At 39.0% G+C, this 72089-nt stretch overlaps 1 pseudogene across 1 annotated transcript; it reads left to right on the top strand.

The window, feature by feature from the left end:
• The first annotated feature begins 34300 nt into the window (after positions 1 to 34300).
• On the top strand, positions 34301 to 58956 carry Gm20923 (annotated as a pseudogene). Its single transcript, XR_003953257.1, has 7 exons — positions 34301 to 34418; positions 39756 to 39822; positions 40495 to 40529; positions 55424 to 55541; positions 56320 to 56419; positions 58469 to 58567; positions 58927 to 58956. The product of XR_003953257.1 is annotated as a predicted gene, 20923 (transcript).
• Positions 58957 to 72089: the final 13133 nt, after the last annotated feature.

Below are 72089 nucleotides of genomic sequence, written 5' to 3'. Positions count from 1 at the left end.
TTACAGAGACTTTTTGGAGGTGAGAAAAAAGAAACGACCATCCAGAGACTGCTCCACCTGGTGATTCATCCCATAGACAACCACCAAACCCAGACAATATTGCATATGCCAGCAAAATTTTTTGACAGGACACTGGAATAGCTATCTCTTGTGAGGCTATGCCAGTTCCTGGCAAATACAGAATTAGATACTCACAGTCATCTATTGGATGGTACACAAGGCCCTTAATGTGGAATCTAGAGAAAGTACCCAAGGAGCTAAAGGGTCTGCAACCTTAAAGGAGGATCAACAATATGGACTAACCAGTAACCCCCTGAACTATGTATCTAGTTGCATATGTGCCAGAGGATGGCCTAGTCAGCCATCAAAGAGAGGAGAGTCACTTGGTCTTGTGAAGATTATATACCCAAGTACAGGGGAATGCCAGGGCCAGGAAGCAGGAGTGGGTGAGTTGGCAAGCAGGGTAGGGGAAGGTATAGGAAACGTTCAGGATAGCATTTGAAATGTAAATGAAGAAAAATATCTAATAAAAAATGAGTTAAAAATATTAGCAAAACCTTATATTAGCACGTTAACAGCACATCCTAAAGATCTCAAACACAAAGAAGAAATGACACCCAAAAGATGTGGTGGCAGGAAATAGTAAAACTCAGGGTGGAAAAAAAATAGAAAGAAAAATACAAATAAATTTTTGGAACAAATATTGGTTCTTTGACAAGATCACTAAGATAAACAAACTATTATTCAAGTTAACTAAAATAAAAAAGATAATATCCAAATTAGCAAAATCAGATATTAAATGGGGGGACATAACAACAGACACCTGATAGGTCAGAATGTTTCGCAAAGTGCTTCTTCCTCCTAGAAGCACACTTGCTCAACCATATTAATTGCTGCTGTATTCATAATTATCTGCAACTGGAAACAACCTACATGTCCATAAACTGAAGAATGTATAACATATATGTTATATTTATACAATGGAACATTACTCAGCTGTTATGAAATGGATGGAAACAGAAAAAAAAAAACTAAAAACAAAAACATAACCTGAATAACGTATCCCAGTCCCAGGAAGATAAATATGCTATGTGTTGATTTATATGTTGATATTGACTGGGCTGGATAGTTTTTTGTCAACTTGTCACAAAGTAAAGTCCCCTGAGAGTAGGGAATCTCAATTGAGAAATTGTCTCCATAAGATTGGTCTGTGCAGGCAGGACTGCAGGGCAGTTTCTTAATTAATGATTGATGGGTAGAATTTCTGCCAATTGTTGATACTGCCATCCATGTGCTTGTGGTTCTGAGTTCTCTATGAGAAAGCATGAAACCATGGGGAACTAACCACTAAGCAGAATGCTGCAGACACTCTGGGCCCCTTTGTCTGCGTGGAACGGATCTCTAGTCACAGGTGGGCAAAGCGTTGGATGAAATGATAGATAGATACACAGAGAAGAGGTTGTGTAGAATCTGAATGTAATGTGTCAAATTGAGTATCAAACTTTTTATACAGAAGAGAATAGGAAAGTTGGGTGACACACAAGCAAGGTACAAAGAGGTTACTGGATTCTTACAGAAAACGGAGGAATACAAACTCAGAAGTTCTCACAGGAAACACCTGGGATAAAATTCACTGTTAACAACTGGGATCAAAAAGAGCTCCACCAAATATCCACATAATCTTAGAAGCCAGGGTCAAGGGCTTCGTGCCCTTGCTATAGTTCCTATTTTAGTCTATTGTATAGACCACCTTCCCCCTAGGCCATTGTAAATACGTGTATATGGGTGGAACTCAGCTATCTATAGTTCTAAGTATGTACTCTGCTTCCTCCTTAGGTCTCAAACTTCCTTCATCCTAGATGATGATAAATTCTTGTGTAGGGCAGTGACTTAGCTTTTATTCAAAGTGGTAGTATAATATCAGAGGCAATTCTGAATGCCACTGAATAGGCAACATTCTTACTGAATTCCAAGCCCATGGTCAGCTCAAGGACTTTCTAGGATATTGGAACACTGGCGAAAGCTTAGCTATATCAGAATTCAATCTTAAAAATAACTTATAATAAGATAACACTAAAGAGAGCATAAAGATCCATACACCAGACTAACGCGGGAATAGGGGATGAGTATATGGGTTAATGAGAAGGCCAAAACTCCAGAAGGTGAGCTTCCGTGAAACTCTTTGCCTCATGAGTGCTTCCATGCCTCTCGGCCTGTCAAGCTGACTCGACTGGTGTGCGTGGCAGCAGTACCCATCCATGGTCTCTGTATTAGCTCCTGCCTCTAGGTACCTGGCCCATTTCAGTTCCTGTTTTGTCTGTCTTCAGATGATGAATAGCAATGAAGAAGTGTAAACCAAATAAGTCCTACCCTCCCCAACTTGTGCTTGGGTTATAGTTTTTGGTGACAGCAATACAAAGATTAACACATTCTACATTACATATGTGATGGCCTGTCTACAATCTGTAGATCCAGTGAAGTTAGGTATAGAGGAAGGACTTGGGTGCATACATTGATGCCCATGGTATGGGGATATAGAATGGATTTTATTAGTGGACAAAGGTGGACAAGAAAGAGAAGATCAGGTGGCATAGGGGAGGGAGATGGGGTTGAATAAGGAAATGCAGGAAGAGATATTTGAAAGAGAAGAATTTGGTGAATGATGCCCGAAAGTTGTAGGAACTGAAGAGGATGGGAGGTAGTGAAAGAACCGTGGGGAGTAAAATTTGGGGGGACTGTAAGCAGGGTTTATTAAATGAGAAGTTAATATTATTTTTAATTTTACTAGAATATTAAGCATGGCAGAGGGGATCCCAGGAATGTACATTTTACCTCCAAAATACTGGGGTTTCATGGATTCTTGGTGAGGTGAACCACTTAAAAGCTCTTACCACTCTTAAACACTTAAAAGCTGGTACCACTCTGTTACCACTCATGCTGTTGTAGAGTTTCTCTCTACTTGCTGCCCTCACATCACATCCCTCATAATCTATGGATTGTATGAAAATTTAAGGTGGGTTCCAGCCCCTCACTGGGCAATATCATTGCCACCCACAGTGTTAGTTAGATCTAACTTTCTCAAGGATTGCAGCTGATGCAGATTAATACTTCAACCACGATCTTGGAAAGAATTACTACAAAAAGCATGCCTTTTTTTTTCAAAATTCAGGCTGGTGTTCAGATGATTATTATTTCTTTGTACCTATTTCCTCCCTCTGATTCCTGATATGATATAAGAAAAACATGGTTAATGTACAGATGTGCACCCTGAGAATTCAAAGTAGAAAGGGATGATAGGTTTTTACATAAAAGTTTAGTTTTGTGATTCTTTTAAGATTTTTGAAGTATTAATTTTTGAGATAGATAAAAACTAATCCTTTATGTATAACAGCAAATTTCAGTCTACCAGTAAGAGAAACTGGCTGAAAAAAATACCTTACTTGCTTACAACTTGTTAATCTATAACAAGTTTTTTAGTTAGAAATGTGTGTTGGTTCTTGGGGATAATATTGGATATTTATAAACATAATTTATAAATAGCTCATCATAAAAGTATAGTGAGAAGATGCTTTTCCTTATATATTCTCATAATTATTCACTAGAAGAAAATAGAAAGTAACCAGTATAAATTTTATACTAATTGAAAGATTGTGCAGAGATATATAAGCAGTGTGAGAAAAATAAAGTTGGTGCTTTGTTCTATCCACCAAATGTGAGTATATATGGAAAGTGGTTGAAGCTTTGCACTGTCCAACAAATGTGTGTGTGTGTGTGTGTGTGTGCGTGTCTGATAGTTTGTGCTTCTTAAAGCTTGCTTCTTCTACCATGTATGTAAATGTGTCTTGCCTGCTTTATATGCCATCTAACCAACATCCCCTCCTTGAATCATTGAACACTCTATCACAGCTACTCTTGGAAAGGCAAACAGACAGCAAACACACAGAACCCTACTGGGCATAACTTGAACATGTATGAGACCACCCACCTCTTCCAGTGACACCCTTCCTCCAACAAGGAAACACCTAGTCCAACAAGGTTACTCATCCGAATACAGCCTATGGGCCGATGGGAACCAATTACATTAAAACTACCACACCTACCTAGCTACATGCATACATATATTCATGCATAAGAGATAAACAGAGAAAGAGGGTGAGAGAAATAGAAAGAGAAAGAGTGATTGGTAGATGATAGAGAAATAGTTGCATACATATCTATATAAATACATTCAATCATTACTTCATACATACATACATACATATATAGATGATGGATAGACAGATAATGATATGTGATATTAATCTAAACACTAAAGACATGGTGCCCTTTAACTCACACACACACACCCTGAGCATTATTTACAATCCTCAATTAAGACATAAAGGTTGGACATTCGAACTACAAAGACATATAAAAACAAATCCACAAAACTCACAATGTTCATTTGGTGTGCATAGATTTGAATAATATCTAGGATTTTCTTTTTTGTGTATATTATGAGAGATTACACCCTAAAATCTTTCTCAAACTTGTCCATTATTTTAGTTACTACCGTGTACAACCTGATACTTATAATCCACTAGATAGTAACGTTACAGAAGGTATTTATTGTGCTGAAGATATTCAGTCATACCCCTCAGCTCCAAAATATATCTTTTAAAGACACATAGTAAGAAACGATCTTCCAAATGACCTGAAATGAAACTGTCACCTGGTGGAAAATAACACAGCACAGGAAGAAGTTTACACATAAAATTTATATTCATGTGAATATTGGTCAAAATGATTACAATTGTAAAGTTGAATTACATAGTGATATGTCTTTGAAACAATAGGAAAAAATGATGTGCATACATTGTGCTTTCCAAAAAGAGTAGGAAATGTAAAACATTTAAGCAGTGGCATGTTGGTTTCTAATGCCAGGAGATGACTAAAATAGCAACAGACTAATAATGTATCCTCTTCAAAAGTTAAAAGAAAACAGCAACAACAAGAAGAGAACAACAATCACAAGGAACCATGTCATCCGTGGCATCTTCAGGAGGATGTGCAGCACTCTGAACATGGTTCCAAGGACTTTAGTAGATGTCTATTGCGTTGTCAGCCTGACACGTTTGTGTTCAACTATCCATGTCTGTATACTAAGGTTGCGAACAATCCATCGGGGATGAGTGACCTAAAGATGATGAGTTCTACTCCCCACTCTCCTTGCTGCTCTGGAGACTTCAAACCTGAGGGGAGGAATGTTATATTGATGAGTATGAGAATGCTCAAATCCTTTTTGTCTACATTGTGTAAATGTGGCATCTCTTTAAGTGAAGTGTAAGACCTGCTTGGCCAGAAGGTACAACCAGAGGCCTGTTGAATAAAGATGCTACTATAGAGACCCCATGTAATGAGAAAGGTCTTTCTGAAGTACCCTTGGACAGAGGTGGAATTTAAGATCCAATTATTCAAAAATGGCATGTAGGCACTACTGTAGGCCTTATTGTCATACCGAGAACATCCCCAACACTAATCAGAGATGTATGGCTAGTGGTCAGAGGTGAGTGGGTAATGGACATTGGGAAGAAATGAGACCCTATGAGCCATGAAAAATAGATAGGACCCCAATGGTCAGAGGGGAAATACACGAGGGCATCTTTGTGAGAATTTGGAAATCTAAAACCCCTTTGTACAGGTAAACTAGTATGTTGGTTGGGTAGAGTTTAAATTTGCATGTTCTTTCCTTGACATGAGCTCAAAGACTCAGGCTACCTCATGCAGTGGAGCCCATTCCAGGTACTTCCTTACAGCTAGCAACTCCTCATCAGAGACTAGAGCATCTGTCCACTGTAGTAAATGTGGTGCCGGATCAGGAAGCAGTCTGAGCACTCACCAAAAACCTGGCTGACAATTCCACACTAGTTCTTCTTCTCAGGCATATGTTCTTCTCCTGGGTCTAGGTATGAATCGTGAGGAATACATCATTTTAGTTTCTGCATTGAGGAAATGAGCTTTTGTTCTGGGCTGTACTTCTTAATGTTCGGCTCAGGTAATTTAAGCTTGGGTGGTCTGGAGGTCCATTTGGGAGTTAAAATTAGAGGAGGGGGTGACTAAGTGTCTCCATTAGAGGAGAACATTGCAAGGTCATTATTGGTCAGAAAGGCATATTTGATGACCACTTGGGGAAAATGAGATCTGAGGCCCCTGGTAACTCAGAGTCAGTAGATTGAAATCTTTTTGGTCAAAGCAGAAGGATCTGAGGCCCAATTAAATAGACTTAGTAAGTTTACTCCCACAGGGGCATATTTAGAATGTCTGAGAACCCTTTGGATATTGGTGGACGGTAGCTCTCTATTAGAACAGGGAGGGCTGGTATATGTTTTGGTGAAAAGTGGAATATTTCAGGTATAGTCTAAAAGCAAATTCAGTAAAAAGACAGTAATTGGAATACTTTGGGCAAGGACAGACATATGCAGTATGCCTATGTGCAGGAGAAGAATTGTTTCTGCCCGTCTCAGGATTGGTGATAGATCTAAGATTCTCTAAAATAGGAGGATGGTGATAGGAGCTTCATAGGATTGTATAGAATAATTTTGTCCTGTTATTCCTATGTCTGAAGCACTATTGATCAGAAATTGAACACTGATTGATACCTTGAGAAATCTAGGACATTCCAGGTACTTACACCTTCATCAGCTCCAAACATGAAATCACAATCAAGAATACACATCATCTGAATGTCAGTGGTAGGCATGACAACAATCTTAGAAGTCTTTTAAGAGGGTGTAATGTAGTATTTTCTGGTTTAGTGTCTTCCTTAAATATATGTCCATCCACACATTCTTCTGCATGGAGGCCAGGATGTCTCTGTCTAAGGTAACAAAACAAAGATAGTAAACTGATTTACCCTTACCTTGATACTCTTCTGTTTGGGATTTCAGTCCAGAGTGTTCAGAAATCTCTTAGGTCAGAACAGTGCTTCCCAGACCACGGAAATTAGAAGTTATACGTAGGACATACACTGGGAAGATGGAGAATCTGGGGGATTTCCTCAAACACACTGTGCTCCACAGAGGTTGGAGCACTCTCTGTTGTGAATGTCTAAATCTTCCTAAAGGAAGATAGGGGAGGAGCTTGGGCAGTTTTGCACAGAAGTAGGATGGTTGTGCCCTTCATCAAAGAGGTAATGTGGCAAACTTCATGAGAATAAGGAAGTTGAAGCATTCTGGTCATAAGCAGCATTTCTGTGACACTTTGCAAGTGTGAAATTCTAAACCTACTTGTAAGAAGGGTAAAATCTCTGGCTATTTTCAATAAATAAGAAATACCATTTCACATTGGTGAAAATGCAAATACCTTCTGGAGAAGAGGGAGTCCCAGTATTGCTTGATTTGCTTACAAATCTTTTTTTGTAGAATTTAGGATATCCACATATTTTATGTAGTGTGTGGAAAGCAGGCAGCAATTGTTTCAGTATTCCAACAGGTTGGATGGTTATTTTTGGTCTATGAAACCTTTAGTCAGATGACATAAGAGCAAGGCCACTTTTCTTGAATGGAGGAATGTCTCCGAATATTTGTAACAGGAAGAAGTTTGGAAGTAATCTTAGACAGTTGTAATATAGCAGGCACACATAGTCAATAAGACAAGATCTATTTACACTTTACAAGAGAGTGTAGGTATGTGTCCACCACTGAAAAAAAAAGGAAATATTTCAGTCAAATATGGGCATTCGAGAAGGCTTTGTTGCCCAATAGACACAGGGAGAAGAGGAAATATTTATGACTAGATGTGGTGTGTCTGAGGCTCCCATAGGGAGAGGGAGAGGCACTGAAGCCCTGGTATGACTGGATGACATTTATAGACCTCTTCGACAGAGGATGTGAATTTGAGAACCACTGGAACAAAAAGAGTCATTCTGGTGCCCCTTTCAAATGAGGAGTTCGATGTGAGACACAGTTAAATGGAAATTTTTGCCCTCCATCAGATAGAGAATAGTTTGGAATTCTTTCTGATCAGAGAGGGTAATTATTGAAGACCTTTTGGACTGGACGTGAAGTTTGGGGCCTGGGGCAGGCAGAGATGATCTCAGGCCTGTCAGGCTTACAAGACAGATATTGGACCCTCATGTATACAGAGGGTGCATTTGATATATAATGGACACAAATTAGTGGTCTAAGTATTGATGTTTAGGAGTAGAAGATTAAAGCAGAATTAGAGTCTGCTTAATGTCCCCAACCTCTTTAGGGTTAAGGAAGTGGCCTAGCCTACCTTAAGCAGGAGAGGTAGGACTGCTTCACAACTTAGAAGATTCCCATCTTCACATACACCATGGTAAGCCTGGCAGCAATACAAGTATTATGCACCAGGCATGACTGTAAGTCTCTAAGCACTCTTGAAGCTTATCATCAGTTATATGGGTGTTTGCATGAAGGATGGTACGAAGGATAGATGACCTAAGTTTCAGGCTCTGTTAATGCAGGGCAGAATTAAGTGAAGTATAATTTCTTAGAGACCATCGTTGGAGGGAAATGATCTAAAGCTCATGATTGGAGTGTTTTATTTGAGGCTCATATGTATGTAAGGATGCTCTTAGGATACCTGAATTTTGGTACCCTTGGGAAAAATGAAAATTCTGAGATTCCAATAGTAAACTACAGTCATAATTATAACTGACCTTGGGCAGAAATGGAAGGTTTTGGGTATTGTTGGTAACAGCAGTAGGTCATGAAGGCCACCTATCCCAAGTGAAATTCTGATGACCCTTCATCCAAAGGTGATGGTATGAGATACCTTGAAAACAGGTTGAGTAGCATGTGTTCATACCTACAACTTCTATGACCTTCCGGATCCATTTTGCTTAAAAAGAAAGAACCTGGGGCTGGAGAGATGATTCAGTGGTTAAGAACACTGACGGCTCTCCCAGGGCTCCTGAGTTCACAAACATCTGTAATGGTATCCAGTGCCATCTTCTAATGTGCAGGCACACATGCATAGAGAACACTGTATATATAATAAATAAATAAATACTTAAAAAAGAAAGGAACAAAGGAATGAAGGAAGGAAGGAAGGAAGGAAGGAAGAAGGAAAGAAGAGAAAGAAATTTAGGAGGGAAGAAATGAAGGAAGGAAGAAAGAAAGAATGAAAGAAAGAAAGAGAAAGAAAGAAAGAGAAAGAAAGAAGGAGAGAAAGAGAATGAAGGAGGTAGAGAGAGAGAGAGAGATAGAAAGAAAGAGACAGAAAGCAAGAGAGAGTGAAAAAAAAGAAAGAAAGAAAGAAAGAAAGAAAGAAAGAAAGAAAGAAAGAAAGAAAGATAGAAAGAAAGAAAGAAAGAAAGAAAGAAAGAAAGAAAGAAAGGAAGGAGGGAGGGAAGGAGGGAGGGAAGAAAGTAAGAAAGAAAGAAAGTAAGAAAGAGAGAGAGAACGAAAGAAAAAGAAAGAAAGGAAGGAAGGAAGGGAGAGAGAGAGAGAGAGAGAGAGAGAGAGAGAGAGAGAGAGAGAGAGAGAGAGAGAGAGAGAGAGAGAGAGAGTAAGTTAGTTAGTTTCAGGCCATGATTAACCAAGTAGCAGGATCAAGTCACCACATTGTGCAAAAGGGAAAAATCTAGTTTATCTTGGGTAGAGGGAGAACAGAATGGTAGTGCATAGTTTGCTTCCATCTAGTCTCCCCACCTTCCATTATCCATATATTGTATATACTGTTGGGGAAGAATACAAGGAACAATCAGCACACTCTTCCAACAGGGAGAGTGGTTGTCTGACCTGAGGTTGTATTTGTCTGTACCTATCTATAACTGAGAGACAGGAACACACCATTTCTGACACCTAACTCTAGGAAGATCACATGCATATTAGTTTTCTTTCTATGTTCTGCCCTCTGCCCTACACTAAGAAACATGTGAGAGCCCACTGAGAAGTTGCAATTGTGTTTGCCTTGCAATCTTTCTAATAGAGAGTGGCACTGAGGTAATATGAGTTTAAGTCAAGTTTAAGGTGCCCTTGGAAAGAATACTCTTGGGCATCCCAAGAGGCTATATCTGAAACTCCTATGACTACAGGTATAATAAATGAGACCCTCTTGGCCATAGGATCCAAACCTGAGGTCTCTGTCATCATTGCTCCATGACACATACACCCTTGGCAAGCAATTAGATGTCTATGTTCCTTGAGGTTGAAGGAGGTAATTATAGCCCCCTTTTGTACTACAATGAACTGCATGTGAGTGGACATCATTCTACTTTTTTTGTGGGAATGGCATAAAGCTTACTTAGTCTGGGGCATCTTTTTTTTTTATTAGATATTTTCAATTACATTTCAAATATTATCTACTTTCCTAGATTGCCTTCTGAAAATTTCCTGTGCCTTCTCCCTCCCCCCGCTCCCCAACCTACCTACTCCTGCTTCCTGGCCCTGGCATTTGCCTATAATGGGGAATAGAGCCTTCACAGGACCAAGGTCCTCTCTTCCCATTGATGAACTCCTAGGCCATCCTATGCTCCACTTGTGGTTAGAGCCACAAGTTCCACCATGTGTTTTCTTTGATTGGTGGCATAGTTCCAAGGAGCTCTGGGGGAGGGGTACTAGTTAGTTCATATTGATGTTCCTTCTATGGGGCTTCAGTCCCCTTCATGTCCCTGGGTATTTCTCTGGCTCCTTCATTGAGGACCTTATGCTCTGTCCAATGGATGACTGTGGCATCCACTTTTGTATTTGGCAGGCAGTGGTTTGGGACATCTTTTGTCACAAGAGAAATGACTGAGTCCCACATTCAACGAAACTGAAAGTTTGAGGGTATTTCTACTAAATGAGTACTTTAGACAATCTTGGGCAAATAGAGAAGGTCTGCAGGAGGCTTAGTCATAGGAGGAATGTCTGACATTCTCTTCAGTGAAAAACAAAACAAAACAAAGAACTGAGGTAACTTGGGAAGAGAGGAAGTACTGGGCACTTAGGAGTAAGAGAAAATAATGAGACCTGGTTGGTACAATGGCATGCATTAGAAAAACCTTGGAGAGGGGGTAAGTGCCATGCAACATCCTGTTATGTATGAATGTCCCTTTTACCTTGATCAGTAAAGGAAGTCCCTCCACTGCTCTTCAGCTTCCAAATCTTCCTTAGTTGGTAAAAGTTCCACATCCTGTGTTTAGTCTGGGGGAGTTCAGATAACATTCCAAGCCTTTTCAAACAGCCTGGATGTCTGTCCCTGGCTAGGTTGCCACCTTCAGTTTGTCTTAATATGTACATATATAGGCAACAACAATTCAATTGGATTGCAAAGCATAACATAGGATCCAGTCAATACTTATATATATATATATGACCTGGAACCACAAACCAGAGAAAAACAATATATTTCCCCTGTCATCCTTATAAAAGGGAAAGGCTTGAATCTTACTTAATTAGAGAATATACATTTGATATAGTTCAAAGTCATAAGTGAATGCTTGAGGATACAAGGCACCATGCATTATTATTCAAAAGAGCATATCTAATGGCATTTTAGGAATAAAGAATAGTGTGACCTTCCTTTGGTCAAACACAGTGGTTAATGCCCCCCTCCCTTGCAGAAATGGACAAGATCCAAGGCCATATTTTGAGGGAAGGAAAAGACTGAACCTCACTCAGCCTCACCCAGGTTAGTTCTCTTGGCTACTTCAAAAAACAAGGAGTGTGAGAGGAATCTGTGGAACATAGGAGTTATGAGAACCTCTTCTCAGAATGGTAAGTTCCAAGACCACCTTCAACAGAGAAGAAATCGTGAATGTCTTAGTACCTAAAGTAGAGGTCCCCAGTCATATTTTGCAGGTCAGAAATATCCAGTTCACCCATGGTCAACAGGGTAAGTTTCTAGGCTTCATTGGGTACTGGAGGAATGTTCAGACTCTGCCTCACTAGCTTCCAAGTATTTCCCCCATATGCATACCCTGTGTAACATCTTTGAGAGTCCAGTCAATGGTCACAACAATCTCCCAGCATAAGTAGTTATGCAAGCATTGATGTTTCCTCGAGGCTGTGTTCAGCTGCACACATCTGTGAATAAGAGATAGGAATGGTGCATTTTGATGACCATTTTTGAGGCACAGGATATGAGAGCCAATTTCAGATTTCTATTTTCTGTCCTATGATCTAAAAGGATAGAAAATGTGAGGTGTCATTGGTCGTGTATGTATTGTATGGATATGTTTAAAGCAAACTTAGTTAATAGGGGTATTTGCGAGGCACAGCCAGAAGAGAATCTCTGGTGGTTCAATAATTGCACAGATGGACCTGAAGTGTCTTAGTACAGAGAGTAGGTGTATGAAATGCCCCTTTGACACAGGAGCTAGTTCTGAGAGCCCTTTCAATAGTCTTTGATTTCCCAGGACCCCCTTTGTAGAAACTGAAGTTCTAAAATCCACTTGGTGAATTGAAGTAGACAATAGGCCCAGATTCCTACTGGGAAGACAGGGAATGTTAGATTCTCTTTTATGTAGAATGAGTGGTATAAGTCTCTTATGGTCTGACATCCCTTTAAGGAAAAATGATTCAAAGCTACTTGGTAGGATTAGGAATATTCCTTATAAGGCATAATACATGTTTTAGGCGACATTTGACCAATAGGGTCTAAGGCAATGTTAGCCCTAGGAGAGTTCTGACATTCTATTCAGTGTAGTGAGAAAAAAATGAGTTACCATGGGGAAATGTGGGCCCCATGTAAAAAAGGAAATCTCGAAGGCCCTCCTGAAAGAGGAGGGCAGACTCCTCTTGAGGCAGAATGTGAAATTGCCATATACACCTCTGTCAAAGGTAAAGGTCCCTGGTACCTTATAGAGTGGAGAATGTTTCCAGGCATGATCATAAGTTTCCAATTCTTATTCAGTGTTTTTATTTTCATAGTTTGTGTTCATTCATGAGAGACATGGCAGCAATATATATTTTTTTTTCTTCCAAAGGCTTTCAATGACTGTTGCTGGCTAGTATACTTCTTTGACTTTATTCATCTATCCAGGTCTAGGCAGAATTAATGAAGTTATTACATTTCTATTGACTTGCCTAAAGGCAGATGGCACAGGTACTTTGCTCTGATTTGTAACTTGGACTATGGGACCTCAAACCAGAATGGTCTAGGGTACATTGTTTACAGAAGGAGTCACTTTTGGAAATATGGCTGACCAGCTAGGTATAAAACTACTTTGAAGTATACATTCACATATATACTTCATATATTTGAATGACATTTTTGAGAAAGAGAACGTGTTGGGTGGATAAGGAAGAGAAGGAAGGTCACAGAATCCCTCAGACAAAAGTTTACCTTGGGAATTGGAAGATGTCAAAAATAACTTATCAAGTGCAAATGTCCTCATAGTCCAGAATACCCATGTGTTCTGAGACTTTGAGTTTTGCTTGCCAACAATCAGAGCAGTTTTCTTTCAAATTGTTTGGTAAACTCTAGCTCTATGTTCTCCATAAGCTGTACAGCAGCATCCCAGGCATAGGCACCAAAATGGAATTGATCCATTTCAAGTGACAGGCTTAAAATTAAAAATTAGATTAGGGTTCATATAATTACTGTCATGTCCCAGGACATCATTTCAGAGTGTTTGGCATCCCTTCTTTTATTTGAGCATGCCTGGCCATCCAGGTCTGAAGGGAAACTTTAGGACCTCCTAGAGGAATAGACCTCATGGTTCTATGGATAAAAGTGGATTTTCTGAGGTAAGCATAGTCAAGAGAAGTTGATTTAAAGTTTCCTTGAGGAAAAAAAAAATAAAAAAGAACATTGGCTTGAGTTTTTCATGTCAGTGGCTTTTCTGTAGGCTCCATAAGCAGCAGAATTTGTATTAATCCCCGGTCAAATTTAAGGGTGAGTCTATATTTCCCTAATTCAAAGATAAAATCAAAGATTCTTCCTTGACAGAGTATCTATGTCAAAGATTCTTCATTGAAACCTTTTTGAACCTAGAGTTTACCTTGAACTGAAGGAAAAGTCTCAGAAACATTAGGAAAAACATCTAAGGTTCAGTCCATAATATCAGCAAGCTCTGTGGGATTCCTCAACCTAAATGTATGTCCAAGCCTGCTTTGGACAAACTGGTATGATCTGAGGCTCCCTTTGCTTCAGTGGGAATATGTGATGCCTCCTTAAGTAAAGGTAGAAGGAGTGAGTAGCCCTGGGGAGAAAGGAGTTGCTGATATCCTTGTAACAGGAGAGATGATCAGAGTATAAAATTCCCCATAATATTTTGAGCAAAAATTAAATTGCTTACCTTAGCTCATGAGGTCCTAGCATTGCCACAACTTTTGACAGTTCTTCACAGCCTGGGGTATCCATATCCTTAGCTGAATTAGCAAGGCACCAAATATAGATACCATGATTCATGAAAAGCTTCGGATTGTATCCTCAGCATGATTGCCTCCTAAGAATTATGTTCAACCAACCAGAACTGAGTTATAATGATGATTTCACACAATGTCATGTGACTATACTCAAGAAAGTGGCATAAGGTTCCAGGATTGGCCTCCTCCTCTTGATTTCTGTGAACTTTGAGCAGAGGGAGCAATTCTCCTTGGTCAGAGGTAAAATATCCCATGGGTTCCTGAACGGAAGGGATTTTTATGATTGCCCATTGCATCAAAGGTGTACATTTTATGACCTTGATCATCACAGGAAGGAAAATACTATAGGTTTGGAAAGTAGAAAGTCCCTCAACCCTGTTGGACAGTAGGGGAGTTGCCCTGTTCACCTTCTGTAGAGGAGTTTGTTCCAGGCACTCCAGGCCTCCACATCTTCAGAGAACTCTAAAAAATTCTTATCTCTTAGGACTCCATGAAGATTTGACAGCAATCTGAGGTTTCTTCTGACAAGTTGGCTCAAAGTACCTGGATTTGTTGTCTATTAAACTTACAACAAAGCACACAGGTGTGGATGTAGTGTACAGTTACCTTTCTGATGACCAGCTTAAAGAGAGCCTTGGATCCAGGCTGAGGTTTTTATACATTGGCCATGGGACTTGACTCTGGAGTTCTGTGAGGTTTGTTTTGTTTGTTTGTTTGTTTTTGGTGGTCAAAAGTGTATTCCCTAACCAATAAGGTCTGAGGAAGAAGCTCTTAGTTGAGTGGTAGACCTGATTCCACCATGAACAAAGACTGAAACTCTTGTGTATTCTTGGTACCAAGGATTCAGCCTGAAGCACACTAGAGCTGAGCCTGAATATTTGAGATAAACTTCTCACTCACAAGGTCAGTTCTATACCTTGCTTCATCAGAGAGGCATGTCTCAGACCCTTCCAGTGCAGAAGGAGGAAGAATAAAGAGTTTTACTCAAGGTCAGCTGACCCCTTTGGCACACACATAATGTCAGGGGATACTATGATTAGAGGAAGCAAGGTTTAGGTGCTCTTCAAAAGATAAACCAACTGGGTGTCAGCCCCCTTGAAGTTATGGGATACTTTACATCTGTGGGGGCCTGACGTGATGGAGTTGATATTTATGCTGGAGGTATAAATTATCCTGGGTCTAGAAGGGTACATCTGAGTCCCCATTGTAACTTCATCAATGCTATTGCATGCTGATAGTAAAAGAGCCAACTTTGTGGCTTTCTTAAAATGTTGTTGGGGTCTGTTGATAAGTCCTTTGCTTATCATGTCATATGTATCAGGGCATCTTCAGTTATTAGGACCTATGTGACACCTTTGTTCTGAAGTGGTAATTCTGAGGGAAATTAACGAAATTCTGAGGTTTCTGGTTCTCATATGATAATGCTGCCTTCAATACTGGGGAGTTTCTAACATATTTGATTTTGGGGGTTACATCTGAATCCCCCTTGAGTTATTGGTGTAAGTTGTGAGTCACATAGGTTCTATTTCATGTATGTGGGTATACTGTCATTGTCTTCAGACACACCATTAGGTGGCATCAGGTCACATGACAGATGGTTGTAGTACAAGAAGTGATTGCTGAGAATTGAACTCAGGACCTGTGGAAGAGAAGTCAGTGCTTTTAACTGCTGAGCCATCTCTCCAGGCCCAGCACATTGGTTCTAGACAGGTAAGATGAAGGTCACTTAGGCTATTGGGGATGATCTGAGAATCCCTGGTTCAGAATGGGCATATCCGAAGTTCCCTTGGTCCATACAGTAGTTTAGAAGATCTGTGGTTCTTAAGCTGTAGGTCTGAACCTTACCAGAGAAGAATGCCTGGAGTGTTTTTGAATTCCTAATTTAGACAAAGTGTACCTGATGACTCCTTGAGCCACTGAGAGTGATTTAAGCTCCACTTCAAGCATGGGGGGACAGTGTGAGTCTTCTTGGTGCTGAAGGGATAATTCTGAGGTTTGTGTGTCAGAAACAGGACTTGGAGGACCCATTGACAGAGTGATAATGTTGATGTATCCACAAACAATCTATAAAGGATGCCATCCTTTAGAGGCAGAAAGGTTCACACCATGTTGGGGAAAGTAGAAATGCCAAAGACTATTGTATCTGTACAAGATCAAGGGTCGATGTGGAGAGGAGAGAAGGCCTGAATATTTCATGATTGAGACTTCCTGGGAAGCTAGAACACACAAATCATGCAGGCCATGCAACAGCTTAATCAATCTCCAGTGTGCTAGGAGACATTTCCCAGCTAGTTCTCCTGATAAATCTGCTGCCTACTTCTAAAAATGGCAAGGCTTTCTCATTTTTGCTGGTCAGCTTAATGTCTATGTCCTGGGTTCATTAACGTGCTGGCTACTCTTAAGCTCTGAGACTTCAGGAACCCGGGTCCTGATCCTTGGACAGGGGTAATTAGGTCAGAGGATCAGAATAAGAAGCACTTGGTGCACCTTAGATCAAGGGAGTGGATTTTTCATGGACTAGATCAGATCTAGTAGGTAGGTCTAGGTCCTCAATGTTCAGGAGAATCACATAATACTCTCCATGAGGTGAAAATTATATAGCACATTCTTCTGGATACAATTGTGAGCTAATCTTAATCAGAAAGGGGATTCTTGTCCTGCTTTTAGTCACAGGGGCATAGATGAGGCTTCAATGTGCATCTGAGGCAGCTAGGAGTGGAAATTGTAAGTTCGATATACAGTTGATGAAAAGAAAAAGTTCTAAATTCATGTTGTTCATAAGGGGCATAGAAAGGGAAAATATGAGGGCAGCTTCTGTATCAAAAAAGAACTGAAAATGCCAGAGTAAGAGAGAGTAGGGCCCAGGCCACCCTCTTGAAATGGACTGCCTTACAGGTTCCGTTTGGCAGGCTGGGGAGCTCTGGTGTGTCCCTGGGCAGAAGGAGGAAGTCAGAAGCAAGGAGTAAGTCGTAAGCCTCCTAGAGCATTTTCGATATCTCTTTTGTCATAAAAAGCACCGGTGAGGCCCAGTTTCTTAGATGGAGCATTTGAGGGGCCACCTATTTCAGCCTGAAGCATTCTGTGCCTTTCTGAAACAGGGATCACAAAGCCAGTGTCCCTTTGGTGAGAACTGGAAAGTCTGAGTCCACATTGGTCTGATTGAGAAGGTCCGACACCTCCTTTAGGGAAGAGGAAAGAACTACAACTCCCCTTTTGCAGTGCGATCCTGTTGAGATTGATTTTCAAATGATGTGTATATTTGTGGCCTTCTAGGTCACAAAGGGGGAACCCAAATTCATATTGTAATGATGGGTCTCTCCAAGGACAGGAGAGAGCAGGTACCACATCCTCTGCTTGAGATATTGTATGTTTGTCATATCTTCGCATAACAGGGAATGTTCCAAAAGGGAATTTGGTACTCGCTTTTGGAGGTATGAATGCCCATAGGATAGGCACAAAAGCTATGGGCTCCCGTTTGGCAATTCTGGAAGTTTTCTCTCCCTCTTGGACATTAGGAATATGTTTTGAGTCCTCCTTAGTAGAAAAAGAAAGGCTGATATCCTCTTGGGGTGATGATGAGTGTTGCACACCTCTATGGGGACTGTCTCCATCTGGAGATGACTCAATGCATTCTTGATCTGTAGGGGAAGCTTGCAGGGCTCCTTGGGTAACAGAGGCTTTCCTCTGTTTTCTCTTGGTAGAAGTAGCATGTCTGGGAATCTCATGAGGAAGGTGGGATGCCTGAGGCTGTCTTCATGAGAAAGAGTGGTTCGCATGCACACTTCTGTAAGGATGGAGGATGGCTTATCAACCTCATGCTCTGAATTGGAAGCTTTGGTGTCCCATTGGTCAGAAGGGGCTTTTTCTGATGGGGTTTCTGTAGACTTAGATGGTCTGTGAATGCCTTGGCTTGGTAGGGGACTTCTGAGGCCCACCTCATGAGATGGTGAGCATCTGCAGGCTCCTTTAGCAGAATCAGAAGTGGTGAAGTTTATGTTAGTCATAGTTTTAAGCTTTACACCTCTTTCTTAAATTTGCAAACTCTTACCCAAATTTTGGAAGAATGGCAGTGTTTCCAGCCCGCATGTTTTGAGCGCTCATATTTCAGGCCCTCTTGATCTACAGAGGAAGGGCTTGGTCTTGTTTTCCTCAATTTAGAAGGTGTGGGGCAATCTCCTGGAGGAGGAGAATGACTGAGACCTTTTTTACAAAGAATACTAGATCTGAAACTCAATTGAGATGATTTTAAGGGGGAGATGCTCCTTTGAGGAGTAGAGGTAGGACTGGATTCCTTTTCTGCATACTTGGAAGATGTGAGGCTACTTACGGCAGAAGAGATACATTTTAAGGCAACAAGTTCTGAAAGGCAGTATCTGATATCCCTTTCAGGAATTGGGACATGTTTCAATATCCTTTGGTTAAATTTCAAACGTCTAGGGTTCTTTTTGAGATAAGAGAAATTTCTCCATCCATCTTCACGAGGAGGGGTAGGAATAATATCCCCTTCTGCACAAAGGGACAGTCCCTGAAACTCTGTTGAAAAGGAAGTATCGACGGTTTCTTGGTGAGATGTCACAGGTTTTAGAGGCCCCTGGGTAGGTTGAGAAAGTTCTAGACTTTCCTGGGGAAATGCTGGTGTTCTCAGGATCCCTTGTTCAGATACTAAAGGGCCCAGAGCACCTTCATTGGGTTTCAAAAGACACAGAGACCCTAACACAGATGCCAAAGCTTCTGGAGTCCCTGGCACAGATTCTGAACTCTTAGAAATGGATTGTGTATATGTCAGAGGTTCTTCTGTCTCTGGACTAAGTGGTGAAGGAGCTGGTAATTTGGGAGAATCTTGTGTGGCTGACAAAGATTCTATGACCTCTTGGGTGACATGGTATTTCTGTACTATTTTGCATACATGCCCATATTTCTAGTGTGTCCTGGGAAGAATCAGAAAGTCCAAGATCTTCTGGATTGGATGGTAAATATCCTAAAGCCTCCTTTTCCAACCAGTGTCCTGGAGGCTCTTGAGGTAACAAGGAAGTTTCTGTAAGCCCTTGGGAAGATATTGATGTTTCTAGTACACCTTGGGCAGACATGGAAGGTCTCCAAGACATTAAGACAGAATGTTACTCTTTCAAATCCAATTGGACAGATGGAGAAGGTCCTAGACTCACTATGGTAGATGCTGAAATTTCCAAAGCTCGTGATGAAGCATTGGATATTCCTGGATTGCCATGTGTACAGGTACAAACTTCCAGGTTCCGCTATAAAGACAGCCAAGAGCCTCCAGCTTCTTGAACAGATAACAAATGTCCTGGATTCCCTTGAGCAGATAGGGACAATGTCAAAGGCTCTAGGGCAGATGATATAGATCCTAGTGTTCCTCGATCAGATAAAGAAATTACCATGGGTCCTTTGGAAGAATGCATAGATCCTGAAGGATCTGAAGCAGATGGATCTGTTTGTTGAACCCCTTGTAGAGAATTCAAAGACTCATTTGGTCCCTGGAATGAAGTTAAAGGTCCCTCTGTAGCTTTAGAGAGGTCAAAAGGCTCTTCTGTGGAAAGGGAAGATCCAAAAGGCTTAGGGAAGAAAGTGAGGATCTAAGTTGGGCAGAAATTGCAAGTTCCAGAGGTGAGTCATTGGATATCACATGTACTGGGGTAGCTGTTGAAAATTTTTGTGCTCCTCATGCAAATGATGAATATCCTAGAGCCCCCTGGGGAGGCAGCAATGTTTCTACAGAGCCTGTGTATTTGCTGAAATCCTCAGAGATCCCTGGTCAGATCTCAAAATCCTTGCTGTATTTTGAGCAGGGTGGTTATATCCCTGACACACTGGTAAAGATGGTGAGTCTGCTACTGTGTAGTGTGTAGATGTGGAGTGAGTTCCTATACCTTGTGTATGTAAAGAAGGACTTGAAAACCTTTTGGAAGATGTAGAATGTTGGGTAGACCTTTGTGGACATGTGGACAGATGTATGGTCCCCTTGTGCAGAGACTGAGACTCACACCTCCTTGAGCAGAATCAGAAGATCCTGGAGTCCTTTGTTCTGAGGATGAAAGACCCAGAGGATTATGAGAACATTCATAGCATTGTGATGTATTCATCATTGCCTGGGCTGAGATAGAAAGTTTCAGAGGCCCCTGGGCAGATTGCAAAGGTGCTAGATACCCTTGACCAAATGGGAAAGTCTTTGAACCTCCTTGGTCAGAACAGGAATGTCTACCAGGTGTTGGCGATGATGATGGCAATGTTCCTAGATTTGCTGAAGTAGACTGAGAAGATGCTACAGCCTGCCTCACTTGTGAAAAAAGGCCTAAAGCACTGTGTGACTCTTCATATTGTGCAAATATCCCTGTGGCATCTGTTGAATTTTCTCGATTTCTTTGTTTGGGGAAAAATGAACTTTGCATGAGCAAAGTTCCCTCTTGTGCCCTGGAAAATTTCTTGTGTTTTTGAAAAGATGACAAAGCTTCTAGAACCTCTGGAGTAGATACAAGATGTTCCTGAACACCCAGTACTGATGGTGTAGGATAAAAGGTTTCTTGAGATTTCTGGCTAGGTAGGAAAGATCGAGTGTCCCTTGGGAAACCTGGGGATCTTTGTGCAAAATGATGGGTAGTTGGAGAAAATTCTACTTCTGTCTGACAAGAAGTTGGAGGATGCAAAGTATCTTGAGCAAATGAAACACTTTGTGTATTCCCCTGTTTAAAATTGGGCTTTTAGATACCCTTGGGAAAAACAGAAATGTCCGAAAGCATCTTGGAAAGATGAAGAACCTAGGGTTCCTTGTGAAGATAAACAAATTCCCAGAGACATCTGCTCAGATGACACAGATTCTGGTCGCACCTGAGTATTTTGGGTAGACCCCAGATGTCCTGGAGTGGGAAGCAAAGCTCCCACAGTCTCCTTTGCAGACAGGGACTTTCCTACTGTGGCTTCTGCAGATAAAAAAATCCCCTCAGTGCCCTGAGCAGATGTGGAAGACCCTAGAGTTGTTTCTTTAGATTTAGTCACTTCTAGATGGCATTCTTCAGTTGAACAAGGTCCTAGAGTTCCTTGCTCAGATCTCAAAGATGATGGTGACAACTGTAGTGATGTAGTAAGATCCAGGGGCAGTTCAGCATATCTGAAAGTGTCTGAAGTCCCTTGGGAAGATGGAGAACATTCATTTGTTTCTGAAACTGTTGGGGAAGGAGTTGATTGCAGTAGAGCCCCTTCAGCATATCCAGAATATGGGTCATTGCCTGGGCTGAGCTTGAAAGTGTCAGAGGCCCCTGGGCTGATTGCAAATGTGCTAGGTTCCCAGGACCAGATGGGAATGTTTCTGCACCTCCTTGAGTAAAAGATGAATGTGTACCAGGTTCTCAAGGTGATGGTAGCAAAGGTCCTAGAGTAGACAAAGCATATGTAGAAGATTCAGAATTCTCCCTCACTAGAGGCAAAGGGCCCGAGGTAGTCTCTGTGTGATTACATTGCCCCAAGCCCAATATTCCTGAGGAATCTGCCGAAGGTTCTAGATTCCTTCGGGTGGATGACAAAGAACTTAGCACAGGCAAAGTCCCCTCTGCAGCTGTGGAAAAGTCCTTACACTTTTGAGAGGTTAGCACATATCCTTGAGAGTCTTTACTAGATAGAGGATGCTCCTGAGAACCTAGTACAGATGATGAATGTGTTACATATGCTGGTGAATATGGAATGGATTTTTGAGATTTCTGGCTAGGTAGTAATGTCCCAAATTCCCTTGAGGAAAGTTGGGATCTTTGTCTAGAAGGTTCAGAAAGGGGAGAAAATCTCATACCTTTCTGGCAATAAGTTGGATGTTGCACAGTCTTTGGAGAAAATGGCACAGTTTTTACACTCCCTTGCTTAGTTGTGGACAGTTTTAGAGACCCTTGGTCAGAAAGGGAATTTCCAGAAGCCTCTATGGAAGATGAAGAGCTTAGAGTTCCTGGTAAAGAGGAAGAAATTCCCAGAGGCTTCTGATCAGATGGAAAAGACTCTGAGACCACCCGAGTGATTTGGGTGGACCCTAAATGTCCTGGAGTGGGAGGCAAAGTTCCCACTGTCTACCTTGCAGACATGGACTTCCCTGTTTTGGCTTGTGCCAATAAGGAATGACCCTTAGTGCCCTGAGAAGATGCATAAAACCCTACAGTTGTTTCCTTAGATTTAGTCCCTTCAGGTATGCAAGGTCCCAGAGATCCTTGCTCAGATCTCAAAGATGATGGTGACACCTGTAATAATGTAGTATGATCCAGGTGCAGTTCAGCACATCTGGAAGTGTCTGAAGTCCCTCAGGTAGAAGGAGAATATTCATTTGTTTCTGAAACTGCTGGGGAAGGAGCTGAATGCAGTAGAGCCCCTTCAGCAGATCCAGAGATATGAGTCATTGCCTGGGCTGAGATGGAATGTGTCAGAGGCCCCTGGGATGATTGCAAATGTGCTAGGTTCCCGGGACTAGATGGGAATGTTTCTGCACCTCCTTGAGTAAAAGATGAATGTGTACCAGGTTCTCGAGGTGATGGTGGCAAAGGTCCTAGGGTAGGCAAAGCATATGTAGAAGATTCAGTATTCTCCCTCACTAGAGGCAAAGGACCCGAGGTAGTCTCTGTGTGTTTACATTGTCCCATGAGCAATATCCCTGTGGAATCTACGGAAGGTTCTAGATTCCTTTGTGTGGATGACAAAGAACTTTGCAAAGGCAAAATCCCCTCTGCAGCTGTGGAAAAGTCCTTACACTTTTGAGAGGATAGCACATATCCTTGAGAGTCTTTACTAGATAGAGGATGCTCCTGAGATCCTAGTACAAATGGTGAGTGATTCCCATCTGCTGGTGAATATGAAATGGATGTTTGAGATTTCTGGCTAGGTAGTAACGGCCCAATATCCCTTGAGGAAGCTGGGGATCTTTGTCCAGAAGGTTCAGAAAGGGGAGAAAACCTCATACATTTCTGGCAATAAGTTGGATGTTGCACAGTCTTTGGAGAAGACGGCACAGTTTGTACACTCCCTTGCCTAGTTGTGGACAGATTTAAAGACGCTTGGTCAGAAAGGCAATGTCCAGAAGGCTCTATGGAAGAAGAAGAGCCTAGAGTTCCTGGTGAAGAGGAAGAAATTCCCAGAGGCTTCTGATCAGATCCGAGTGATTTGGGTGGACCCTAAAGGTCCTGGAGTGGGAGGCAAAGTTCCCACAGACTGCTTTGCAGACATTGGCTTTCCTACATTGTCTTGTGCAGATAAGGAATGCCCCCTAGTACCCTGAGCAGATGCAGAAAACCCTACAGTTGTTTCCTTAGGATTTAGTTGCTTTAGATGAGAAAGGTCCCACAGTTCCTTGCTCAGATCTCAAAGATGATGGGGACACCTCTAGTGATGTAGTAAGATTCAGGTGCAGTCCAGCATATCTGGGAGTGTCTGAAGTCCCTTGGGTAGATGGAGAAAAAAAATACAGCAACTCATTCATCATCTTTACTTTGTGCTTGCAGGCTGGTTGCAATTATCTTGTAAGCATTAAAAATCAGTCTAACATACTGCCTATGTTCCATAGGGTTTCATTGATGTGAGGAGACATCATGACTCAGGCAACTCTTATAAGGAAAATTTAAATGAGGTTGTCTTACAGTTTCAGAGGGTCAGTACATTATTATCTTGGTAGGAAGCATGGCAGCACCCCGGTAGAGGAGGTGCTGGGGAAGGAACTAAGTGGTCTATATCTTAGTCTGAAGGCTACCAGAAGGAAGCTTGTGGCCACAGGTAGCAAGGAAGAGGATCGATTTTTGTCTCTGAGCAGAGATTGAGCACTACACAAAAGCAAGCCTACACAATGATACACTTCCTCTAACAAGCCAACACCTTGTAATAATGCCACATACCATGGGCAAAAGATATTCTAATCAACACACTGCGTCATAGGACATAAAGAAAGATACTGCATGATTGCATTCCTCTAGTCACAGGTGCGACATACCTACAAGCTTATATGAACACACACACACACACACACACACACACACACACACACATACCAATCGGATATGCACGTGCATACATATATATTTGTCTATTTATTTACTTACTTACCTACTTACTTACTTACTTACTTACTTACTTACTTACTTACTTACTTACTTTGTTTTAAATTTGTTGGGTAAGAACTTTCTACATACACATAAATGAGTTTTAGCAAATTCATCCCTATCTTCTCCTCCTTGAATTGTTACCCATTTCTCCTGTATCACTTTTATCCTTAATTACATTTTCATTTTTATATAGACGGCTGTGTAGTGCCATGCCCTGAGAAATCGCGTGCATGCCGCAAGCAATCACTGAGAAGAGCCGTGTGTGCCACAAGCAATCGCCATTATAAGATGGTGATGGCCTCCCCTGTGCCTAACTAGTAAACAAGCCTTGTACGCAGGTGCAAGAGTGAACTCACTCCTAGTCACTGTCCATTCTCGGGGCATAATAGTGGGGTGATGGCCAAGCAACGAATCAGGAGCTGTCACGTCACATCAGGTGCTGAAACGTCATGCTGTTGGCTATATAAGCAGCGCCATTTTCCCGGATCATGGTCTTCCTGATAAGTAAGCAATAAATCTTTTGCCACAGAAGATTCCGGTTTGTTGCTTCTTTCTTGCCGGTCGAGTGGGATGCAATAAGTGGCACCGAGGAACCCGGGAACTTTATACCATCACACCAGTGCAAGGAAGATCCCTTGTTCGCGGGGCGGAATCAGAACTGCGGGATGAAAGGCTCTGTAAGGTACATACAGTTTTGAAATTTCTCCAGAGTTAGACACCCTTTTGATTGTTTGCACAGCGATTGCACTTTTCCTTTCAGTTTCGTTTTTCTTCCACTGCTTCCACTGCTGACTGGTTCTTAGTCACGGTCAGGCCTGGATAGCGCCTGGACAGCGACCAGTTTCAGTCACGGTCAGGACTGGACAGTGCCTGGACAGCATCCATTTTCAGTCACAGTCAGGACTGTATAGCGGCAGTATGAGAATCTCGCATTCTATAATAGTGGCCTTACACTCGGTCCGGAAGCAGTGTGGCCTAAAATGTGCCACTAATACCTTAGAGGGATTTGTCAGGGAGATAGACAATGTGGCACCATGGTATGCTTGCTTAGGGTCATTTAGGCCTTTTCATGAGCCTTGATCCCGAGGAAAAGATATAAAAAGAAAAGAATGCCTTGGGAGAGATTAGAAAAGGGATGGAAAGGGAGAGAAGAAGGGAGATCCAGGTGGAGAGGCACATAAGGAAAGGAGCCTCTACCTGCCACTAGATGAGTTTAAGCAGCTAGCTCTTAGTAGCTCAGAATCTGATGAAGGGCTTAGCTCCTCTGAAGAAACGGACTTGGAGGAGGAAGCAGTTCATTATAAGGGAGAAAGGTACCTGCAAGATAAAATACAAGCTACTCAGTGCAGAAAAAGTCCAACAACGACTGGTGAAAGCCAGCTTGCTGCTCGGTCTCGGGATTGTTGGCTTCAGTGTCCTAGTGAACCTCTGCCTTATGTGCATAGGTAGTTGTCAATTTTTGCCTACACCTCATGTAGGGGTAAACACTCGAGGCATCAGGCCATTACAAGTCTGGCAAATGGATGACACTCATATTTCCTCCTTTGGGAGAAATCAGTACTTACATGTTTCCTTTGACACCTGCAATGCTGTAATGTTTGCCACACCTTTAACAGGGGAAAAAGCCTCTCATGTTATACAGCACTGCCTAGAAGTGTGGAGTGCTGGGGCAAGGCCACAATTCTTAAAACGGTTAATGGAGTAGCATATACTTCTACTAAATTTCAACAATTTTGTCATTAAATGGATGTCACTCACTTGACTGGCCTTCCTTATAATCCTCAAGGACAAGGCATTGTGGAATGTGCCCACCACACACTCAAGTCTTGTCTTATAAAACAAAAAGGGGGAGTTGATGAGACTCTGCCCTCAGTGCCAAGAGTAGCAGTATCTATGTCACTCTTTACACTTAATTTTTTGAATCTTGATGAGCAGGGACGTTCTGCAGCTGAGAGACATAGCTCAGACCCTGATAGACCAAAAGAAATGGTCAAACGGAAGGATGTTTTAACTAGTCTCTGGAAAGGCCCGGATCCTATCTTAATCAGATCCCGGGGAGCTGTTTGTGTTTTTCCACAGAGTGAAGACAACCCATTTTTGCTGCCGGATTGACTCACCAGCAGGATATTCATCAAGGATGGTGCAAAAATGCTGACCTCCTGAGGACTGTTCCTGATCCTGACAATGCTGAACTTGTCTCAGGTTCCTAGTATAATGGGTGAACAGATATGTGCTATTCTCTCGACTTTCCCTAAACCAATGTCAGTTCGCCATGATACTATAGTTTTTCCAAAATTCTTTACTACTAATCAAACAGTAGATTTGCCATATTTACCCTATGATCCAACTCGTTATTATCATTAGGAGAAAATCACTCCTTACTAGAACAGGGTTTTTTATGTTTTCAAATTAATGGACAAGGACATTGTATCAACCTCCCAGCCTGAGCTTTAGGGAGGTTTAATGAGCACCGAGGAGGTTGGGTGAGCACAACCTAAGATACTTCTAATGTAGATATAACCTTTACAAATCGGACCTTTTGGCAGGATGCAATTTGGGTTAATGGTACATTTGTACCACCTAACTTTTCAGACAAAGAACGTCCCCACCACCCAAAAATAGCCCCTCATTGTGTCTTGGAAGATGAAGGTCTGATCCTGCCTTGGTCTGATTGTCGATCCTCCATCACTTGTTGGGCAGATCAGAGTAAAACATTTTCCTTTTCTTCCAACATGACAGATGACCCAAAGAATGAATTTTTTATGAAAAAGAGATTTTTCATTCAGGACTTTAGAATGCATTCCTTTCACAAGTGGGTGCTTTGAGGAGTCAATGGCAATTGTACAGATTTCAATCCTTTGATTTTTATCCAGGGAGGAGCAGTTGTAAAGGCTTCTTTTACTGGCATCTCAAGATTTGCTCAGCACTGGGGAATACATGATGCCTCCCAGGATTCTTATGGACATACTAATATCAGAGTAGAGATCACTGGGTTCAATAAAACTTTGGTAAACCAGATTAATTATACATCTCCCCCAGTCTGTGTTTACCCCCTTTCTTGTTTATATTCTTTCACGTGATTCATTTGAAGTCTGTTCCAATGATTCTTGATGGATTTCTCAATGTTGGCATGTAACAATAAACACCCATGCCATGGTGCCACGGATCCCACTTTGGGTCCCTGTTCTGGTGGAAACACCCTCCACCTTGAAATTAAATGGGAGAAATGCCCTAAAGATACATGAAGTACACACTAGATTAGTTGAAAAGTGGAAAATTAGCTGATAAGAGCAACTGTTGTTTGGGCAGTGGTGCTTTATGTCTTTATTCTCATCACTTGGTTGGCAGAGGCCAAGAATGTCTGAGTCTGAGACCAGCTTGGTATACAGAGTGTGTTCCAAGACAGCCAGGTCTACACAGAGAAACCCTCTCTCAAAAAACAAACAGCTGAGCTGGATGGTGGTGGTGTGTGTTTTAAACCCAGAACTTGGGACACAAAGGCAGGTGAGTTTGTGGTAAACCTGCTGTACAGATTGATCTTGAGGACAGCCAGGGTTATGCAGAGAACTTGTATGTTAAAAAAACAAAGAAAACAAACAACCCCAAAACAAAAAATAACATAGAAAATATTTTATTTTTCTGTAGCAGTTCCTGATTCAACAGTGAGGAAGCAATCTAAATCAATTATAATCCAAAAGGCAATATCTCCCAGAGTATATTTTTCACTGTTACAGTCCAGGTTACACAATGTATACACAAAGGAAAGGAGTTATAGTTAACCAGTTAAACTAGTCAGGTGGTTAGCTTGTAGATGGCCAGCATTACAACACTGTAGAGTGTCTTCTTCCATGGGTTAGCATAGCCCATTCTACCTCAGATAAATAAATTTGTATATCGTCAAATATTAACATTCCTGAAGAAGAGAAAGGACTTGAATTTAATACTGAGTCAGAAGCAGTTGTTGTACCTGTCTGTGAATCATGGCAGGCTGCATACTGAGGAAATTATCAGTAACGAATTTAGGTGGAGAAACTGGGATAACCAGAGGTAGGCAAGTGGACCAGATAATTGGTTGTAAAATATCCAGTTTCCACTCTGATCCTGACAAGTCTAGTCGCCTGGAGATAAGTAAGGTTGAATGTACCAGAGAACACTAGTGGTCTTAGCAGCAGGAAAAATCTAAAATGAGACTGCCTGAATTCAAAAGGGAAATGTTAAAATAAAATAAAACAATAAAAAAAAGCAATCTGACTTTCTCCAGCCCCTCTATGGTCCAGTAGCCTCCATGGCTTTTTAACACCAACAAACCACTCGTAAACACTACTGTTGGGCAGATTTGTGTGTTGCTATAAAGCTGCCTTGATCATTTGCTTTCTTGGGTGTTATCCTTCATGAAGTTATTTCTCTCTTTTCCTTCTCTGTAAAATATATAAGACTAAACTTAAAAGCATTTTCTGAAGTGATACATGAGTCCCAACCTCTCTATATAAGATCTGTTTACCATGAGTCAGCCAAAATAAACTCTGCCTGACATTCTTAGGTTGGATTCTGAAAGAGGTGGTTTCTGTTGTCACTGGGGTGTCACTTATTTCCCCATTCACTAGCAGCACCTAGAACATGGCACTAGGGTACAAAGGCCAGTGGAAGTCCTCCTCTCTCAACTCATGGATGTATTTTCATAAAAAAGATATTAATCCCAGCATCTATTCCACCTCTAGAGAACATGAATGCCAGCCTAGGCTCCTATACCTAACAAAACTCTCAATCACCATAGACGGAGAAAACAATATATACAACGACAAAGCCAATTTTACACATAATCTTTCCTTAAATCCAGCCCTACAAAGAATAATAGGTGGAATACAACAACACAGGGAGTGAAACTACACCATAGAAGAAACAAGAAAGTAATCTTACAACAAATCCACAAAAACATGCTTCCACCTCTAAGAATAAAACTAATAGAAAGTAACAATCACTTTACCTTAATATCTATTAATATGAAAATTAATATTACCATCATAACCTAATTGAATGAAATTCAAAATATGAGGAATTAGAAATTGTCCGTTTTTCATTATGTTGTTCCTAATTTGGTAAATAGGATTAATAAGTCCAATATTGTATAATCCATATAGTCTTTCTTCTTGTTTATACATAACACTGTATTGCTGTGTGCCACATAATGGTCTTGAAAACATGGTTCCCCTATCTCAGCCTCTGTATTAGTAGGATTGTTTATTTGATATTTTTACACTATACTATGGTTTTCAGAACAGCTTAAATTTTTCAAAACTCTTTATAAACCAAAATAAATGTAGACAATTAATTTGGGAGGTGGCTTATAAGAGAACAGCAAAGAGTGAGACTAAAGGCTTTGCTTGATATTTATTATTATTGTATAAATTCTGAAGAGGACTTTATAAGTTACTATTATTCTAAGGTGAATGCTTTTGAAAAAACATCACATCCAATAAAACTGAATTCTATCATCAACTAACTTCTGTGACACTCTCCAAGCAGAACAATTCTTCATTGAAACAGTTGATCAATGACTTCATGGATAGACCATCTTAATAAACACCCATTCCATAAGTGAATGTACCCTGTTACATGTGGCCTGAGAATGACAACAATCACTCAAATCAAATAGCTTTGAACATAGCAGGAAATTAGTATCCAAAAATCATGCCTACAGTTCATTCCTTGCCACAGCAGATATGTCAACTCTACCCTTAGTACTATGGAGGTAAAATACTTTGGTGATGTGAGGGACATTCAAGTACAGCCTTATTACAATGAAATCCAGTGTCCATAAATTGTTCTTCTTTTTTTCTTTTCTTTTTTTTTTTTTGTATCACAGTAAGCCAAGATTTTTTTTTAATTTTACAATTATTATATACTTTCTTTGTTTACATTCCAAAAGTCCCCTCCCGCCTCCCCCCTTACCTCTCCTTGATCCCCAACATACCTACTCCCACCTACATTCCCTAGCAGTACCCTGAGCTGAGGCATATAACCTTCACAAAACCATAGGCCTCTCCCCCCACAAATGGCCTACCAGGCCATCTCCTGCTACACATTCAACTAGAGACATGAGCTCTGGAGGTACTGGTTAGTTAATATTGTTGTTCTTATTTAGGGTTTCAAACCATCTCAGTTCCTTGGGTACTTTCTCTAGCTCCTCCATTGGGAGTCCTGTGTTCCATCCAATAGATGATTGTGAGCATCCACTTCTGTATTTGCCAGTCACTGGACTATCCTCACACAAGACAACTTCAGGGTCCTGTTAGCATAATCTGTAAGTCAAGAATTTTAAGATCTCCTAAAAACACAACAAACAAACAAACAAATAAACAACAAACAAACCAAAAGACTATTTATGTTCACCAAAAAAACTAATAGTGATATATTATTTTAATATATCATACAGTTAATATATTTGGAGTTATTTATAATTTATGAGAAAATAGTATTTTCAGTATTGCTGCAGACAAATATATAAATTGATTGTTGTTTCTATCAAACAACATTTTTAATATTCATTTTTATTGTTACAATATTTTATAAATATTAAGGAACATGATAAAAAATGGAAGGTTTGATAGGTTTTGAGTGGGCATCAGCTGGAGGAGTTGGGGTACAAAATAAAAAGAAGAATGTGATGTAAGTCTGTTTACTCAAAATATGTTTTTAGATGTTAACAAATTCAGATAAATTGAAATTATGTATATTTTCTTATCATAATGCAATAAAAATTAAATCAAAATATATTTCTAGAACTGGTGGGATTGCTCAGCAGTTATGAGAACGGGCTATTTTTTACAGTTCCTGAGTTCAATTCCCAGCAACAACATGGTGGCTTACTACCATATATAAAGTGATCTGATGACCCCTTCTTTCATGAAGGTGAACCCATAAAAAGAGGACTCATACATTTTAAAAATGATAGACTTAAACACATTAAAATGTTTCTATTATTATTATTATTATTATTATTATTATTATTATTATTATTATTATTATTATTATTATTATTAAAGTGTCTAACTACTTCCTTTCATTTCTTTCCACCAAACCAGCCTTGGAAATCTAATGCACAAGTAGGAAAACACTGCAAGTTAATGGGCGGAATGCTCTTGGGTACATGAAATACACACTAGACTATTTGAAAAAATGGAAAAACTAGCTGTTAAGGGCAACTTTTGGTTAGGCAGTGGTGGTTCATGCCTTCAATCACAGCACTTGGGAGGCAGAGGACAAGGATTTTTGAGTTCAAAATCAGCCTGGTGTAAGTTCCAGGACAGACAGTGCTACACTGAAAAACCCTGTCTTGAAATTTAGTAATAATAATAATAATAATAATAATAATAATAATAATAATAATAATAATAATAATAATAATAATAAAAGCACCTATTCTATGCAGAGGACCAGGCACAAAGCACCCACATTGTGGCTCATAACATATGCACAATCACAGTTTCAGAGAAACAGTGCTCTCTTGCAGCGTCTGTAGGCAACAGAGGCATGAGAGAGAGGGGCTGCTCAGCCTAGCACATAAGTGAGAGAGGGGACCTGTGCAGCCAAGCATATAAGTGAGAGAGAGGCCCTGCCCAGCCTAGCACATAAGTGAAAAAGAGGGCCTGCAAGGACTAACATCTAAGTGAGAGAGAGGTCCTGGGAAGCCTAGCACATAAGAGAGAGAAGGGCCCTGGGCAGTCTAGCACATAAGAGAGAGAGAGGACATGTGAAGCCTAGCACCTAAGAGAGAGAGAGAGAGAGAGAGAGAGAGAGAGAGAGAGAGAGAGAGAGAGAGAGAGAGAGAGAGAGAGAGAGAGAGAGAGAGAGAGAGAGAGGACCTGCCCAGCCTAACTCCTAAGTGAGAGAGTGGGCCTGAGTGGCCAAGCACATAAGTGAGAGAGAGAGGGCCTGCACTGCCTAGCACACTCTTCTATCAAGCTGAGGACTAGGAAAGTAGAGAAAGGAGAGTACCAGGGGTTGTAGGAAATCTGCATGTTCCCTTCTGAACTCTTAGGGCAGCATAGACTCTTCTGGTGTGCGTGTGTACATGCAGAAGTCCACATTATTAAATGTTTATGCACATAAATAAATAAAAAACCAAAAATGCTTACAAGAGCCTCTACAGCTGAAATTAAGTAGAGCCATTTGCTGTATTTCATATGTTACATATTTGTTCTGGATTTTCAAGTTTGTAAGCACTTGTCAACCAACAAACTGGAAATCATTTGTCTTAAAGCCAGTAGATTACTCCCACCTTCTAAAAACTCCCTTCAAAGTACTTGGTATTCCGTGAACGCATGCGCAGGGTGTATTCAGCCAATCAGCACAGTCCTTTGGTGAGACCTATTTGCTCCAGCTGGCATCACAAAGGATCCTCTGAGGCTTCTGTCTGGGTGTGGCCCCTGACAACGGGTTTTTTTTTTTTTTTTTTTTTTTTTTTTTTTTTTTTTTTTTTTTTTTTGCCATTGAGGAGCTAAGCACAGAAGGGTGCGGTTTGGAAGGTGTTCTCCTCTTAGATGAGCTTTAAGTGATAGTCTGCCCTGATCAGGGTTGTTGGACAGTTAATCGAGGTGTGACAGGGTGGGGAATCTCAGGCCCAGGAGGCCACTATGTGAGGAAAAGCCTCCTGATCGCCATTTTCTGTGGAATCTGAGGGTGAATGGAAGGTGGAGGACCGTATTCATGGAAGAGGATCGAACAGGTCAGGGCCATAGAGAATTGGGAACCCTTGGAAGAGAAAAGCTTGGGGCCTGGGGATAGGATCAGAGAACCAGCTGCAGGACTGTGGGTCAGGGAACAGGGAGCCATTGGTGAGATGCCTTGGCGATTGTCCTGTGTGATATTCAGGATCCCTTAGAAACACACTGAGGATTCGTCCCTCCTCATTGTCTTCTCTATGGTGTGTTCCTTTGGTATAGACTGTATGAACATTGCAGACAGTAGAATGGCATAGGAAGATGAATGAAAAGAAGAAGAGGAGATAATTGTAAGAGATTCATAAGTCATTGGGGATGGATTCTGACCACAGATCTTTCTGTCTCAGTCTCCCATGTATTGGGATTAAAGACTTGCACCACCAAGTTCAGCTTTTTCTCTCAGTTTAGTTTCTGTAGGATGGGATCTATCTTTGTAGTTTCAGCTGGCCCGGCTTGGCCTGGCCTTGAACTTACAATCTTCAGATGTTTGAAATCCTCGGCTTCCCCAAATCCCTAATTTCTCCAATATAAGGTCTTTCTGTGTGGGTGGTGGTGGTAGTTCATGTTTTTTTGTAGACTTAGTGGTGGATCTTTTTGATATGAATATACAGTTACCATGTTCTTTATCTTTCTGGATAGAACTGTGAGTTTACGTTAGACTGAGATAAACTGGTAAACAGAATTGCTGATGTTTTGTTTAAAAATATTCTGTGGGAGATAGGACCAAAATTCAGATACCTCAAAGGTTAAAGGATGTTGCTCATCGTTTTTTGGGAGGAGGGGAGGACTCATAGGTTGAAGGTTGGCCAGTTTTTGTCTCTTTTTAAACTGAGAAATTGCAGACTAATAATTTAGGTTCTAAAGGAGGTTTTTAAAGAAGTGAGTTAAAGAAGTTTTTAAAACAAGTTGTGAGGGAGAGGGACATGATAAATGGGATACACGGAGGAAATGGTACGGGTAAGTGTATATATATATGCATCACCATATTGAATATGTACACAGAACTCTCTGATAAAGGCAATTGATTAAAAATATACATGTTAAGTAAAAAAAGAAATGATCTTTCATTGAGCTAAAATTATTATTTGATTTTTTGTTATTTTTAATTTTTTAAATGATAATTTTTAATCAGGTAACTAAGTTCTTTTTTTTCCTTTTTATTTTTATTGTTTTTTTTTTAAACTAAGAAGACTACTGTGTTCTTATGAGAAGAATGGCTCTTAAGAAATTGAAGGTGATACCAAAGGAAGGTTACTTATTACTTTTGGACTTTGATGATGAGGACGATGACATAAAAGTTTCAGAGGAGGCTCTTTCGGAAGGTATCGCATTTCCAGTATTAATTGTGTCCTGCAGTTCATTAGACTTTACCTAGTCACCTGAAATGGAAGAAGTCTTTGTTAAGAGTTTACATATACTTCATTTCTAATTTTACCTATATCTCTCTATTCCTATATACAAGGTTTTGCAGCACATAAACCTACTCTTGGAACTATATCAGCATATGTTGAGAGAGAAGAACTTTCTTGATTTCGCCTCAAGAAAAGACATGAACATTGTTCGTATAATATGTTTGCCAAACATGAATTTATTTCATAAAACTTGCAAATAAATTATTTCCTTTCTTTTTCTATTATAACTTTTCCTTATTTACATTTCAAATATTATCCCCGTTTCTAGTTTCCACTCCAAAAAATCTCCTGTCCTCTCCCCTCTCCCCCATCTCCCCAACACATCATCTACCAATTCCTAACCCAGGTATTCCCCCATACTGGGGCATAGGATCTTTACAGGAACAAGTGTCTCTCCTCCCATTGATGCCTGACTAGTCCATCCTCTGCTACATAAGAAGCTGGAATCATATATCCCATTATTTGTTTTCATTGATTGGTGGTTTAATCCCATGGAATTGTGGGGTACTTGTTAGTTCATGTTGTTTTTTCTTTTATGGGCCTGCAAACTCCTTAAGCTCCTTAGGTATTTTCTCCAGCTCCATAATTGGGGACCCTGTGCTAAGTCCAAAGGATGTCTGTGAACATCCACTTTTTTATTTGTCAGGCATTAGCAGATCCTCTCAGGAGACAACTATATCATTCTCCTGCACCCAATCCCTTGTTGGCATCTTCAGTAGATTTGGTGGTTGTATATGGGATGGATCCCCAAGTGAGGCAGTCTCTGTATTCTTTTATTCTCAGCTCCAATCTTTGTCTCTGTAACTCCCTCCATGATAATTTGGTTCCCCATTCTAAGAAGGAACGGCATATCCACACTTTGGTCTTCCTTCTTCAGTTTCATGGGTTTTGCACATTTTACCTTGGTTATTCTGAGCTTCAGGGATAATATCCACTCATCAATGTGTGAATATCATGTGTGTTTTTTGTGATTGGGTTAACTCTCTTAGGAAGATATCATCCAGATCCATCCATTTGTATAAAAATTTCATGAATTCATTGTTTTTAATAGCTGTGTAGTAATTCATTAAGTAAATGTGCCATATTTTCTATATACATTCCTCTAAAGAGAGTCATCTGGGTTCATTTCAGCTTCTTGTTATTATACAAAAGGCTGCTATGGACAAAGTGAAGCATGTTTCCTTATTACAAGTTTGAACTTCTGGGTATAACCTTATCAGTTTATGAGGTCCCATTTGTCCATTTTTAATCTTATAGCACAAGATATTGGTAGTATTTTTTTTCAAGAATATCCCCCCTTTGCCCATGTATTCCAGGCTATTCCCCACTTTCTCCTCTATAAGTTTCAGTGTCTCTGGTTTTATGTGCAGTCCCTTGATCGACTTAGACTTGAGCATTGCACAGGGGATGAGAATAGATCAATTTACATTCTCCTACATGCGAACTGCCAATTGAACCAACACCATTTGTTGAAAATGCTGTCTCCTTTCCACTAGATGGTTTTAGCTCCTTTGTCAAAGATCAAGTGACTAAAGGTTTATTTCTCTGACTTCAGTTCTATTTCATTTATCTACCTGTCTACCACTATACCTGTACCATGTAGTGTTTATCACAATTGCTTTGTAGTGCACTTTGAGGTCAGGCATGGTGATTCCACAAGAGGTTCTTTTATTGTTGGGAATAGTTTTTCCTATACCAGGTTTTTGTTTTTTGTTGTTGTTGTTGTTGTTGGTTTTTTGTTGTTGTTGTTGTTGTTGCTTGTTTGTTTTTTTCAAATTCCAGGAGAATTTGTAAATTGCCCTTTCTAACTCAGTAAAGAATTGAGTTGGAATTTTGATGGGGATTATATTGAATCTATAAACTACTTTTGGCAGAACAGCCATTTTTACTATATTAATCCTTCCAATCCATGAGCATGGGAGTTCTTTCCATGTTCTGAGATCTTGTTTCATTTCTTTCTTCAGAGACATGAAGTTTTTATCATATATATCTTTCACTTTCTAAGTTAGAGTCACACCAAGCTATTTTATATTATTTGTGAGTATTGTGAAGGGTGAGTTTTCCCAAATTTCTTTCTCATCCTCTTTTTCCTTTGAGTAGAGAAAGGCCACTGATATGTTTGAGTTAATTTTATATTCACCTACTGCACTGAAGTCATATATATGGTTACGATTTCTCTGGTGCATTTTTGGGTCACTGATACATGCTATCATATATTCTGGAAATAGTGATATTTTGACTTCTTCCTTTCCAATTTGTATTCATTTGTTTTCCTTTTGTTGTCTAATTGCTCTGGTTAGGACTTCAACTACTATATTCAATAGGTATGAAGAAAGTGGGCAGCCTTGTCTAGTCCCTGATTTTAATGAGATTGTTTCATTTAGTTTAATGTTTCCTACTCGTTTGCTGTCTATTGTATTTTTTTTTTATGTTTAGATATGGGCCTTGAATTCCTGACCTTTCCTGGACTTTTATTATGAATGGGTGTTGTGTTTTGTCAAATGCTTTCTCAGCATCTAATGAGGTGATCATGTTGGTTTCGTCTTTGAGTTTGTTTCTATAGTGGATTAAGTTGACAAATTTCCATATATTAAACCATCCCTGCATTACAGGGATGAAGTCTACTTGACCATGATGGATGATCGTTTTGATGTATTCTTTTATTTGGTTTGCAGTGATTTTATTGAGTATTTTTGCTTCGAAATTCATAAGGGAAAATGGTCTGAAGTTTCCTTTCTTCATTGTGTTTTTGTATGGTTTGAATATAATTGTAATCTGGCTTCATAGAACAAATTCAATAGTGTTCCTTCTCTTTTGATTTTGCATAATAGTTTGAAGAGTTTTGGTATTAGGTCTCCATGTGTAAGACCCCGAAGATGGACCTCCTCTCAAGTCCAGTAAAGTCCCGGGATGAGCTGGCCAGCACCCCAATGACTTGAGAGAAATCCACACCTGATGCAAACTGCAAGAGGTTTTATTATCAGCTAGCTAAGGACAAACTCCTTCCACTGTGCAGGGCAGGGGCGTATGACTCTGAGATGTGACAGAAGAAGGTTTTTATTAGCTAGCTGAGGAATTGGGATGAGTTGGGAGGAGAGTTTGGAGGAGTTGGGAAGAGATGGGAGGAGTGTTCTTCTCTGCCCAGATGTCCTTGTCAAAACTCCAATTTTGAATCTCTAGCTGTAAGGCTCAGAAACCAAAAGGATTTTTGGTGGCTGTAGAGAACATAGAGTCTCTTTCTGGCTGTATTTTTATAAATCAGGGAAAACAATCTTGGAGAATGTCCAGGTGCTTTACCTTCCAGGGAGAAACGCTCTAAGTTGTGGTCTCACATTTCCCACTCCTTCTAGTACATAGTTCTGATCTTATAAGTTAGAAAATTAAACCTCTGGCCCAGCTGCCAAACAAAGCCAACATGAGGTCACAGCTTTAGGATATGTAAGATTGAGAACCTCAGAAGCCCATTGAATGAGACAAAAGAGCCTCTTGCCATTGGGAGGAGGGAGGGAGGGAGGTTCCTGTGCAGTGCCCACTGTGTGTGAGCAGTGCCAGGCCAGTGGGCCATGGCAGGCTGGATGCCAGAACTGGGCACATGCTGGAGGTGTGGCAGCAGGGCTTGTGAGAATCATCAGGGAAAGTCCTTTTGATCTGAGTTCAAGTTTGCCAGAATGGTGGCACCAGACCAGGACAGGTACTCCTGTTTGAAATTTATGTGGCACCAAGATGGTTTCTGGTTCGTAAGTTTTTTGTTTTTTTTTGTTTTTGTTTAAGTTTTTTATTGTGTTTCAACATTTCCAAGGCATCTTTTCTGACCAGTTGTAGGTCCTTCAAGTGAGCTAGTGGGAGTTCTGAAAAAGAAACATGAGGGTCAAACATTCCACCTGCTTCTGTTAAAGGGGGGGGGGGTCCCCAGTTGAGGAGTTCGAATGGTGTAAGTTTAAATTTCCCTGTGGTGTTCCATACTCAGAACAAGGTGAAGGGAAAAAGAGCTGCATAATCTTTTCTGCAGGTCTCTAAAACCAATTTAGTCAAGGTTTCTTTTAATGCTCTATTCATGTGTGTTTTTGAGCTTTACTAAAGTTTCTTTTATGAGTGTGGATGACATTGCATTTGGCGTATAAATGTTCAGAATTGGGAATTCATTTTGGCAAATTTTAACATTGATGAATATGAAGTGTCCCTCCTCTTTTTTTTTTTTTTTTTGATAACTTTGGGTTGAAAGTCGAATTTATTTGATATTAGAATGGCTACTCCAACTTGTTTCTTTGTAACATTTCCTTGGATAATTGTTTTCCAGCCTTTTACTCTAAGGTAATATCTGTATTTGTCCCTGAGATTTGTTTCTAGTATGCTTGGTCTTGCTTACACATCCTGTCTGTTATTCTATGTCTTTTTATTGGTGAATTGTGTCCGCTGATATTATGAGATATTAAGGAAAAGTAGTTGTTGCTTCCTGTTATTTTTGTTGTTAGAGTTGGAATGTGATTCATGTAGCTTTCTTCTTTTAGGTTTGCTTCAAGATCAATTTCTTGGTTTTTCTAGAGTGTAATTTCCCTCCTTATATTGGAGTTTTCCCATTATTATCCACTTGATGGGCTGGATTTGTTCGAGCATATTGTGTAGATATCGTTTTTTTTCACAGAATACCTTGTTTTCTCAATCTATTGTAAAATTTTTTGATGCGTCTAGTAGCCTTGTCTGGCATTTCTTTTCCCTTAGGGTCTGTATGACATCTGCCCTGGATATTATGGCTTTCATAATCTCTGGGGATAAGTTAGGTATAGTTTTGATAGGATTTCCTTTATAAGTCACTTGACCATTTTCCCTTAGTGCTTTTAATATTCTTCTTTTTCTTTTCTTTTTTTTTTATTATGCATTTGGAGTTTTGATTTCTATATGATGGAAGAAATTTCTCTTGTGGTCCAAACTATTTGGAGTTTTGTAGGCTACTTGTATATTCATAGGCAACTCTTTCTTTAGGTTAGGGAAGTTTTCTTCTATAATTTTGTTGAATATATTCACTGTCCCTAAATTTGAAAAACTTACTTGTCATTGATACCTATTATCCTTAAGTTTTGTCATCTCCTTGTGTCCTGGATTTTCTCGGTGTAAATATTTCCTTTCTAAAATCTCTTCCAAAAATTTACATGGAGAGTTTTTCCAGATAAATTCAAATCGATAGTACTTTATTAACTATTACTTATATAGAATCCTTTCAAATGTTTCTGTTTTCTATTGTTAATACAGTAAAGAGCCCAGCATTTGATAAAAATGAGAATATATCGCCTCAAGCAGAAGCAGATGAAGATATGGGGTAACATTTTCAATATTTTTTGCCAGCTCAATAGATTACTTCATAAGTAGTGTTTGTATTACCTTCACTGGAGAAGTAGATTCAGGAAGATAGCAATACAAATCAGACACTGCTATATGTTGAGTTCAAGCCCAGCTTGAGGTCCTTCAGACCTTGTGATAACAAACACATAGCAACTAGTATAATATGACCACCTGCCTGAGATCTTCCAAGATATACACACAAAGAAAAGGAGAAAAATCATGAAAATAAGAGGGGGACCATCTGGCAAGAAGAAGGGTCTCAGCAAGAGTGGGAGAGTAATGAATAAACTACTGTGGGTGTAAATGTATGAATTGGTAAAAGTAAAGGATACAAGATCACTTTGATACTCCACCATGTAATATATACATATATATATATACATACACATATATATATACATACATATACATATGTATATATATACATACATATATATATATACATACATATACATATATATATATGTATATATATATATATGTATATATATATATATATATATATATGACATTTGTTCTTAACCAAACATTATATATTTATTATAAATAATTAAAAGAAAGTTCTTTTTAAAGTTTTGTGTGGGTAAGAAAAATGCCTACCAGTCCACTATATTTCTTGCATTAATTTTTTATTTTCCTTTCTTCACAGAGATGAAGTAGACAGTATGTTGGATAAATCTGAAGGTATGTGTTTTTGGAGGTATTTGCCTGTTTTATAAAGAGGTCAGAAGAGGGCATCAGATTTCTAGACTGTATAGCAAAAGGGGATAATTTTGGGTTCACAGTAATTGTAGTTTCCTTTAAAACACATATGAGATAACTTCTCAGCAAACATTCAGAATGCAAGATTAGCTGAAGATGTAGCTCAGTGGTAAATCACCATTTAAAAGTGATGAGTTTCATCTTCAGTGGCAAAAATAAACAAACAAAAACAAACAAAGAAACAAAACAAAACAATAACAATAAAAACCCCAAACAAACCAACAAATGCACCAAATTAACAAAAATCCTACCAAACAAGCAAAACACAGTTATAAGTCTTGCAAATGAAATTTTAGGTTGTCCAGTTTGCCAAATTAACTGCAAATTGTAAAATGAGCAAGAAACCCAGTTTGCTCTTGTAAGGAAACAAGCAAAACCAGCAATAAGCATTTTAGGAGCCTAAACTTAGGCATGATTAGAGAAGAAAAAAAAAATATACAGTGGCTACCACAAGAGAACAAACCTCTCAGAGGGGCTAGAGAGATGGCTGTTTTGGTAACGTGCTTTATTTGAAAGTATATAAATTAAGGAGGGGGTCTTAAATCGGCTTTAAAAATGCAGGCTGCAACCCAGTGAAAAGTAGTTGGAGACAGCTTGCTGGCTAGCCAGGCTAGTGGCATTGGTGAGCTGCAGATTCAGAGAGAATCTGTCTCATGTTTTAAATTTGGGTAGTCAGAGGTGGTTCATGCCATAATCCCAGCAGTTGGTAACCAGGGTGAGGTCCAGGACTACAACCCTGCCTTGAAAAAAAAAAAAAAAAAAAAAAAAAAAGGAAGTTGGAATGTGATTGAGAATGCAGCAAATGTCTATTTGTCGCCCTCTTATGCATACTTATACTGGAATGTATATGCATCAGTTTTTTACAATACTCTTTATCTGATTTACACAATCCATTAAAATGATGGTTTTTGTCTTTTTGTTTTTTCTCTATGAGCAAATTGTCAATATTAAGAAAGTGTTATAATTTTGTAATCTCCACTGTATAGTACAAATAAACATCTTTCAAGAAAAATGATCAGCACACCTTAAGAGACACAAAGTCAGGGATGGAAAGATGGCTTAGAAATTAAGAGCACTTGTTGTTCTTGGACAGAACCAAGTTTTAGTTCCTAGGACCCACACAATGGCTCAAAACCATTTTTAATTCTATATCCATGGGTTTTGGAATTCTCTTCTAGTTTCTATGTGCACCACACATGCATGTTTATAAACACAAACATGCAAAAACAAATTACTTAAATAAATAAAACAATTGAAAATTACAAACAACAGCACCTTCATCTGAAACAAAGTAGGAGAGTCTTGTTTGGGATCCGTTTTATTTTAGCTTTCAAGTTAGTATTGTAAACTTGGAAAATGGAAAGCCTCTGGGTAGTAGTGGCAGCTAAAATACTACCTCCTTTTTGCTCTTCAATGACAGATGACTGATTGAGCCTTTCTCACCCTTAGTACACATGTGCAAACACTGCCAATCAGCAAGGGCCTTGGCTGAGATTGTTTTCCCGCTATCCAAACCCTGTTACCCAGTATGCTTTGTGGTAGTCATCAAGCCGAGTTCTTGTGGAAGCAAGGTTCTTGAGGAAGCATGGTAGGGAGAAGTCTCAGTAGAGGTAGTCAATTGTCTGTTGAAAGATGATTAATACTGTTTGAGCTGGGGGCCTGTGTGGGGAAGAAGGTGGAGGGGTGGAGGTGTTACTTTAGGAGTAAGGAGAGGAGGTGACCCTCACTGGACTCAGGAAGGTACTGCTTCCAGGCTCACAATCAACTTTTCCCACTTAGTTCTCTGCTGAGAAAAACAGAGAACTTCGCTAAGGGCAGGGGTTTGAACAGAATTATCTTCTAACAGAAAGCAGGAAGGCCAGGGAATTGGAGACCCTGGAAGTCTTCTTGGGGCTTGGGGAGGTGAGGAGTGAGTAAATTGGAAGTCAGTTAGTGGAGCCAACAGACTAAAACCTTCTTTTAGCTGCTGCTGCCTGCCAGGAATTCATTAAAAACGAACTGAAAACCAGTCTTCATTTACCTCTACCTGTTGTTAAAAGGGCAGATTCCCGAAATTTCTATGTATAGGCTCCAATTGCCTCAAAATACAGAGGCTCCTCTCAGCCTCAGAAGTGCTGGGACTTCAGACATAATTCAGGCCAGGTTGTTGTTATTTATTTGTTGTTTTGGTTTAGGACAGTAAGCTCTAACTCTATATCTCAGGATTGTCTGAAACCTCACCTGCAGCTTTGACTGGCCTTGAAACTGAAGTCCCCAGCCTTACAAATGTACCTGGGCCTGAGGAAATATGTGTTCTTTATTTTTTATATTTAAATTTTTGTTTGTTTGTTTGTTTGTTTGTTTGTTTGTTTTTATTCCTTTTTTCCTTGTTGAAGATTGAAACCAGAGCTTCTTGCTGTAGCAGTAAAATATTTTTCCAGCCAGAAAAACTTTATATTTTAGATCTGCTTTAGATTTGTATTATGATGAAAAAAATTGAGGAGCTTGGTTATGATAAAAGCAACCATGATTTCATTTGGAGATTGAGATGCAAACACATTTACTCTAATTTATCAAAACCCTAGCAACAATGGGACCAAAATTTAGATCATCCTGTGATTGCATGTAAACCCACTTGAAGTCACAGTTAAAGCCATCATATTATGTGTGTGTGTGTGTGTGTGTGTGTGTGTGTGTGTGTGTGTGTGTGTGTGTGTTTATTTACATTTCAAATATTAGTCATTTCCTGGTTTCACCCCAGAAATTCCCTTTACCATTCCACCCTCCCTCTGCTTCTATGAGCATGTTCCCCCACCCACCAACACCCATGTCCCTGCTCTGGTATTTGCCTACACTGGGACACCAAACTTCACATGACCAAGGACCTCTCCTCTCACTGATGTTTGACAAGGACATCCTCTGCTATGTATTTAGCTGGAGCCATGGTCCCCCTCTTTGTTTGCTGGCTTCGTCCCTGAGTGCTCTGGGGGGAGGGGGGTGGTCTGCTTGGTTCATATTATTGTTCTTCCTGTAAGATTACAAACCCCTTCAGCTCCTTCAGTCCTTCCTCTAACTCCTCCACTGTGGACCCCATAATCAGTCTGATTGTTGGCTGTGAGCATGAGCCTCTGTTTTTGCCAACCTCTGGCAGAGCCCCTAAGGACACAGCCTTATTAGGCTCCTTTCAGCAATCATTTGTTGGTATCCACAATAGTGACAGGGTCTGGTGTTTATATACGGGATGGATCCACAGGTGGGGCAGATTCTGAATGGTAGTTCCTTCAGTCTCTGCCCTGCACTTTGTCTCCATATTTCCTCCCAGTAGTATTTTGTTCCCCATTCTGAGAAGGACGGAAACATGCACACTTTTTTCTTCCTTCTTAAGGTTTATGTGGTCTGTGAATTACATTTTGGGTATTCTGAACTTTTAGGATAATATCCACTTATCAGTGAGTGCATACCATATTTTTTCCTTTGGGATTGTGTTACCTCATACAGGATGATATACTTTAGACATATCCGTTTGCGTGTGAACTTCCTGAAGTCATTTTTTCTTTATGGTCACTATACATTTTTATCACTATTTCTCTATAATACAGCTTGAGGTCAGGGATGATTCCCCCTGAAGTTCTTTTATTGTTGTGAATAGTTTTACAATATCCTGGATTTTCGTTATTCCAAATGATTTTGCATATTGCTCTTTCTATCTTTATAAAGAATTAAGTTTGAATATTGATGGAGAGGGCATGGAATCAGAGCTTACTTATGGCAAGATAGACATTTTTACTAAATTATTTGGGACACCAATCTATGGCCATGGGAGATCTTTCCATCTTCTGAGAATTTCAATTCTATCTTCAGAGACATGAAGTTCTTGTCCTACAGAACTTTGACTTGCTTTTTTCGTGTCACACCAAGGTATTAAAATATGAGACTATTGTGAAGAGTGTTGCTTCCATAACTTCCTTTTCAGCCTGTTTATCCTTTGAGTAGAGGAAGGCTACTGATCTATTTGAGTTAATTGTATATCCAATCACTTTGCTAAAGTTGTTTCTCAGGCTTAAGGGTTCTTTAGAGGATTTTTTTGGGGTCACTAAATATACTATCTTATTACCTATTAATAGTGATATTTTCATTTGTTCTTTTCCAATTTTTAACTTTTTGACCTCTTTTTGTTGTCTATTTAATCTGGCTAGAACTTCTAGTACTATAGTGAATAGGTAGGGAGAGAGTGGGAAGCCTTGTCATATATTAGTGGGATTGCATCGAGTTTCTCTCCATTTATTTTGATGTTGGATCCTGGTTTGCTACTATGTTTAGTTATGGGCCTTGCTTTCTGAATCTATCCAAGACTTCATCATGAAGGTGTGTTGATTTTTTTTTAAATGATTCCTCAGCGTCTAATGAGATAATACTGTGTTTTTTTCCTTGAGATTCTTTACATATTGGATTACATTGATGGATTCCCATATATTGAACCATTCCTGTATCCCTGGGATGAAGCCGCTTGATCATGAAGGATGATCATTTTGATGTGTTCTTGGATTGTGTTTAACAGGATGTTATTGAGTATTTTTGCATCAATATTTATTTAGTTAAATTGGTCTAAAGTATCCTGTCTTCATTGGGTTTTTGTATGGTTTGGGTATAAGAGTAAATGTGGCTTCATAGAACAAATTAAGTAGTGTTCATTTTCTTTTGTTTTTGCATAATAGATTGAAGATTGTTGGTATTGGTGTTTCATTGAAAGCCTGATAGAAATCTGTACTAAACCCATCAGATACGGGGCTTTTTTTTTTTTTTTTGAGGGGGGAGCTCTTAATGACTGCTTCTATTTCTTTGGGGATTATGGGAGAGTTTACAGGGTTTATCTCAACCTGATTGAAATTTAGTACCTGACATCTGTCTAGATAATTGTCCAATTCATCCAGATTTTCCACTTTTGCTAAGTTACAGGCTTATATAGTAGGATCTGATGATTTTTTTGGATTTACTAAGTATCTGTTGTTATGTCTCCCTTTTCATTACTGGTTTTGTTAATGTTGATATTTTCCCTGTGCCCTGTAATTAGTCTGGCTTATGTTTTATCTATCTTGTTGACTTTCTCAAAGGTCCAGCTCCTAGTTTGTTTGATTTTATGTTATAGTTCCTTTGTTTCCACTTGTTTGATTTCAGCCCTGAGTGTGATTAGTTCCTGCCTTCAACTCCTCTTGGGTGAATTTCCTTCCTGTTATTCAAGGGGTTTTAGGTGTGCTGTCAACCTACTACTGTATCTTCTCTCCAGTTTCTATTTAGAGGCATTCAGAGCTATGAGATTCCCTTTAACACTGCTTTAGTTGTGTTCCACAACTTTCAGTATGTAGTAACTTCATTTTTTTTTAAACTCTAAAAAGTCTTACATTTATTTTTTTTTTATTTCTTCCCTACCTGATTTATCACTGACTGGATTTTTGTTCACCTTCTACGTGTACATGGGTTTTCAATTATTTATATTATTATTTCAGATCAGCCTTAGTCCTTGGTGATTAGATAGGATGTATGAGATTATTTGGATATTTTTATATCTGTTGAGGCATGTTTTGTGACTGATTATATTGTTAATTTTGGAGAAGGCGTCATGAGGTGCTGAGCAGAATGGACAATTTTTGTTCTAGAATAAAATGTTCTATAGATATCAACTAATGTATTTGTTTCATAACTTCTGTTAGTTTAACTGTGTCTTTTTTTAAATTTTTCTTTCCAGGATCTTTCCATTGATGAGGAGGGTTGTTGAAGTCTTCTGCTATTATTGTGTGTGGTGCAATGTGCATTTTGAGCTGTACTAAAGTTTCTTATATGAATATGGATGCCATTGCATTTGGACTATAAATGTTTAGAATTGAAAATTCATCTTGGTAAATTTTAACTTTGATGAATATGAAGTGTCACTCCTTGTCTTTTTTGATAACATTGGGTTGAAAGTCAAATTTATTTGATATTAGAATGGCTACTCCAAATTTGTTTCTTTGGAACATTTGCTTAGAAAATTGTTTTCCAGCCTTTTACTGTAAGGAAATGTCTGTCTTTGTCCCTGAGGTTTGTTTCTGGTATGCTGGGTCTTGCTTACACATCCAGTCTGTTTGTCTATTTCTTTCTAATTGGTGAATAGAATATGGTGATATTAAGAGATACTAAGACAAAGTCTTTGTTTCTTCCTGTTATTTTTGTTGGAATTTTGTTCATGTAGCTATCTTCTTTTAGGTTTACTTCAAGATTAATATCTTGCTTTTGCTAGCATGTGATTTCCCTCCTTATATTGGAGTTTTCCCTTTATTATCCCTTGAAGGGTTTGGTTTGTTCAAAGGTATTGTGTAAATATTGTTTTTTCACGGAATACCTTGTTTTCTCAATCTATGGTAAAATAGTTTTACTGCATATTATAGCTTTGGCTCTTATTTCTGCTCTCTTAGTGTCTGTATGATATCTACCGTGGATCTTATGGCTTTCATAGTCTCTGGGGAGAAGTTAGGTGTAATTCTGATAGGAATTCCTGTATATGTTACTTGACCATTTTACCTTACTGCTTTTAATATTCTTTCTTTGTTTTGTTCATTTGGTGCTTTGATTAATATATGATGGCAGGGATTTTTGTTTTTGTTGTTGTTTTTCTGGTCCAAACTATTTGGAGTTCTGCATGCTTCTTGTATGTTCATGGACATCTCTTTCATTAGGTTAGGAAAGGTTTCTTTTATAGTTTTGTTGAAGATATTCACTGGCCCTATAATTTGGAAATCTTACTTCTCATCTACACCTGTTATCCTTATGTTTTTTCTTCTCCTTGTGTCCTAGATTTCCTGGATGTACTTAATTTTACTTAATTTTTAAAATCTGTTTCAAAAACTCAAAATGGGCAGTTTTTCCAAAGAAATTCAAATTGATAGTACTTTATTAACTATTACTAATATTGCATACTTTCAAATGTTTACATTTTCTATTGTCAATACAGTAAATAATCCAGCAATTGGTAAAGATGAAAATATATCGCCTCAAGTAAAAGGAGATGAAGACATGGGGTAATATTTTCAATTCTTTTTCTTTTTTTCTCTTTTTTCTTTCTTTCTTTTTTTTTTTTTTTGCCAGTTCAATAGAGTACTTCAAAAGTAGTGTTTGTGTTACCTTCACTGGAAAACTAGATTCAGGAAGATCAGCATTTCAATGTCAGATGCTGATATATGTTAAGTTCAAGCCCAGCTTGGGATCCTTTAGACTTTGTGATCACAAACACATAGGAACTCATACAATAGGACCACCTGCATGTGATCTTTGACACACTCAAAGAAAAGGAGAAACATCATAAAAATAAGTAGGGGACTATCTGGGGGAAAAAAGGGTCTTGGCAATTGTGGGAGAGTTATGAATAAACTCCTTGTGGGGTGTAAACCTATGAATTGTTAAAAGTAAATAATCCAAGTTTAAGTTGGTAGTCCACCATATATTTTATATGCATATGACATTTGTTCCAAACCAAACATTATATATTTATTATAAAAAATTAAAGAAGGTTCTGTGTAAAGTTTTGTGTGTGGTAAAAAAAATGGCCTACCAGTCTACTATATTTCTTGCTTTAATTTTTTATTGTTCTGTCTTCACAGACATGAAGTAGGCAGTATGTTGGATAAATCTGGAGGTATGTGTTTTAGAAATATTTCCCTGTTTCTTGAAGAGGCCAAACGAGGGAAACAGATCTCTATAGAACCTATAGCATAGGGGGATAATTGTAGGCTTCACAGAAATTATAGTTTTCGTTAAAAAATACACACAGATAACTTCTCATCCAACATTCAAAACTAAAGATTAACTAAAGATGTAGCTCAGTGGTAAAGCACCATTAAAAGTTATAAATTTCATCTTCAGTGGTGAAAACAAAAACAAAAACAAAAAACCAGCAAAAAAAAACAAACCCAGCAAATTAAAAAAAAAAAAAAAAAAAAAAAAAAGCACCAGAGAAACAAAACACAGCAATAAGACTAGTAAATGAAATGTCAGTTCGTCCAGTGTGCCAAATTAGCTGCAAATTGTAAAGTGAGCAAGAAAACCAATTTGCTGTTGTAAGGAAACAAGCAAAACCACCACTAAGCATTTTTGGAGCCTAAACTTAGGCATGATTAGAGAAATAGAAAAAGAAACCAAACAAACAAAAAACAAACAAACAAAAAATTGCAGTGTCTATAGCAACAGAACAAACCTTGAAGAGTGGCTAGAGAGATGGCTGTTTTAGTAAAATGTTTTTCTTGAAAATAAAAGTGGGGGCCTAGAATCCACTTCTAAAATGCAGGCTGCCAACCAGTGCTGAGTAGGTGGAGACAGCTTGCTGGCTAGCCGAGGTAGTGGCATTGGTTAGCTGCATATTCAGAGAGAACCTATCTCAAGTTTTAAGTTGGGTCAGTCAGTGGTGGCACATGCCTTAATCCCAGACGTTGGGAGGCAGAGGCAGGGAGATTTTTGATTTTGATGCCACCAAGGTATACAGGGTGAGTTCCTGGTTAACCAGAGCTATACAGATAAACCCTGACTTGAAAAAAAAAAACTGAAAATGAAAAAGAAATTTGGAATATAATTGAGAATAAAACAGATGTCTATATCTGGCCTCCTTATGCACCCATATACTGAAATGTATACACTCCATTTTTATCCTGAAACTATTTATGATTTACACAATCCATTAAAATTATGTTTTTTTTGTTGCTGTTTTGTTTGTTTGTTTGTTTGTTTTTCTGTTTCTGGAAATAGACAACATTAACAAAGTCATTTTTTATACTCTCCATTATATAGTAAAATTAAACATCTATCGTGAGAAATGGTCCAGCACACCTTAAAACACACACAGGATAGGAATGGAAAGATGGCTTAGAAATTAAGAACACTTGTTGCTTTTGTACAGAACCAAGGTTTAGTTCCTAGAACCCACATAATTCTCAAAATCATTTTAATTCTAGATCCAGGGATTTTGGCATCCTATTCTAGTTTCTAGGGGAACTAGTCATACATGTTATATAAATACAAACATGCAAAAACACTTTAGTTTAAAAAAAAAACCAAAAAAAAAAAAAGAAACAAAAAAACAAAACAAACAAACAAACCAAAAAACAATGTAGAGTTACATAGAACAGTCCCTTCATCTGAAACAAAGTAGGAGAGTCGTCTTTGGAGTTCATTTTATTTTAACTTTCAAGTTAGTATTGCAAACTTAGAAAATGGAAAGCCTCTGGGTAGTAGTGGAAGTTAAAATACTACCCGCTTTTTGAAGCTTTAATCACAGATGACTGAAAGAGCCTCTCTTACCCTTAGTACTCATGTGCAAACACAGCCAATCAGCAATGGGCTTGGCTGAGATTATTTTCCTGCTGTTCAAACCCTGTTACCCAGTATGGTGGCTACAAAGAGTTCTTGAGGAAGCAAAATTCTTGAGGAATCATGGTAGGATGAAGTCTCAGTGGAGGTAGTCAATTGTCTGTTGGTTAATCCTGGTTCAGCTAGGGGTCTGGGTGGGGATGAAGGTGGAGTTTTGGAGGTGTTTCTTCAGGAGTAATGAGATTAGGTGACCCTCACTGGACTCAGGAAGTTGCTACTTCCAGGTTCACAATCGACCTTTCCCACTTAGGCCTCTGCTGAGAAAAACTGAGAACTTCACTGTAAGTGCAAGAGTTTGAACAGACTAGCTCCTAGCAGAAATCAGGAAGGCCAAGGAAATGGAGACCCTGAAAGTATTCTTGGGGACTGGGGATGTGAGGTGTGAGTAAACTGGACTTCACTTAGTGGATGAAACAGACAAAACCCTCTTCTGTGCAACTGCTTCCCACCAGGAATTTATTAAAAAGAAACTGAAGACCAGTCTACATTTTAACGTGTTGTGAAAATGCCACATTGCCGAAATTTCTATATATAGGTTCCAAACTGCCTCAAATACTAGAGGCTTCTCTCAGCCTCAGAAGTGCTGGGAATTCAGACATAATTCAGACCAGGCTGTCTTTATTTATTTGTTGTTTTGGTTTAGGAAAGTAACCTCTAGCTCTATATCTCAGGATTGTCTGAAACCTCAATTGCAGCCTGGACTGGCCTTGTACCTGAAGTCCTCAGCCTCAGAAATGTAATGGGGCCCGAGGAATCATGCCTTCTTTATTTTTTATATCTAAATTTTGGGGGTTTTTATTTTTCATTCCTGAAGATTGAAACCAGAGCTTCTTGCTGTAGCAGTAAAATATTTGTCCAGCCAGGAAGAATTTTATATTTAAGATTTGTCTTAGATTTGTATTGTGATGAAAAAGGTTGAGGAGCTTGGTTGTGATAAGAGCAACTATGGTTTTATTTGGAGATTGAGATGCAGACACATTTACTCTAATTTATCAAAAAACTAGCAGGAATGGGAAAAATTTAGATCATCCTGTGATTAGATGTAAACCCACCTGAAGACACAGTTAAAGCCATCTGTGTGTGTGTGTGTGTGTGTGTGTGTGTGTGTGTGTGTGTGTGTGTGAGTGTGTATGTATTTATTTACATTTCAAATATCAGCCATTTCCTGGTTTAATCCCAGGAAATCCCTATTCCATTTGACACTTGCTTTGTTTCTATGAGCCTGTTCCCTCACCCACATACTCCACCTCCCTACCCTGGCATTTGCCTACACTGGGGCATGGAGCTTTCACAGGACCAAGGACCTCTCCTCCCACTGATGTCTGACAATACCATCCTCTGCTCTATATGCCGCTAGAGTCATGGGTGCCCCTCTTTGTTTGGTGGCTTAGTCCCTGAGTGCTCTGGTCTGTCTGCTCGGTTCATATTGTTGTTCTTCCTGTAAGGTTGCAAACCCCTTCAGCTCCTTCAGTTCTTCCTCTAACTGCTCCCCTGGGGACCCCATGATCAGTCTGATTGTTGGCTGTGAGCATCAGCCTCTGTTCTTGCCAAGCCCTGGCAGAGCCTCTCAGGAGACAGTCATATTATGCTCCTATCAGCAAGCACTTGTTGGTATCCACAATAGTGACTGTGCCTGGTTTCTGTATATGGGATGGATCCAAAGGTTGGACAGAATCTGGATGGTCATTCCTTAAGTCTCTGCCCTGATCTCCACATTTCCTATCAGGAATATTATGTTCCCCATTCTAAGAAGGACTGAAACACCTACACTTTTGTCTTCCTTCTTCTTCAGCTTCATGTGGTCTGTGAATTACATTTTGGGTATTCTGAGCTTTTAGGGTAATATCCACTTATCAGTGAGTGCATACCATGTTTTTTTTTCCTTTGAGATCACACAGGATGATATATTTTAGATCTCTCCATTTCATGAAGGCATTGTCTCTGTACCATTACCATACATTTTTGTATCACTATTTCTGCATAATACAGCTTAAGGTCAGGGATGATTCCCCCTGAAGTTCTTTTATTGTTGAGAATAGTTTTGGGATATTCTGGAGTTTTGATATTCCGAATGGTTTTGCATATTGCTCTTTCTGTCTCTACGAAGAATTGAGTTTCAATTTTGATGGAGAGTGCATGGAATCTGTAGATTGCTTTTGGGAAGACAGCCATTTTTACTAACTTAATCTATGACCATGGGAGACCTTTCCATCTTCTGAGATTTTTCAGTTTCTTTCTTCAGAGACTTGAAGTTCTTGTCATAGAAATCTTTCACCTGCTTGGTTTGAGTCACATCAAGGAACTATAATTTGTGACTTTTGAAAGGTGTTGTTTCCATAATTGCCTTTCATCCTGTTTATCTTTTGAGTAGAAGAAAGGTACTGTTTTGTTTGAGTTAATTGTATATCTAGCCACTTTGCTGAAGTTGTTTTTCAGGTTTATGGGTTCTCTGATGGAATTTTTGTGGTCACTTAAGTATACTATTTTATTATCTGCTAATAGTGATATTTTGATTTATTCCTTTCCAATTTTTATTCCTTTGACCAATTTTTGTTTTCTAGTTGCTCTGTCTAGAACTTGTAGTACTATAGTGAATTGGTAGGGAAAAAGTAAGAAGCCTTGTCTAGTCCTGTCTTGTCTTATTTTAGTGGAATTGCATCAAGTTTCTTTCCATTTAATTTGATGTTGGCTTCTGGTTTGCTTCTATATTTAGGTATGTGCTTAAAATTCTTAATCTATCCAAGACTATTATCATGAAGGTTTGTTGAATTTTTTTCAAATAATTTCTCTTCATCTAGTGAGAACTGTGTGTGAATTTGCTTCAATATATGTGTGCATGTTTGGATGTGTGTGTCTGTGTGTGTGTGACAGATACATATATATGTATCTGATGAATCCGATTGTTTCATAACTTCTCATTAGTTTCACAGTGTCTCTTTTTCATTTCTTTTTTTTCCAGGACCTCTGCGTTGCTCAGAGTGGGGTGTTGAAGTTTCTCACTATTATTATATGGGGTACAATATGTACTTTGAGTTCTAGTAAAATTTCTTTATGAATTTGGTTGCCCTTGTATTTGGAGCATAGATATTCAGAATTGTGAGTTCATCTTTGATGAATTATCCTTTGATAAGCATGAAGTAACATTACTTACCTTAAAAAACAAAAAAAAGTACTTTGTGAACCTCCTCTTTTCACAGTAGGCCCTCTTGACTACTGAGGCTTTTTTTGTAACAGCTTTGAAGGAATTTTAAAAGGAAAAAAAAATAGATGTAAACAATTTCACAGTTCCATGTACTCATAGCTAAGTGATATGTATACAAAATTCTGTACATGAAACATATTTTCATTGATCCAGTGCTAATTTTATATTAAGTCAGTTTCTTTTCTAGGAGTCTTCTGTGCTTCCTTCTTTATATGGCACAGTGCAAAACTGAATTCTTTAATGTAACCCTTATAACTTATTTTTAAATTTTATGTTATGGTTATTGTTTTTTTTTTTCTTTCACGTGTGTATGTGCACAACTAGTGTGTCTTGTACCTGAGGAAGCCAGATGAAGGCCTTGAATCCCCTGAAACTGAAGTTATAGGTAGTGAGCCACCTTGTGGGTTTTGGTACTCCAATCTCAGAAAGCTGGAAGGGAACCAGTGCTCTTAACTGCTGAATCATCTCTCCAATCCCTTCATTGTTTTTTTTTTCTTTTTATGAAATGAATTATGTAACTGTAAGTGGAAGACAACTTACTAAACAATGAGAGAATGATACTCAGATTCTAAAGTATCTGTTTTAAATTATATGTAACTGAATGCTAAGTGAGCTTTCTCAGAAGACAGTAACTTGTCTTTGAGATATGGTGTCATTATGTAGTTCAGGCTGGCCTGCATTTTCCTATTTAACCTATGCAGTCTTTACACTGGAAATCTCCTGCTTAAGCTTCCAATACTAGGATCATACACACAAAAAAAAAACATCTTTACATGGCTTACTAAACAATGCTCCTAATACCTATTTTTGGACTTATTTATGTGTATTAGTGTTTTGCTTACAGTTATATATGTGCACCACATGTGTACCTGTTGTTCAGATATCAGTTGATTATTTCAGATACCTGGAACTGGAGTCAGATAGTTGTGAGCCACCATATGAGTGCTAGACACCAAACCTATGTCCTTTGCAAAGAACAGGAAGTACTCTTAACTGCTGAGCCATATCTCTACCCCCATGAAACAATATTATATTTTTAAAAAATAATATTTTGCTTCTTTCAAGTTACCCATTTTACCAAATTATTTTTTTTCAACTGAAGGATTTGCTCTATTTAGAGGAGGCAGAATAATCATTTAATAATCTGATTTTGTCTAGTACTATGTATGGTGAGAATATTAAACATGTACACCGAAATATAGCTTCATCCTAGTTAGTGAAAGCTAACTGTGCATGCTAGAAAGGTACTAAACATTTTCTGAAGCATTACAATTTTCATGAACTGCAGCAGTTACTGATCAAAAGTTCCTACCATAATTTTCTTCAAGTGTTTTTTTAAAGGATATGTTCTGAAATATAATTACCAATTCACTTTAGAAATAATTTTATTTTGATTAAAAAAAACTTGGAGATCATTGTTTTAAACATAGATTTTAACATTTTTATCTATTTTTATTTATATAGGTATTTTGCCTATAAGTATGTCTGTGAGTCATATACATATGTACCTGGTGCATGCAGAATTTAGAACAGGGCATCACATCCCCTGGAACTGGAGTTGGAGATATTTGTGCACATTATGTAGGTGCTAGGAATCAAACGCAGGTTTGATTCTGACAGGGTCTCATTTGTAGCTCTGACTGTCCTGGAACTCAGTATGTTGACCAGGTTAACCTGGAACACACAAATATCTCTCTGCCTTTTCCTCCAGAATACTAGGATTAACATGGGAACCAATATGACCGGTTGCCCTCTTATTTTAATTGAATATTTTAAACAATGGGTCTAACAGTTCTACAGTCAAGTTTGTTCTTTCAGTTGCATCATCTTTTTTAGATTTGGAAAAGAATTAGCCTTTATTAAAAGTGTTTCCCTATGAAGAATTAAGTATACTTTTGATCCTTTTTTTTGTGCATTTGTTCTTTTGAAAACTGTTCTTGAAGCTCAAAATTATTTTCCTTACAGAAATTAAAATTCAGATAAGATTAGATATTTCTTATCCAAAATACATGGACTGTTTTTTTCTATGTTGTGGAACATTTCTGTAGACTTTACAGGTTGAACATCCTTCATCTGAACATACCAAACCCTAAGTATTCTAAAGTATGAAGCATGTTTGTGATATCTATCATTTAATTTTAAGTTTCCATAGCATTATTGAATGAAATTTATCTATATCTATTTTTACTTGAATACATGGAATCATCTAATTTTTCTTCAAAATGACTCTTTATTTTTAATATAGATGACATTTATAAGACGCTTCACATAAAGAGAAAATGGATGGAAACTTATGTCAAAGAATCTTTCAAATGCAGCAACCAGAAATTAGAAAGATTTTGCAAAACGAACGAACGAGAGAGGTAGAGTTGTTATATTTGTAGGGTCAAATGTGTATCATTTTAAAAATTATATGTGGCTGAAGTTTAAAAAAAATTATATCATGTCTGATTCTTTAGTAAAAATGTGTGGCTTTGATTTTGTCTAAACAGTTAACCCTATAACATCATGCCTTCAAGCAAACTAAATCTAATTCATAGAAATCTATGAAAATTTTATTTTCTGCTTTAAGTCAATGTTAATGAGATTTAAATTTTAATTTACATTCATTGTGGAAATACAGAAGTCTTGCACATAGTCTTAGGAATGTAATTTATGGATTATTATGTTTAACAATATTCAAAAGGAACAACTACAATTACATATGCAGACAATTTGTATATTTTATTTGACATGTTTTGCACTGTCTTTACTAAGGCAATGTATGAAAAATAAATTAGAACTTATATTTGGTAGAAAATAATGAAAAAAAAACACATTGAAATATAATTAAATTTTGTACATGTATATATATATATATATATATATATATGTGTGTGTGTGTGTGTGTGTGTGTGTGTGTGTGTGTGTGTGTTACGTGTGTGTTGTGTGTGTTTATATTTCTTTAATTTTGAAAAGCTAAAACGTAAATGAAAACCTCTCTGATAATATGTTAGGGGAAAAATCTATAATGATTTCCCATTAGATATTTTATACTGCTATTTTTCTTTTTATAGTATGAAATGTTCAATTGAATTTGTTCTGAGTGTTCTTTTTCATATTGGTATGAAATGTGCCTGCTTTTGTTACTGTGCTTTACAGGAAGAACATCAACAACAAATTTTGTGAGCAGTATATAACTACATTTCAGAAGTCTGATATGGATGTACAGAAATTCAATGAAGAAAAAGAAAAATCAGTGGTTGGTACCATAAAAAAAACTTAATATTTAACCTAGTATTACTAAGTAGGAATGGAACAACTAGCCTTGAGTTGAGCATATGAAACTAAATTAAGTTCCATTATCTATCTATCCTTGCTTCTGTTCTAGTCTTACTGAGATATAAACTATTGATTGCATACTATATCAATGAAAACGACTAGGCATTTTATGGTATACCAGATCATAAGTTTTCAAGAGGCAGACATTTGCAGAAAGATCAAGAGATGATTACCAGTGACTACAAAAAAAAAAAAAAAATAAAACAAAAAAAAAACAAAAAACAAAAAAAACCACAATATATCAGAGTTCAAAGAAGAGAGAAAGCTTATTTATTGGTTTCACCTGGACTCTGTTGTTTATATTAAAAAACCAACTCAATTTGGTAAATCAGTTCTTACAGTCCTAAATTTAGTAAAGATTTAGTAATAACAGAGGATGGAAACAAACAATCTCAACAGCCCTGGAAGAATTTTCCTGTGGAAGAATATCAGCAAACAATTTTAGATCACGTCTCCATTACTCTACCTGTAGAGTCATCACCTGGTTTCCAAGTAAGATCTGAGACAACGATAATCATATTAACCATTTTATTTTATTTACTGGTTAATAGTTTGGAAAGTATTCAATTTGAAAGGAACAGCAAATTCATTCTTGCCTCAGAAGGCATTGAGGAACCTGCCATTATGAGTCAGTTCTGGAAAGAGATAGGAACTAAAGATAAATAATAAATACTCCAATTGAAGACAGTTTTTAAACATTGGACTCTGGATGACATTTCAAGGGAAAGTGATCATCCCTGTAAATAAGGAGTCTAAAGACAGAACAGCAGGGTACTTCAAGATTTGTAATTCTGCATATGGCAGCTGGTGAGAGGGAGCCAGTAAAGGAAGAGAACCACTGGTAGAAAGAAAACTACCATGAGTGAAGGAAAGTTTTAAAGAAGAAAAGATCCCTAAATGTGTCATATGCTGCATGTGGGCCCAATAAGATTGATTTACAGGGCTGGAAGATGGTTTAATTGGTAATCTTTCTCCCGTGTAGGCATGGAGACCCCAGCTTATATTCCCTGCATTGGGATGAATGCCCACACCACCACCACCAACAACAAAATAAACAACAACAAACTAGCAACACTAAAAACAAACCACCACCACAACAACAAAAAAAAGTTGGTGTGGTTGTGAGCATTTTAAAACAACCAATCTCAGATTTAGTTCAGAGAAAAGAAGATCTCCAGATCTTTGTAGCCACCAGGTGTAGCATAAATGATGAGCTCTAGGTTTAGTGAGATTCTGTCTCTGAAACAGTACTGTGAAATCAAAGATGACACCCAATATTAACCCTTTGTCTCCAAATGTATGCAGGTGCACTTTTTTTAAAGATAAGCATTGCAAATTAGAGGTAATTTTACTTAATTATGATGATTTGAGTACAAATGTGAGGTAAAAAATTGATCACAGTGAATAAAGGGCAAAACAGGATTGTAGTAGCCCAAGGTGAAAAGGTGTAAAGGGCTTGTCTTAATTTTTTTTTAAATGCAAATTATCATGGTTGTGCGCAACCCTAAAGAATACAATGAGAACTTTATGTTACTACTTCTATGTGTTGCTTGAGATTGGAATCTAGAGAAAACCAATCTAAGCTTCCAAGACTAGGATTTTACCGAGTTCATGTATACATGGTGCATGCCTATAAACATAAGAACTTGGGAGGCTAAGGCCAGTCTGTGCATTATGAAAAACTCTTTCACATTAAAAAAAAATTCCTACCCCACAATTGGTAGCATAATGTTATTTCATATTATTGTAAATATATATATATATTTAGTCAAAATAGTTGTTAAAATTTTAAATCAGTTGGAAAACTATACCTTTTAACTTTCATATAGAATTATTTTTGCTCACATAAATGTTTTAGTATTAGATATACATTTAGTGTTTTATTGTTAGACTAACATGCATGTTGCATGGCAGTAACAACAAAAATAAACAGAATTGTTATACTAAGGTTTTCCTTTTACATTTGTAGAATAGTTGTCAAAAAGAACAACAAGCATTGAAACTGTCCAAATGTAGTCAGAACCAGACCCTGGAAGCAGTTAAAGAAATGCATGAGAAGTCCATGGAGGTATGTTGCACATGGTCCATAAAATGACCTTAGGAATCTAAATATGTTTTAATAATCATAAAGTTTTAACTACTTATTATTTTGAATTATTTCTTACTGAAATGACTGCTATTATCCATAAAATCCTAATGGCTTTGTATGAATTATTAAAGTTATGAAATGATAAAATGGGAATTTGACCTCAGATGTACCTCATACTTTAATAACACTATAATTATCCTGCTTTATTAAACATAACCCTAACACTAACCCTAATCCTAATCCTGACCTTAACCTTTACCCTATACATCATCTGCACAGAATCTTTCATATTTGTATCCTTGGGAATTTATTTAATAAGAGGTACTTTTCTGTTTTAGGTTTTGATGAACTTGGGGACCAAGTACTAAGATATGCTTTTTGGTGTAGATGGTGAACTGAGAAAAAAAAATGTCTATGTTTGAAAGAGCCATCATGGAGAATAATCTGAAGTTCTCTTCTACTTTCCCATCTTCAGAAAAATGAAGCATGAAAAATTTTCACTTGCTGGTATATATATATAAAACAAATAAAAAAATCTCTAACTTTTTTGTTTCCTATGAAACAGAGTTTTAAAGTTTCTTTAATCCTTGTTATTCTGATGATTCTGAGAAGGAAGTTAATCCCAGTGATGTGATTACAAAGTTAACTAGCAGTTATACCTTTAGAGTTAAAATAGAACTTCTTTATTTTTAAATATCTTTAATCATTTTCTTGTTTAAGTATAAGTGCATCTTTATATTAACTTCCAAAGGAAATCTAAATGAATATGTGAATGGTATATAGTCCCGTGGACTGAAATTCCACACACTAATATAGTTGAATCATTTATAATTTATTCTTATACTTTTTTTAAAGTCGAGATTTTATTCTTCTCCTAGTTCCCCCTCTTACTGTTCCACACCCCATATCTCCTGCCTATATGCCCCCATGCTCCCAGGGCCCCAAGCCCACAATCCCCATCTCCAAGAGTATGACACCACCATCCTGTCCCCTCTCCACCAGACCTCCCTGCTCCCTGGGGCCTGAAGTCCCTTGAGGATTAGATGGACCTCATCTGACTGAGTCCAGACCTGGCAGTCCTTTTCTGTATATGTGTTGGTGGCTTTATATCATCTGGTGTATGAAGCCTGGTTGCTGGCTCAGTGTCTGAGACATCCTGGGAGGTCCAGGTTATTTGAGATTGTTGGTCCTCCTACCGGGTAGACCTCTTCCTCAGCTTCTTCCAGCTTTTCCCCAATTCATCCACAGGGGTTCCCAGCTTCTGTCTATTTGTTGCATATAAATTTGAGCATCTGACTCTTTCACCTGCTGGTTTGGTCTTTCAGAGAGCAGTCATGATAAGCCCATTTTTTGTGAGCACAGAATAGCATCAGTAATAGTGTCAGGCCTTGATGCCTCTCCTTGAGCTTTATCACAATTTGGTCTTGTCACTGAATCTCCTTTTCTTTAGGCTTTTCTCCATGTTTTTTTCCTTGCAGTTCTTTCAGACAGGAACAATTCTGGGTTAGAGCTTTTTACTGTGGGATGGTAACTCAATCTTTCCACTTGATGTCCTGTCCCTCCACTGGAGGAGGACTCTACAAGTTCCCTCTCCCCACTGTAGGGCATTTCTTCTAAGGTCCCTCCCTTTGAGTCCTTAGGGTCTCTCACCTCCCAGGTCTCTGATATAACCGAGGGTTTTCTCACCTCCTACCTCAAAAAGTTGCCTGTTTCCATTCTTTTTGCTTTTCCTCAGCACTTCAGTTATGTTCCCCACACACATAATACCTGATCATGTTCACCTTCTTGTCCCATTTCCCACCCAGGCTCTTTCCTCCCCATCACTGTAGTGATTTTTTTAACCTTCTTAACATTTAAAATTGTTTTCATTCATACAGATAATTGAAATTTATTTATTTTTTGATTCATTATCTTATTAGTTTCCAAAGGTAAGAGATACAAATAAAGAAGGTACATTGGGTTGATTTTATTTCACTTCATTTCATTTTTGAAATAGGCACATAGTATGTTGTGTATTGTCCAAGAAGTTCTAGAATGTTTAGGTTCCAGGTGATCTCAGCATTCCATGTAGGTATTACTACAGGTATGTGACAACATACCTGGCTTATATTGTTCTTAAGAAAGTAGTCCCACAAAAATTTCCTATAAACACTTTAAAATTAACATTGCTCTCAGAGATGAAAATATTTCCTGTTAACTTACAAAATTCATAGAAAGTATATTTCTTTCTTGAAAGAAACTAAACTGCTAACTTCAAGGCAGGATAAAAGGACTGATTAGCCCCCTCTCTCTGTTCTAGGCCCAACCTCTCTGTTCCCATTGTTCTTGTTTCTATAGCTCTGTCTCTCTCTTTGTTTTCAGCTACCCCTCTATCTGTTCTTTGCCCCACATTTTTCTGACCTAATGGTTTTGTTTCTGCCTCTATGTCTCTATACCTCCCCCATTTCCTCACTCCTCTACCCTCTCCCAATCATTCCCTTTATACCAGGTCTGTTCCGTGGTGTAATTTCTGAAGGTCACAACATGCATGGGTCCAGCAAATGTATTCCCTTGCCATGTAATATTTCATAACACTAACACATTAAAAGCAACTGACAAAATCTATAAATATTAGTTTGAGACATTGATTTTTGTATTCCCAAAAAGGAATCAAAACAACATTTCATTTGGCTTGGCCTTCAGATAAATTCAGATAACCTAACCTTACCTAATCACTAAGAATGCTAAATTATGCACTTGTTTTTCTCCTTGCAACAATGTATGTCCATCAGTGCCCTTTGACACAAATAAATCCACAAACTTGCTCCATTGACAAGAGCATTGCTCATTTAATCCTGTGATAACAAAAGCAGGTGCAGCAGGAGCAGCATCTGCCCTAGGTCCTCTCAGGAGCTCTTTCTTTTATTCACTCTCAAGAATCACTAGAATTTCAAACAAAAACTATCTGCAGCTGGGGACAGACATGAGATTAAAACAAAACAAAATAAAAAAAAAACTACACATATAACATTGCTGGGTTTTTATAGGAAGCAAAATTCTCATACATTTTTTCCTATAAGGAGGATGGAGGATCCTACAACTCAGAAGCAAATAAAACTTCCAAGTTTTAGGAAGCTCAGAAAGTGCTAGTTTTGCTGAGGCCCTCCCAAAGGCAAGAAAAGAGGAACACAATTGCTGGGGTGATGTTTCGCCTACCTCTTCCTGGTAAAGAGAATTCAACACAGTTGAATTCTTTTCAACAGCTTAAGAGCAGGAATGCCTCAATGCTACAGGAACCCCAGGAACCCAGGGAGGACTGCTTAAATACACCCCAGCACTGGGGAGGGCTATGCGTCCTGCTAGGGTTGGTCAGTCTGCAGACATGTTAATTTGCATGCACCCACTCAGGAGGGGTTGGTGCCAGATTTGGTCTAGCACCTGCTCAGTGGTGTTGTTTACTGTGATGGTGTACCGGAGACCAGCACCATCTTTTAGGTGCTGGCTGCCTACAGCATGAACAGATTTTTTTTTTAACTACTTGCTTGGACTGATCTTCCCCTGCTTTGTGGGCCCAGCCTGCTAATTCTGTTATCTACTGTATTTGTCTGACTCATTTGGGATAAGGATTTACTTGGACCCAGCTTCATTTGTCACATCCACTTTTCAAGTATAAAAAAAAATCACATACTCCATCTACCAACATGGGAGACATTATTTTTTGATATGCAGTTTTCCCCAACAGTGGAATGACAAGACGACCAGAGCCATCCCTTAGGACAGGGACAAATGATCCAAAAGTTACTATTCTCTAACCTAGGACAACCAGTGTCAATAATTTTATATGTCTCTGCAAACCTAGATTATGGCTGATCAACTTCATTGAGTCAGTGGTAGCACTCAGAGTGGGCATACAGGCTAAATGATAACTATATATGTGAACATCCTTCAACTCTGGCCAGATGTACCCCTAAAGCCCATTTTTACATTTCCTACTGGAAGCACATCTTATGAACAACCTGGCACTACAAGTGCAAAAATGGTGCTCCTTCAAAAGGAGCCTTCTGCATCAGACTGTCAACTAGGGACCTGGAAACATTCTAATTTCAATATCACTAACTTAAGAAACCCCTGACAGAATACTGGCTGGCAGATTGGAAAGGGCACGATCACAGGGTCTGTGTTAAATGTCAAGAGAGTTTCTATCATGCATTAAGTGACATCCAGATCTTCCATTCTTTTCATGAGGAAATAAAAATTAGCCCATTTCTCATTGCTCCCATAGCAAGAAATCTGTTTTTGGTCCTGTTGCCACAGACCCTCTGGGTCCCTCTTTCTGCATGGAAAGAGTCACTAGTCCGAGATGGGCAAAGAGTCTGCGAATGACAGAAAGATGAACACGTGAGATTGTGTACTATCTGAATGTCATTTGTCAAATTGAGCATCAAACTTTTTATACACAAGAAAATAGGGAAGTTAGGTGACACATTGGCAAAGTACAAATGAGGTTACTGGGTGCTTAATGGCTCTTACACAAAACAGAGGAATGTAAACACAAAGACAGGCAGGAACTGGTCAATAAAACAACTGAGACAAAGTCAGCCCTATCTAAGGTCACCTAAAGTCTTAGAAGCCAGGTGTGAGGTCTTACACTCCTAGGGCAATGGCTTTCACACCCAAGTCATATTTCTAATTAGGGAGTTTGGCTCTAGCTAACCATCTCATTACCCTAAAACCACAGCCAGATCTACTGCCTAAACCATTGTAAATTCCTGTATGTGGGAGTGATTTGGCTTTTATTCTAAGTGATAGTGTAATACCAAAGGCAATTCTGAATGTCACTGAATAGGCAACATTGAATTCCAAACCCATGGTCAGCTCAAGGACTTTCTAGGACATTGGAACACTGGCAAAGGCTTAGCTATGTCAGAAATCAATCTTAAAAGGCACTTATAATAAGATATTACTAAAAGAGAGCACATGGATCTGTACACCAGACTAACAAGGGGATAGGGTATGAATATGTGGGTTATGAGAATGCCAAAGCTCCAGGAGTTGAGTTCATTTTGAAACTCTTTGACTCATGAGTGCTTCCAGGGCTCTTGGACTGCCAAGCAGACTTCACTACAGTGTGCATGTGCGGCATCCTGGTAGACACTAGAGTCCAGTAGCTAAGGGTGTATTTTGGCCATGCATGTGAAAAAACTAACATGGAAGAACTATGGCCTGGATAGATAAAAAAAAAAAAAAAAAAGAACTGGATTCCTGTAATCCTTTGTATGAGACAAGGTTCCCCGGTCCTGCTACAAATCTTGACTCACTAAAACTTCAATTATTGGGACTAGGAGTGGTAATAGCACATGTGTTTAAACCTAAGCACTCCAGAGTCAGAATCCTCTGTGATTTTGAGGCTAGCCTGGTTTACACAGTGTGTTCCAGATTACTCTGACCTACATAATGAGATCCTGGACAAAACCAAAACCAAAATTGAACTAATACTTAAGTTGTTGGGGAAAACTGACTTACCTAATGGAAGGGTGATTTAAACTTCAGCTGGAAGCCCCACATGCCTGGGCCAAACATTCTTTAGCAGTCACTTGGGAAATTCAATGGTGTGGATTCCCAAACCACTTTGAACAAAACATCTATTCCTTGTCTAGTTTCTCTAATCTCTGACAGGACCGAAAAAAAATGTCAATGCAGGTATCAGGTACCATGCCCTTTGTGGGCTATACTGGATATGTTGGGTACACAGCCTCGATTATACTTTTTCTCACCTAATCAGGATTGTGTGTTTTGGGGACTAGCTGTACAATTTTCTTCCTGTTCCAACTTACCAGAGGGGACCATTTAGAAATCTAAAGTACTAGCCAGGTGGTGGTGGCACTCGACTTTAATCCCAGCACTTTGGAGGCAGAGGCAGGCAGATTTTTGAGTTCGAGGCCAGGCTGCTGTGCAAAGTGTGTTTCAGGACAGCTGGGGGTATACACAGAAACCCTGTCATGAAAATAAAAAAAAAAATCTAAAGTACTGGTAGTCGCAAAGTAAATGGTGTGCCCTTGAAATTGGCAACTAAAAATAAAATGAATGGCAATCTGAGTGTAAAATTCATTAACATGATCCAGCTACCTGGACAGAGTCCTGAGGCTACCAAACTCCCATGTATATGTGAAACCATATTAGCAGTATAAGACACAGTTTAAATAATTATTAGTATAATATTATTTTGTGACATAAAATTATTAACTGTACAATACAAGAAACATTGAATTTATTACTACTATAACTCCAAAAGCCCTTAATATACATTTGTATAATAGTATCCTCAGAGGATTGAAACCTTCCACCCTACAGGAAGCTCCTTAAGCAGAGAGATAAACAACTCAAAAGAAATCCAGGAAGCTCTTTAAGCAGGAAGGCAAACACCTTCAAAGAGCTTCAAGGAGTCCCTCAAACTGACAAAAGTCAGTAGGCTTCTCCCTGCCAGAGAAAGGAATAAAAGCTGAGAGTCCCTCTCATATGCAGAAAGATGAGGTACAAAAGAGAAATATGAGGCCAAGGCTTAGAGCATTTCTCCCTGGAAGGTAAAACCCTGGACAATCCCCAACCTTGTTTTCCCTAATCTCTAAAATACATTCAGAAAGAAGCTCTTTGTTCTCTATAGCCAGCAAAAAGCCTTTTTGTTTCTGTGCCTTACAGCCAGAGATGTGATAATTGTAGGAAGACCTATAGGGATATGGAGATAGAGAGGATATGCAGACTACTCCCCACCCATAGCCAAGTTTACTCCCAACTCCTCCCAACTCTCCCCATCTCCTCTGAACTCTCCTCCCAACTCCTCCCAATTCTTCATCTAGCTGTTAAAACCCCCTGTTCTTACTGCTCAGGGTCAAACTCCCCTGCCCTGCAAGGCAGAAGGAGTTTGTCCTCTGCCACAGGCCCTCTGGTCTCTTGTGCCTGCGTAAGAAAGGGTCTCTAGAGTAGATGGGCAGAGATAAGATGTAGTGACAGACAGTCGAACACGGAGAATGGTGTTGGATCTGAATGTATTGTACTGGTTGAGCTTTAGACTTATATAACAACGAATTATCAGAGGATACAAATTACAAAAAGACAAGATACACTGAAATTCACCAGTTACAGCAGAAAGGAATTTACAGGGACTAATTAAATGTTTATATTAGGGATAACAAGCCCTGTCTAGGATCAGCCTAATGTCAGGCAAGAATTTCACACTTTAAGGTTAAAAGCATCAGGGGGTTGTTAACTCTTGACAGGCCTTAAGAGTAATGTGCTATCACAGAGCTCTAAATTCTTAGGTCTAATAAAATTTATCTTGTCTGGAGAGTTTCTCCTTATCAGGGTAGTATATCAACTTATACTTGACATGGAATGAAGCCTGTAGTAAAAGATTTCTATCTCAGTGAGACTTTTAGTCTCTATCTGTAAACAGCTGAGTAAAATGGCAAGTGCTTAATTGTTTACTGAATGGGTTAAGTTCCTTGCTGCTATCTGGAATCTAAGAACACTGGGAAAAGGCTTTAGCTATGTTAGAATACAATCTTAAAAGGCATTTACTATAAGGTGATGCTTAATAGAGTGCACGTGAATCTATACACTAGATTAATGTGGTGGAAATTTGAATATAATGGGTTAGGGAAAGAGATGCCATAACTCTGGGAGGAAAATTTCCCTGGACTCTTATCCTCGTGAAACAGCTTCCAGGCTTTTTGCCTGACAAACCGATCCAAACTGGAGAGTTGGCTTTCGCCAGAATATCCAGCAGGAGAGTCCTAGAAATTCATTTCTCATGAGCAGCTTTTTGGCATTTCTGCCTCACAAGCTGACTCCACCAGAGTATCCTGACAGTCCTCAGCTAGATTTAGTAAAAACTCTTGAATTTGGCATCAGGGGGGGTTTTCTCTTGAGTCTTTGGGGTGCTGGCCAGCTCATCCTAGGACTTGAGTGGAGGCCCAGCTTTTGGTGGTCTTACATGTGGGTGCTCATTTGCTGAGATTTGTGGCCTACCCCAGTTCTCAGAAATCCCCGCTGAGAGGTAAGATCCTGCCTTTGTCTATGTCTTTGTCTATGTCTTTGTCTGCAGGCTTTTTTTGAATTTTGTATTCTTAGTTTACAGTAGCCTGTGCACATGAGAGCAACAAATTCCCTGTCTGGGATGGAGGGGAGTGTTACTGACAGACGTGTCAGGAGTAACTGCCTGCCAACCTGGAAGACATCCCAGAAGGTCTGAGGGAGCTCCAGGGATGCCTGGGTATTTCCCATCGGGGAGCCAATTGAGACTGTGCTCACTCACCCGTCTGTTTCTGTTACTAGGTGCTAATTGAGTGGTGCTCACTCAACCATCTGTTTCTGTTACTGTGTGCCAATTGAAAGGTGCTCACTCAGCAATCCATTTCTGTTACTGGGTGCCAAGTGAGAGTGTGCTCACTCAGTCATCTGTTTCTGTTACTGGGTGCAAAGTTAAGAGTGTGCTTACTCGGCTGTCTGATTGGGTACTGGTTGCAGTTATCGTAAATTATTGTGTGTATATCTTGTTTGTCTCCCTGAATGTGACTCTGACAATGAGACAGACTCTTAGCACTCCCCTCGTATGAGTCTTGTGATTTGGACTGAAATTAAGACTAGGATTCACAACCCGTCTGTAGATGTCAGAAAGAGATTTTGAAGAACTTTCTGCTCTAGGGAATGGCACGCTTTTGGTGTTGGTTTAACACCAGAGGACACTCTTGATTTGATTGTGATTTCTGCCCTTAAAAATGTTGTTTAGGCAGAGGGGACCAGGGTCTCAACCAAATCAAGTGCCATAGAATCTCATCTAAAAAAAATTAGCCAAGGATCCCCCCCATCCTTGTTGAAACCTTGAGTTCAGTGGAAAAAGCCAGACTCCTGAGACCTAACTCTCTGCCACTCAGAGAAAAAAAAAAAAAACTGAGATAAAAATAGTGGAGTCTGAACTGCAACCCTGGCTCCCACAAAGATATATCCAGAGTTAGAAGAACCTCCACAATGGCATAACACCCTACCACGATATCCCCAACTCGTCCCCTCCCAGACCTCTCAACATGTCTGAGGTGCCGCTGGAGATGTGGGGGTGGGACCAGCAGCTGGAACCTGAGGCTGTTGAGCTCGGAACCTAGAGGAAACAGACTGCACAGTGCTGCCTTTATATACTTACGGCCCTCCTCCATCAGAACCCAGACAACTGCAGTCCCTTTAGTACTGGCCATTTTCCTCTATTGATCCTATAATTTGAAGGCATATCATGCCCCCTTTTCTGGAAATCCCTCTAGCCATACTCATCTAATGTAATCTCTCATGTTCTCTCATCAGCCCACTAGGGATAACTGTCAACAGAATTTGAGCATTCTTTTCACCACAGAGGAGAAAAAAAAGATACTGCTGGAGGCAAGAAAGAACATGCTAGGGGTCAATGAATGGCTGTCACATCTTCTGAATGAAATAGATGCAGGCTTGCCTCTGACAAGTCCTGACTGGGACCCTGAAAGTCCTCACAGTAGGGGGCAGTTGACAGTTTTCCTCTGGGCTCTAGTAACAGGGCTGAAAGGAGCTGGCAGGTGCCCCACTAATTTGGCCAAGGTAAGAGGGATCCTACAAGAGGAAAAGTAGCACCCAGCAGTGTTTTTTTTGAGCACCTCTTAGAACCATACAGGCCTTACACTCACTTTGACCCTACATCAGAGGGCCAGCAGGCAGCGATGGCCATGGCTTTCATTGGCCAGTCTGCTTCTGACATTAAAAGGTTACAGTGTCTATAGAGTCTGCAAATATTATCTTTGAAAGATCTGGTTAAGGAGACAGAGAATGTGTACTATAAGAGAGAGACTGGAGAAGAAAAAAGAGAAAGAGTAAAGAGAGAGTCTGAAAAAAGATAAATTATACGAGATAGAAGGCTGTAAGAAATTTAACTAGGGTTTAGACATAATTCCAGGTGATAAGGAATATTATAGAAAGGGAGGAGGATGTAGGCATACAGTGTACCTGGGTAACACAGCACCAAGAAGATGTCAAAACTCCAGAGGACCTTCGCAACCACCTCTAGATAAGGACCAATAAAAAAAAATGGACACTGGGCAAAAGACTGCCCCCCCCCAAAAAAAAATAGATATAAGTCCTCCCAAGGTCCTTAACCCAGATGACAATGCCTAGGGCAGATGGGCCTCAGGCCCCCCTCCCCGAGCCTAGGGTAATCCTAACTGTGGAGGCGACCACAACATATTTCCTTGTTGATACCAGAGCAGAATTTTTAGTCCTGAAAGAGCCACTGGGGAAATTGAAGAACAAGAAAACTGTAGTAATAGTGGCTACTTGTCAGAATCCATACTCTTGGACCACTGATAATAAAGTTGATTTAAGAAGAAGCCAAGTAACTCATTACTTTCTCATCATTCCTGAATGCTCCACCCCATTGTTGGGGAGAGACTTACTATCAAAATAAAAGCCCACATAAGTTTCTTTTCAGAAGGAACTTCAGTCTCTTGGATTCCACCATCTCTATAATTTTAGCTTGAAAATCAGAAAACTAATATAGATAAAGTGAGCCTCAAACCTGTTAGAGAAAAGTTCTAGAAGGGAACTGGTTAGAGAGATATCCTCAAGCCTGGCCAGAGACTGCAGGTATAAAAATGACAAAAAGGGTGCCCCCATCGTTGTGATGCTCAAAGCTGGTGCGACTCCTATTGGGGTATGATAATACCCCATGAACAAAGAGGCCTTCAAGGGCATCAGACCTCACCTCAAAAGGCTCTTAGAACTGGGTGTTTTATTCCCTTGTCAGTCTTCCGGGAATACTCTGTTGCTAACAGTTAAAATTCAGGCTTCGCCCCGGGAAAGCAGCTAAGAGGTGACCCGCTAGGGGCATACTGGGCAATAAATTTTACTGACGTTAATCCAGCCAAGTACAGTAATAAATATTTATTAGTTTTTTTAGAACCTTTTTCAGGGTGAATGGAAGCCTTCCACACTAAGAAGGAGACCACCAATGTCATGGTAAAGAAGATATTAGAGGAAATTTTCCCAATATTTGACATCCCTAAGGTAATTTCATCAGACAACATCCCCTCCTTCGTTGCTCAGATAAGACAATTGCTTATAGACCCCAGATTTCAGGACAGGTAGAGCAGATAAAGAGAACAATAAAGTAAACCTTAACTAGATTGGCTTTAGAGACCAGCAGAAAAGATTGGACAACACTCCTAACCTTCGCCTTGTTCCCAGGGAAATTTATACTTACACCCTTTGAACTCCTCCATGGGAGACCTAATGAAGCAGGGAGAATGTTTGACCTGGTGTTCCTTTTTCCCAACCCCTGCCAGCTCACTTGAAGGCCCTATAACTGATCAAAAATGATTCCTGGGAATTGCTGAAAAAAAAATCAAACAAAGACACACAGACACACAGACACACACACAGACACACACACACAAACAAACAAACAAACAATACATAGGTACCAGGAACCACAATGGGACCACATCAATTTCAAATAGAGCATCCTATCCTGGCCTGACACCACCTTTCTAACAACCATAAACCCAGACGAAAAGGATCCTAACTGGTGCTTGTGACAAGCTCTGCTGCTGCTCCTCCAGCCTGTGTCTGGCTCCTCCTATTGGCCCACCGAGGCCCACTGACCCAGCCCTGCTTGCACTAACTGGCCTTGGCTCAGGAACTGAACCTCCTCCCTCCATCCCACCTCTGGTGAGAAACTCTTTAGTCTCATTAAAGCGCTTCTGGGGCTCTCAATGTAACAAATTCTGAAGATGTGACCTCATGTTGGCTTTATTTGACAGCTGGGCCAGAGGTTTAATTTTCCTAGTTCTAATATTAGAACTATTTACTAGAAGGAGTAGGGTATGTGAGACCCTGTCTTATAGCATTTATCCCTGGAAGGAAGAGCCCCTGGACATTTCCCAACCTTTTTTTTTCCCTTGATCTCTAAATAAACATCAGAAAGAAGCTCTTTGTATTCTATTGCCAGCAAAAGGCTTTTGTTTCTGTGCCTTACAGCCAGAGATGTGATAATTGTAGGAAGACCTACAAAGATATGGATATAGAGAGGAGGTGCAGACTACTCCCCCACTATACCCCCACCTATAGCCAACTCTCCTTCCAACTTCTTCCAATTCCTCAGCTAGCTGTTAAAGTCCTGTAATGTTACTGCTCAGGGTCAAACTCCCCTGCCCTGCATGGCAGAAGGAGTTCCTCCTCAGCTACCTGATAATAAAACCTCTTGCAGTTTGCATTAGGTGTGGTTTTCTCTTGAGTCTTTGGGGTGCTGGGCAGCTCATCCTGGGACTTGAGTGGAGGCCCAGCTTTGGGGGTCTTACAGAGTCTTGGTGAAGTTGAGACTAGTTGTCTGAAAGAAGCAGAAACAAGAGGGAGCTGGAGCTACCTTGCCTGGAAGAGGTTTAGATCCACTGAGCTACATTGAAAGGATTCTCCCCAACCTGTTGAGCTGTCTGCTCTATTCTCCAGGTTCCCGTTTTTGTGGACCATAGTGGGGTGGGCTTTGGTGGTACAGCTGTCCCTGAGTCATTTCTGCTCCTGTAAGTAACCCCTCACACTTATTCCTGTAAGGAATCCCAGTAAAACTCATTCATCAACCAATTTGGAATTCAGCAACATTTATAGCATAACCAGTTCTAATTCCACCACAGTTAATGCAATAGCCAACATTTGGCCTTAATTATTACAGATTGATTATTTTTGCTTGTTTATTGTGTATAAGAATAACTCAGTGAAATTCTACCTTTCTCCCATATGGATTCAGTCCTTGAAATCCAGATGCCAGGGAGCAAAAAAAGAAATTTGACTTGCTGAGCCTTCTTGCCAGCTCTGATTTTGCCAACTTTAATGCTTATAGCAGAAACATGGCCTAAAGTCAAAATATTTGTATTTATTTATTCAAATTCATTTGTTTATTTAATATATTCGTGTGTGCCTATTCTCATGCCACAGTACACAGGGTTTTTGGGCATTGCAGTTTTTAGTGTCTTTTTTGGGGTTCTATTTTTTTTAAGGTTATTTTAGAGTTTTAGGTTTTTTTTTTTCATTAGTTTGTTTTATATTTTGTTTCTTTGTTTCATTTGTTTTTTTAGTAAGACTTCTTGAGTTCTCTTTAGAATTTTAGATTTTTTCTTTAGGGTTTGTAAAGTTTTAATTATGTCTTTTAGGATTTTTTTTAAGGTTCTTTCATATAAAAAATAATTTTAGGGTTTCCTTAGTGTTTCAGGAAACTTTTTAAAGACATGTTGTTGTTGTTGTTGTTGTTGTTGTTGTTGTTGTTGTTTGTTTTGTTCTTCTGTTTTGTTTTTTGTTTTTTTTTTGTTTTTTTTTTTGCTTTTACAATTTTTAAGGTCTTTTTAGGGTTCTTGAGATTTTGGGGAATTTTAGGGCATTTTAAAGTGTTTTTAGAATTTTTAATGGTCTTTTTAGAGTTCCTGTTTTTTGTTTGTTTGTTTGTTTTGTTTTGTTTTGTTTTGTA

The sequence above is a fragment of the Mus musculus genome, chromosome Y (assembly GCF_000001635.26).
Source record: "Mus musculus strain C57BL/6J chromosome Y, GRCm38.p6 C57BL/6J".
Lineage (NCBI taxonomy): Eukaryota > Metazoa > Chordata > Mammalia > Rodentia > Muridae > Mus > Mus musculus.
The sequence above is the reverse complement of the archived record's forward strand: the minus strand, read 5'-3'. Positions and strand labels throughout refer to the sequence as shown.